Genomic DNA, 72,089 nt, shown 5'->3' with positions numbered 1-72,089 from the left:
GAGAGTGCTGTTTATGATTTCCATAAATATATCTCAAAGGGGTCACTGTCATATCGAATGAGGCAAAATATTCCTCTCGTGCCTTATGTACGACTGCCTCTGGCCAGCCGATGTAATTTCGCTACAAGTTTCGATCAACAAGTACTATAAGAGTGAAAATGCTGCAGGGCGCATCACAGTCACAGCCAATCAGAACTTATTTGATGAATTAATTTGGGCCAATGATATTTCACTGTGGAAATAGAAACCAAGCAAAAGGAACTTTGTTGTGCTCTTGTGTGAATGTTGCTGTAAAAAAAAAACTCCATACTCAAGGGGGCTATAGAGTAACCTTAAAATGTTTGAGCAATTACACTTTGTTAACCAACTTTAATTTAACAGCAGTTTTCACTTCAAACTTTTGCTCTAGCATGACAGTTGTTGACGTGCAAGAAAAAGTCATATTATTCGTTCACTGAACCAAACCGAATGAACAGCAACATTTCATTTGTCAAAACACTGTGAAATATTGGGTCTCATTCATAATTCATAATTGCGTGGATTATTCCATATTTGAACATGAAGCAGATTTTCCAATTTTTTTAATCAAATTTAGTATGAAAGTACACAGTATGCGTGCTTAGTAAATAACAGGGTAAAACTTTATTTTGATGGTCCCTTTTGAACGTGCTGTTGACTATAAGTAACTTTGCAACTATATGTCAACTAACTGTCATTAGAGCATTAGTAGACTGTCTGCTTAATATCTGATAACTCTTTATTGTGATGATCCACCAACAGACATTATACTGACTATAAGTAACTTTGCAACTACATGCCAACCTATTCTAACCCTACAAGTTTACTAATACTCTACTAACACTCTATTGAGAGTTAGTAGACATGAAGGTGCAACGTTACTTATAGTCAACAGAATGTGTTAAAGGGACCATCAAAATAAAGTGAAACCAATAACAGCCATTGGATGTGAATGAACCGGATGAACTGCTTTATCTCGTTTATAAATGAATCAAATGAATCAGGCATCTAGTTTATGGATGAACATCTACATAAAACTTATTTCCTCAGCCTCAGTGCATTCACACAGAAAAAAAAACTGCAGTTCTAGTGCACTGAAAAGCCATGGTACATCTCTATCGACCTGTGAGAACTGCAATTTGACAGACAGGTAAAGATGTAAACAGGCTTGATATTTGCTCATGATTCATTCTTCAATGCCAATACCAACAGCTTGTGATTTTTAGCCAGCCACCAGTCGTCTTGGACACAATCGTTGCCTCGCACATATACGGACCCCAGATCATGAAAGCGTAGAGCCATGTCATATCCGAAGCAAAGGCAGCCACACAGACGCAGACGCATGCCTCAATGGTGTGTGAGAATGGTGTTTAAAATGCAAACTTTTAAAAGGGCAGCACAGTAAATATCCTCTGCGGAGCGCTGATAAGGTCAACTGTCAATCTTCAGGCACCATGAGGCAGAGAATGTGAAAATGGGACAATTCATTTCCCCTCTTTAAGCTGTCATAGCAGGGCTTGTCATGCATGCCATTACATGGGGCCAGACTGTAACAAGCTCCCTGGGATGTAAAAAGATATGCACATAATAAAAGCGCCCTCGCCAGTCTGCCAGTGATTGACTGTGAGTGCAGCCGTGGGCGACACAGGGCTGTGCCCACCTATGGCTTGTGAATAGTTTTCTATTTATAAAGATATGGAGCCTGCTGTTTTATGGCCGTGTAGAGATGGGATTTGGGGCAGGATAACACACAAACACTCTCAAGACCGTCTTGCAGGAGCCTTGAGAGAGATTTTGATCCACAGAGGAAGAAGGGGCAAGTTCTCGCTTGAAAACTTATTTTGCCCTTTTAAACACACGCTCTAACCGCGTGCTGTAAACGTGCATGGTTAGAGAGTGTTCGAGCTTTGAAAAGTGAAGATGATGAAGATGATTCATGCCTGCTGAAACTAATTTGTCCAGTGGATATGAAGGCCGCAGATCTGTGTTTTCTAACAGGGAAACCTGTCTGGCCAAAATAAAGCTGTTTAGGCATCACTGATTCCTTTTTTACATCTGCCTTCTCACAATGTCCAGCTGAGGCCCCTTCACGGCATTTTCCTTGAAAACAGCACAACAGCATTGTAAAAAATAGTTGTGAATACAGCAAAGATTAGTATGCTTTACAAGAAATGCTTTTTTTGTCCTTCTACTCAATTCAATGTTACTTGCTGTTTCTTTATTTTAGTGAAAATTGGTGAAAATTAAAAAAATTCTAATAAATATTCAAATCAGTGAACTGTAACTCAAGAACTTGTTGCTTCTTTTGTGAACTTGTGCTCTGCACCTGCTAATTTTAAAAATAATATTAAATGGCATTCACTGGCATGACATTTTTTTCAGAGAGAAATCTTATCCATTGTATTTCATATGTATATTTATCAACAATATTCAGATAATAATTGCATATATTAACTTATTAATTATAGACCATGGTGGGGGTGGGACTCAAATTCAAATGTGTCAGCAATCGTACTGGTTAAAAATGTGTGTACTGGCGCCTAGGAAGTTATGAAGCCAGCCAATAACAGAGTTTGAGAAGGTGCTTGGCTGCATCCGAATATGCATACTTCCCTACTATAAAGTAGGAAAACAGTGTGTGAAAAGAGTAGTATGTCCGAATTCATAAAATTCGAGGCGGAAAGATGATCTGCAATTTGGCGAGATTCTGAGATTCGCGTATAAAACATTCTATTTAATGGTCGTGAAGTAAGTACTTTTTCAAAAGAAGTACATACTCATGCAATTTAAGATGCAGATCTTGCTAGTTTTCAATGCAGGATCCATCAGCGAATGGAAACTAGGAAACTTTTTTAAATTTACAAAGATTTGCCAAGTAAAAACCTAAACATACTCATCAGTAGCTTTAATTAGAAATATTTAAGTTAAATTTACTTGGAATATGGAATTAAGTAAACTTTACTTAACCTAGTTAAGTGAAAGTAACACAGAAAATAAGTAATTTTAACTTGGCTAGTAAAAGGTTGATTAATATCGATTTAATTGAAATTTCCTTTGCATTACATTTCACTCAAACAATAATATTGAATTATACAAGTCATTTATAATATGTGCTTTACTTAGATTATCTATGTAATTTATACTACAGCCTGTCAGATGCTAAGCATCATGTGAATGCAAAGACCTCAATACTTGGTAGACAATACACAATGATGGTAACATTTGATGGATCGTTTTTGTGTTTGAATGTGTCATTTTGAGCAGAAAATTTACTCGAAATGTCACAAAATGGCAAGTTACTAATCCTGACAACAAAAGCAATGATAAAACAGTGTAAATACAGCTGGAAACCAGTGAAAAATTAACCTCATTAATTATTCAAGGTCCAGTGCATGATGGGAACCCCAGTATCAGAAAAGCTGAGTAATTTTTACTTAATTTTACTGAGTTGATATTTATGCTTTCATTTCTACTCGCTTGAATTAAGTACTGATATGGAATTTACTTAGGTTTTTTTTATTCTTGCCTGAACTAACTTTTTCATGTAAATTACATTGTTGTTTTTTCAGTAGTATTTACTTCACCAAAAAATCATTTTTTACAGTGGGGGATCAAATTTAGCTGGTTAGTATGGCCTTGTTAGCGCACCATGATAAAAGTTGAAACTATAATTTGGTTCTAAAAAGCATTTTTGTCCATTGACAACCATTTAAAATTAGCCATTCAAATTTACATTTGGCAGACTTTTTAATCCAGTGACTTGTATTGCATTCCAAAGATATTTTCTCAGGAATCAAACCATGTGAAAAACTGTTTGTATTCTCACTAAATAATTGCATCATATTGCTAACATTTCATTATATTACAGTAGATGTTTTACCAGTACCTGATTCTTTTTTAAGGCTTTTAAACACGAGAAATGAAGCCATCCAGCATTTTCATGACACTGTAGCTAGTTTTCACATCTGGATGGTTATGAAAATAGCATATGTTGAATATGCTTTATTGTTTAGAATAGCATGCACCAATGAACTGTGCACAACAAGCTGAAGGACATATGTTAATGTAAATAGGGTCAATGATTTCACAAAGTCTTTAACTTTGAACTTTCATCTAGTGTCAGATTTGCACGTTCAGGATCAGTGGTCATGCAGAGGCACAATCTGTTAATTCCTCTGTAATGTGAAAACAGCTCCTGTTGTGGCATCAGACCCCGTATATTTCATTAAACTGTCATCAGGCTTGAAACACAAGCCTGGATCGCAAGGCGCCACAGTCTAATTCGGCCCCCCTCCTGTCTCCACTGTCTACACTCACTGTCACTGATATTAAACAAATATTTTCACTCTGGTGGAGGGAAATCTATAGGAGCAGCAGGCCGAATTCAATGCGGCTTTGTGTTGGAAGAACGAAAGCCAAAAGAAGGGAAATTAGTTTTTAGGTGTAAAAACAAGACGGAGTGAATTGGCTTCCAAGGATCACTGTTTTAATTTGTGCAACGGTATTTATATTGCATTTTTATCATTGCATATGTTTCCCAACGGACCTTGGATTGGTAGTAACAAAAATGTGCTTTCTCTCTTTTAATTAGAGCTGCCAATCAATACTAATTTAATTTAATGACAAATACCAAATTAAATATATACATATATTAATTGCCACCCAATAAAGATGATTCAAAGACATTACTCTGGCAGACAAAAGCATTGAATGGACATTGCAATTTTAAAGTATTATCTTTGTATATCTTAATCTTTATTGATGCGTAACTTAAGCAGCATCCGTCTTGAGGAGCCCTCCAGCAGTCTTCCTCACGCTGTGCATCACTAGCACACGATTGTGGCCCTATCTTTATTTATTTAAGCCTCATAATAAATTCTCGGATGGAAGAGACACAAATGATGATAAATTCCTGCCTCTGACTTTGTGGTAATGCCGTATTTACCAGAAGTCAATCAATTTGCCATAGAAGCGCGTCGCGGAGGGAATGCATTGTGGGAGAAGGAGCAGAAATGGAGATTGATTCTTAAAGGGTGACGCTCTCTCAATCACCCAGCTGTTGCAGATACAGACTAAAGGATGATGGATGACACTGCGTCGTTGGCTGGCCGGTGTGTCCAGTTAGGGCTAAAGAAGCACACCTGTTCTAGTTTTAATCCTCCATGTCCAAGGAAATTGATTGTGAGGTTTTCTGTTTATCCACGGGCACAAATGGGACAGACCTTAAAACGGTGGTCAGCCTCCATCCTCAGTATGTCAAACTAGGATTTGTGACCTTTGTTGTCATATGAAGAAACTAAATGGCAATGTTAGCATTTAAATGGCAGGTTTACAGTTGAAAAAAAAATGTTTTTTATCAAACTTTGCGCAGAGAGAAATTTCAATCTTTTACTGTCTCTGAAAAACGTTAGAAGAATTTTTTTAATATCATGCAATGTGGTCAAAAGTGATGTCCGGAGGGGATATTTGTTTTAATGAACCTGCAATTTTGATAAAACCACCAAAATATGAGGAAAAACTTATTTAAAAATGGTCTGACAAAATGATTTGGCATAAAAGGCAAACTGCTACAGGGTTTATTTTACTATGCAAAACAATGCATAGAAAATGACAGCCTGGACAAAAATTATATCCACACAATTTGGCATGTTTCATTGCGTTTTCACAAATAAAACAATTGACTCCATGTGCAACTATACACAAAACGCTTACAAAATTGTTAACACATTCTTAATTATATTTGAATGAAGGGTGAAGATGTCAATTTTCTCAGGCCGGACATCACTTTTGGCCTCTAACTTTGGCTTATTGGTTTTATTTGCTAAATAAAATGCAATGGTTCTCATTAAATTAGATAAAATAAAATCTCATTAATAATTAAATGAAAAATAAAACTAATAAATAAAACAAAAATAGGCCACCATTATGTCATAAATCAAAGATGTAGATTTCTGATTCTGAGTCGAATGGAACATAATAATTGGAGCCTTATTTTAGCATGACATTTAATCCGTTTTTAAAATGTGTTCCACAGAAGAAAGTTGGTAACACTTTATTTCAATGGTCCACTTTAGTCATTCAACTTACTACAGAATAAGTAACTTTGCAACTGCATGTCAACTAACTCTCAGAGTATTAGTAGACTCTAGGTTAGGGTTCGAGTTAGTAGAATAAGTTGGCATGTAGTTGCAAAGTTACTGTTGGGGGAGTATAAAAAAAGTGTTAGCAGATATTAAGCAGATAAACTATTAATACTCTATTGAGAGTTAGTTGCAAAGTTACTTATAGTTAGTAGAATGTCTAAAGTGGACCATCGAAATAAAGTGTTTCCAGAAATTCATACGTTTTTGGAAGGACATGAGGGTGAGTGAAATATATGAGAACTACCAAAACTGCCTAAATGAGCAGAAAATATCACATGGCAGAGCAAGACAGACTCTAACGAGGGAAAATATGATCAATATTTCCGACCTCCTGGACTCGCGTCAATTCTAAAAGGTCAGAGATCAAGTAGGCTTGAGTTCTCTCGTTAAGACGTCATTAGCACTTTAAGTGGAGCATCATTGTCTTGTGTCTCTCCATTTCTTTAAGGTTAATTGAGTGAGGGCATGTCCTGTCACTGAGCTCAACATTAATATATTCTTTTCTTAACACCGCAAATCTCTTGAGGAAGAGAGCAGGCCCTCCAGCACACATTTTAATTATATTAGAATAACTGTGATTGATGCTTTTTTTAAAATTGAGGCCCACGTCGAGACTTAATGTCAACATTCATTAAGCAGCCTTGCATTTCAATAAGCAAATATTTAACCTAGGATACGCTTTCATTATTAACTCATTCTGACCGATCTAATGAAACATAATTTGTTCTTATTCCTCCTTTTCTTTTTCCTTTCTCTTCCTTTGTAATTTGTTTTATGTTTTCAGGACACTGAAGCATCTACCTCTCCAAGTACTTTAATTGTACAGTCTGGATTTGTGGTCTAGTCTTGCGTTTAATGGCAGCAGAAACAGAGGCAGCCTAAGGCATCACAGATGTGTTATAAGCGACTCCAGAGAGCCAGACCACTGTCAGAGCCCACCCAGCCCGCAGGTGCACATCCACAGACACACACACACACACAGCTGCCAGAGAGAGCTGTCATTATGAGAGAAAAGAGAAAGCAAGAGAGAGACAGATGGAGAAAGAGAGGAAAAAAGTCTATGTTCACGATGAAATAGCATACCGTTCACAAAAACCCACCAATAATATTCTAACTTATGTACATACACGTACCTTGAAAAGAGACATGAACATTTAGAAATAAATGAAAAGAAGTGAAATCATTTCATACTAAAATTTTCAGTTATTCTAATATATTTAAAAGGTGTTAATATTATATATATTACAGCTCATACACGTACTGTATGTACCGTGCAAAGACACATGAAAAGTTAAATATTACTGAGATTTTCAGTTATTGTAATATAATTAAAATATGTGACCCTGGACCACAAAACCAGTCACATGGGTAATTTTTTTTAAATTGAGATTTATACATTACCTGAAAGTTGAATAAACAAGCTTTCCATTGATGTATTGTTTGTTAGGATTCAAAATTCTGAGATACAACTATTTGTAAATCTGGAATCTGAGGGTGCAAAAAAATCTAAACATTGAGAAAATCGCCTTTAAAGTTGTCCATTTATGTGTGCGATTGTGCTGCATTCACTCACAAAAATAAATGTTTTATATATTTACGGTAGGAAATGTACAAAATATCTTCATGGGACATTATATTTACTTAATATCCTACTGATTTTTGGCATAAAAGAAAAATCGATAATTTTGACCCATAGGCTACAGTGTATTGTTGGCTATTGCCACAAATATACCCATGCGACATGTGACTGGTTTTGTGATCCAGGGTCAAAATTATCAATATATCTATAATTATATTAATATAACTATAATATACTGTATTTGTGTGTGTATCTGTGTGTAGATACAATATACGCACACATATAAAAAATAATATAATAATAATAATAAAAAAAAAAATATATATATATATATATATACAGATATACTTCTATATTTGTGCATACCGTATGCTTATTTTTATATGCATGTGTAAGCATCACTGTATAACCCACTTTGTACATTTTATAGCAGAAAAGTAGACGTGCACTACTGAATTAGGGAGCTGATACACCCATAGAAAATAATAAACATAACAATTTTATGACATAACAAGACCCTATTTGATTGGCTCCATTTATTCTCATTTTAAATTGACATCTGGGTAAAAAATGCCTAAACCTTTGGCAATTTAATCTAATCAAAACTTTAGGCAACTGAATCAAATGCAGATTACATTGGAGTATTCTGAGCAGTGTGTTCTGTAGTATACTGTATATAGTATTCTATGCATACAAAAATTGCATAGGCTACTCTGCACACTATACTATATAGCCCTTCTGCAGATATGGTTCTAGTTTGCTATTTTGAGCATAGACAAATAGAAGGTTTAGTATTCTATGAACAGACTTTGTTCACTCCAGTTCTAAATTAAACATAGGACATTGTGTTGTCTTACAGACTAGACAAATGAAATACACATCGTTACCAGATATGTCAGTCTGATGCAATTTTATGCAATGTGTGTGTGCACTCAGCAGAAGAGCTTTTTGTGTCACCTGTGAGGACAAAGAGTGGACTGCTTGGCTCACGCTTCGAAGAAAAATGATATTGGTTTTAATCACCATGACTTGATGGACACTGCGAGATGAAGGCAACTCTCACATACACAAGAACACCACTGGATACAAAACACGCTATCATAAATCACAAAGTCTCAGGTTGCTTTTTTCAGCTAATCCTAGCCAATTCTCACATTTGTATTCCCTTGCAGTCACACAAACTGAATTTATTCGATTGGTTCTTGCCATACATGGAGTTGCTACAGATTGAAAAATGAGAGACTTGGGTGTCTTTGTTGTAACCATGGCAACATGTACATGCCCATGCTGTTAACATGTAGACGCTCTTCTTGTGCTTGTTATTGTTCAGACAACCATGTCTTATTTTCAAAGCAACTCTCTCTTAAATGTCGACTCACAACTTTCTATTTGCAGATTTTACCCTAAAAGGTTATAATATTCTTATCATGACTGCTACTTCAACTCAAATACCTGAATACAAAAACGTTTAACCCAAAATCACATGTTTTCAGGCTCAATTTACATTTATAGGCATCAAAGTATGCACCAAGTACATATCCACACAATTTGAATAAAGTACATATACAGTATGTTTATAGGCCACAAAATGATAAATAGAACTTACTGTTCTAAACTAGGTATCATTTTAAGAACCTGTTCCAAGAACCTTTTTGAACTGGATGTCAGCACCACATGTATCCTTTGCGTGTAAAGCAATCCCAGAACACACTGCAACATGCACAGTAAAAAAGTGAACTTTCAATATATCACTGTTTAATTCAGTACAGCAAAGTATAGGTAAAATATCTGTATCTAATCACAAAGTGGTCTATTTCACTGATTATGTGTACTTTGTATTTTTTGTGCTAGCTTGAGTGTGTTGTTGTTAGCTAAGCAACATGCTAACATTAGCCACTGCAACTGTTCTGTTTGTAATCATAAAACCAGGAAGACAATCAGCATTTCCAAGCCTAGATCCTCTGGGTTTTCAGTTGTTTATAATTTATAGCGGCTAATGTTAGCATGCTACACTCCAAAAAACATGAATTTTGAAGCTGCTGTAGCCTATAAAAAAATGCTAACAAGTTGCTATAAAAAGGACTGAAATTACCACAACATATGCTGGGTGAATCAGACAAGCGTTGTTGTCAGTGTTTATAGCAGCAACCTACGCATCCAATTCCGTAGTAAGTGATTAGGTTGCTGACTATATGCTAGGATTTGGAACAGAGATATTGACTCTAGCTGCTGGTTTTATTTTGCAGCATTAATTAAACACTGTGCTGTAATCAAATAAAAGGTGGAAATCATTGGCTGCAGTACAACATGACAAAACGAAACAGCTGTGGGGGAGCTTAAACTGGGAGAAGTTAAGGAGGCAAAACCCTCACTGCCATTCATCGAAGCCCCTCCAGATGGTGGCCCACTGTTTGAGCAGAGCATGATGGGAATAGCAAAGACCTCTGCTGTGTTTGCTTTCAGTTAGCATGGATCTCACGAGCATATATTGGAAGAGGTAGAAGGGAAGAGAAGAGACAAGCGTCTGACAGTCTGTTTACCTGTGTGTTGATTCACTATTGCTCTGGGGAGTGCAGGTTCAGGAACCATTTTCTGGTGACAGATGTTCAATGTTTTCTTTGGAAATGACCTTTCATTTCATTCCTGATTTTTCTGCATTGGTGATGCTTTAAATGAAACAAAGTATTATAATTGCATAAAATATACACTGTAAAAATTGATCAGTTGACAACTTAAAAAAGTGAGGAAACCCACTGCCTTAAAATTATTAAGTAAATAAACTTCCTGTGTAATTACAAAAAAAAAAAAAAAAAGTTATGTGGAATTGTCAAATTTACTTCATAATTTCAAGGCAACCGGTTTCCTCACTTTTTTAAGGTAAGTCAAATGATCACTTTTTACAGTATATATATATATATATATATATATATATATATATATATATATATATATATATATATATATATATATACACACACACAGTACTGTGCAAAAGTCTTGGGTACGTTAGTATTTTCACAAAGAAATATGGTTTTAAGTCAGTTATTTATAACTTTAGCTGTATTGTGTCAGTAGGAAATATTTCTTTAAAATAAATGGCACTTGGATCAATATTTTGTTAAATAATACAAAAAAAATACAAAAAAACATTTATAGCTTTATAAATGTGGTCTGAATGTCCATATATATATATATATACACACACACACACACACACACACACACACACACACACACACACACACACACACACACTAACATATACCAATACATACATACATTCACATTAATTACATTATAGACACAAACAAGAACAAAAGGCTAAAAATATTAACATATTTATTGGACAATGTTCAAAATGCATACAATTCAACAAGAGCTTTATGAAATAATAACCAAACCGGTACACAAATCATCACAATGTTGAAAATTCTAAACAAAAGATACACAGAAAATTAGAGGTAACATATTCAGGTACTGACTGAGGAGCTGGTTTGCTAAAGTCAATGACTCAGTGACCCTTCATCGAGTTATCTGATCGCGTATCCATTACTGACCCTGTACAAGCCAGAGAAGCTTTTTACACTCAGGGCTGAAGTACTCCAGTTTAGAAGTGGGTGGCAAAGTGCATCACATGTGTACACCTCAGTGTAAGTATACCAGATATGATTCAATTATGTAATGCACGGTGCGGTTACTCGTACAACGAAGCAACAGTCCTGACTGGCTGAGTTCTAGAGGCCGACTGAAAAACCATCCAACCATTTCGTAATACTGATACTTTCGGACAAAAGAGAGTGGCCTCTTATAGTTTAATTGACGACTTCCAGACACATAGTTAATATCTTTCAAACAGCGCTGCACATCTTGACCGCTGAGTGACATATATTTATTATTCTCAGTGCTAATCCTGGCTGATATTCAAACCTGGCAATCAAAGTTTAAGAAGTTGGGTGTTCACTATCGGGGATGTGTCTTGGCTAAAAATGTCTAACCAAGGTCCTGATGCAATGTGCAGGTATAACTCGGTAACAGTTAGTGTGGACTTTGTAAACTGCCAGACCAAAGTTTGCATGATAATAACAGTACTTCAAAAAATGGAACACACAAACAACTGCATTTATTATTTCTAAAAAAATCAATGTCAAAAATGCTTCAAGACAATGTTTACTGCATCGAACTGCAAAAGTTTGTGTGCATGTTTGTGCTGTGTAAATAGTAGGCTATAAACTAAAAACATGAAAAATGAGAACTCTGAAATCATTCCAAGAAACCCAGGATTCAAAGTGTATCGTTTTGGGTTGGTAGAGGCTTTTTGCAATGCTTCATTAAATTATTCGCTGTTATTGTTGCCGCATGGGAAATTACAAATCTGAATAGGCACATATGTTTCAGTAATCTGACAATTAGGAATAGCTCCTAATTAAGAATTACTAAAAGCACAGAGCAGATGTGCCCATTATTACAATTATAACCTTGACTTGCATCAAATATTTGGAAGAAATAAACATTCTTCGTTATCCTTTCAATTAAATTGAACTCAATGAGCTGAAGGAACACTTTCCCGGAGAGGTCACAGAATGAGAGAATAACACTGTTGTTGTTGCCTCTGCAACATTTAGAACGTGTCTGCCAACATTATAATTACTGTATATGAAATAAATATTATTTAGCATTTTTCTTACCAGAATGCTCAAGATTGGCTTATTAAATCATTACCGTTTCATCTAAATACTTTGCAACTGCACTGCAAAAAAAAAAAAAAAAAGATTTAATTCAGTATTGTCCTGTTTTCCAATAAATTGGTTGATTTTATAAACATCCTAAACCCAGATATATTAATAAATATAAAATAAGATACACTACCATTGAAAAGTTTGGGGTCGGTAACATTTGTTATCTTTTTGAAAGAAAGAAATATCTTATACTCATCTTGGGCTGCATTTATTTGATCAACATTACAGTAAAAACAGTAACATTGTAAAATGTATACAATTAAAAAAATCTGTTTTCTGTTTTAACACGTTAAAATGCAGTTTTGATCAATTAAACACAACTTTGCTGAATTATAAGTATTAATTTCTTTCAAAAAATCTTACTGACCAGTAGCGAGGTGTACAGTAGTGGATATTGTAGAAAATAATGCGTTTCAGGGAATCATGCAAGACAAAAAATTAGGATGTTTAGATATTATTCTTATGTTTAGTCTTTTTTTTTTCTTTTTTTTTACTGGAAAACAAGACAAAATGGAAAAATACCAAAAGTAAATAAAGGACTTATGATGACAAAACATAAATATGAACACTGAAACTGAAAGGCATCAAACAGGAAGTAAATCCGTAGACGACAGAACCGAGTAGGCAGTTCTGTCTGATCTGCTGCCATTTTGAATTGTGTATCAGTGAGAAAAAAAAAATCCTGAGAATGCTTAGCTTTACCCAACACCATAAAGCTAAATTATCCATTACATTCTACAGCCTCACAATCCTTGTCTGTTCAAAGCTAGAGTTGAAGGTTAAAATAAGAGTTACCACCTTGCCATAATTTACAACTGACAAAAACCTTCAAAACACTAAGTCATTACTGTACAAATACAATAACCAACACTGTACAATGTCTCGAATTCTACTGCAATACAATCTTTTCTTCTTCAATCACACCATTTCCAAGTGCAAAACAAAGCACTGCCAAGAAACATGGGGCGAGAAACCAGAAAATGGAGGATGAACTTATTTTTAGAGCACCAGCATCTGTTGCGGACAACTTTTTACACGGGATTGTGAACACGGTGCACGGAATTACATGGAAATTGTATGCTAAACTGTTTAAGCTCCACCATTTTGTTATCAAATCAAATGGAAATGTAATCTGAAGGTACCAAGCACTCTGTAACCATCAGAGCGCTACGCTAAAAGGGTTCCAACACAAATACAGGTTCAACAGTCCACCGAGTGCAGCTCCATCAACACCAGGACGATTTAGGGATAAAGTCTCCCTCATTAAATGCTCAACACATATCCGGTCTCCTTCCAACAAAGATGTCCATAACGGCTCACGTTCGTGATGAAATGCATTTAATGAGGCGAAATACTTTAAATACGCAATGAAATTAGAAGAAAAGCCACATCAAATGGAGTGGCTTCACAAAAACGTTTTGAAAAAGTCAGAAAGCTGCTGCCAGTGTGAAGGAAGGACGACATCTGCCCTCTTCATGACATCGTCACGCTGTCCTGTCTCTGGAGCCACAATTGCTTTGCATTCCTTAAACGTCTCTCGTTTCTCTGTTGCTATGCATCGGATGTCAGAACTTGTCGAAAAGTGACAAGCGTGGGCTCTCGAAACTCTTGGTTCTCTGCGGTGGAATTGACATATTCCAAAGACGCTGCTGAGGGCTTGACGGGAGCAGACCGGAGTGGCATTCGGGGTCAAGGAGCGGCCATCCTACGTACCGTTTAAATGTGTGTGTACGCGTGAAAGAGAGATCAGTGCTTCATTGCTTTCTAAAGGCGAGCTGTCTTTGCTGAATGCTTCTAAACTATTTCCACATACACAAGTCTTCAAGGACATCTCGCTGAAGGTTTCCTCATCCTCGCGGTTCACATTGAGTGTCTTATTGAAGTAAATCGTACTGGTATCACTCGCAAAAAAAGATTTACAAGACACAATCGGTGTTTCTTCTCAAGGTCTTTCTTCTGTACAATGAGGAGTGGAGCGTGATGTTCACAGTGCTGTGATGTCACATGGTGTTGATTCTTGTCCTTACTTCACTTGGATCAATAAATATCCACTTTTAAAGTCCACAGTCTTTGAACATCCAGAGTGATCTACTGCCTTAGAAGATTTCTAGATGCTGATCACAAAAGGGAAGGTACCCGCCCATTCTCCTGTAGGGCTGAGGAACTTCAGTGCTGGTAGAGAGATACGACGGAGTCATTTTGCAGCAAGACGCTTCCATTGTGGCAAGATCGCTCCCAATCTCCTCTTCGGTGGAAGCGGAACAAGTCGAGGGCGTTGAGGTGAGGCGCTATACCTGAACTTGAGTCCCATGCTGTGCCTGAAGACACTGGATACTAGATAGGATCTTTTTCTGATGGCCTGCCAGTGCTACTCCTATCTTATCCAGTTCACTGTGAGAGAAACGAAGAGACAGAAGAAAATACCTTAGCTAAGGGTGGCTATGTTTAGAATACACAACCACATTACTCAAATTGATATCTTGCACTCTTAAAAATAAAGGTTCTTTATTGGCATCTATGGTTCCATGAAGAACCTTTATCATCTATGGAAACTTTCCATTACACAAAAGGTTATTTACAGTGGGAAAAGGTTCTTTAGATTTTTAAAAAATGTTTTTTTTTTACACTAAGAAAAAATGGTTCTTTTGAGAACTGTTCTCTGAAAGGTTCTTTGGGGAACCAAAAATGTTTCTTCTATGGTGTCACTATCAAAACCCCATTTTGGAACTGTGTACATGGACGCAGAGCACGCATATTGTACTGAACGATACCAATGCATACCACTCAAACTTCGTACTACATCGATTTTAAACATTTTTTGTTGGACTCAATATTTGAATAAAATGCTAAAATGCACAACATTTTTTTACATACAATTGAATTAAAATGTATAACAACTTCCATTCCAAGTTCCTAGTCAATAACTCGTAATGAGGTCATGTGATAATGTGGTATACTACTGCTGCATACTTATTTTTGATCAAACTGCCAAAATGTAAATAATTATACACGAAAACGAGATAACTGGTTACCAATTTAACATTTAATATTTAATGAATTAAACAAGCAACGCAATATCACAACATTATAGCAAACTATTGTTTGGAGCATTTAACATTACATTTTGCATACTCTTTTACATAATTCTTATAAAACAGTAGGCAGTATATGGTGTATAATTAGCAGTAAGTAGTTATCTAGTACTCAATTTCAAATATAGCTGGTATTATCATAACGCCATACTACTGAACTATTTTTTTGCATTATGTATACTGTGCACAGTTTGATTCTCAGTATGCAGTAAGCTGATATACCATTGTGAACAGTCTCTTGAAATGCCAGCAAACATCTCATAATAACATAAATGTGAGGTCTATAAGTAGGTGTTGTTTACCTGGAACTGACATACAGAACCGAGTCCAGGGTGACGTAGCCGGCACTACAGAATTGTTCCTTATATTGACCCATTTTAATCAAGTCCAGCCAGTCTTCCACTGTGTTGACCCCTGTGTCAGGAGTTACTGGGTCCTCCCTGTGGATGGAGGAGGAAGTGCAGTTAGAATAACAGCCTTATATACTGTACCCATGTCATTTCACATCTAGTATGACATATGCCAGAACTGCCTTGAAGAAAGCCTTCTATATTGATCTGTGGTGATGTCTGATGTACACTACAAGTGTAATGTTTTTAAAATGCTCAGTCACCAAGTCTGCATTCATGTGATCAAAAATACAGTAAAACAGTAATATTGTGAAACAATTTTACAATTTAAAATAACAGTTTTCCATTTAAATATACTTTAAAATGTAATTTATTTCTGTGATTGCAAAGCTAAATTTTCAGCATCATTACTCTAGTCTTCAGTGTCACATGATCCTTCAGAAATCATTCTAATATGCTGATTTGTGAGCATTTCAAAAACATTGACCAGTAGTGTATGTATCCATTTTTTGCTGTGGTTTGGTAAAATCTCATTTAGATTTCTACAAAATCCATGCTGTCTTATCAGCTAATATTTTTAACAGAAGTGTTGCCATGATGTGAGCATTTGTAAAATCACTCACAAACACAAATTACAGTTTCAAGAGTAAGAAACCAGCTTGTTTTCTATGTTCGAGTGTGTGTACTTATCAAGCTTATCAGAAGCGTATCATTGCCTGGACATGTAATGTTTTCCAGATCCAGAAGGGAGGCAGATTGCACCAAACCATGTCTCTGTCACTCTCTCCCTCTATGCTGCATAGCGTCCAATATAGCACACACATTGTGTAGCACCAATATAGCACTAAACCCATTTAATTAGGGACATGGGGCAAGGGCTTCCCAGTGGTTTGTGGGAAAATTCAGTTTGCACATCCGGCTTTAATTGTGGCAAGCACAGTCGAAACAATCCAGCGCCCATCTGCCTCCTATTTGGCAGCCCTCAAAATGCAGCAGAAGGATAGACAAGCAATCAGATATCAGCCAATATCACCTCAAACCCCCCTCTCGACTGAGAGAAACATGCACTGGAAGGAAGAAGTTTGTACAGATGTACATCTGGCTTCAATCTAGATTAGCCGGATATCGGTTTCATTTATTTTGAGCTTATTGGATTTCTGCAAAAAACACCTCCGATTTTATCACACACCTGAGAAACATCATAACACTCTTCATCGTGAGCTATATATTACACGCCGTTTGTGCCGAACAAACCGCTGCACACATCCCAACGGATCACCTCAATTGAATTTAGATATAATTCGTGGAGGGCATTTGGCTCACCAGATTGCAGAGTTGGCCAGCTGTTTCAGGCTGCTTGGGTTCCGGATCAGCCTGTCCAGGGTGTTGACAATCTGCTCGAATTTGGGCCGATCGCTGCGGTTCTTTTCCCAGCAGTCTAGCATGAGCTGATGAAGCACCACCGGACAGTCCATTGGAGCCGGTAGCCTGTAGCCTTCATCTATTGCTTTTATCACCTGGAGGGTAGAAGATTCCACATTAAAACTCATACATTTATTAGCAGCGTATACGCTTCATGAATACTGAGCAGATTTATTCATTCGTTTAATGCATTAGCTTTTGAGTGGGGTTAGATTAATTCATTTTTTTACCCATCTGTGACTTGAAGTGAGAATGATATTTCGAGTGAGACCGTCTTTGTTTGCGCAAAGAGGAGCTGTTTAATTTAGTCTCTTTTATGAAATGATATCGCCGTAAGGGAAAGAATAAACTATCCTGATGCAAACATTCGTATTAACTCTTGCCTGGAAGACTGTAACCGTTGAAACGCACCATTGCCTGTTACCATGGCAAAGGAAGGAAGACAGATGGATTTTGTGGTTTACGCCATGAATGGAATTTTCAAAATTCCCTTCCCTCGACACAATAAAAGTGCATCCGCTAACAAGCATGCAAATGTTTTCGTGCTCCAGTTTAACATGACGAGTATACAGTCTCGAATCATTCCCAAATGTCTCAATCTCTCTCCCATGCAGCTTCTTTCCAAATCCCAATCAAATCTCTTCCCAAGGTGAAGATAAATAAATGAAAATGGTTTCTGGTGTGGAAAATCTGCCAAGAACTCACTGACACGGATTCAAATTCCCTCTTTTAAAGCGGCCTGTGAATTGAAATCTGGAAATGTTCACCCTCCAGATGCATTTAATCTTTTTACCTTTGTAAGCCTGGGAGTTTTTTTTTTTTTTTTTTTATTCTAGCCCCACTGAAGTTCTCTGGCAAAGGTCTTTTATTACAAATCGATGAGGATTGTCACATAAAAAAAAAAAAAAAAGCTGGCCAATGGCAATGGTTACCAGTGTTGTTACTGTTAACTAAAATAAAGACTCTTTGTTAATTGAAAGAAAGCTTAAATAAAAAATTAATTTATGACAAACTTAATCTTAAATAAAATAAATACCTAATAAAAAATGCAACAACAAAAAAAAGTACATGGTAAAATTTCCCAAAAAACTTGGGAATGAAAAAATGAAAACTTAAAAAAATATATACAAATAAAATCTTATTCAAAAAAACTATAAATATTATAAAGGTATATAAATAATACTCTAAAATAACACTGATGGTTATACCTCCTGATGTTTCTATTTATTCTAAGACCTTTGTGCAATGCAATTGTGGTAACATTTAAATTCAGAATTTACTCACGTCCTGATTGGACATTTCCCAGTATGGTCGTTCCCCATAGGATAACACCTCCCACATGACAATGCCGTAACTCCACACGTCACTGGCTGATGTGAACTTCCTGTAGGTGATGGCCTCACTGGCTGTCCATCGAATGGGAATCTTACCCCCCTTAAAAAAAAGCACAAAATCAGAGGTTAGCAGTTGTAGGAATTAGCATCGCTACAAAGTGATCAACAGTGAGCTACTAGCATTGCTAGCATTAAAATCATGCAGCTTTACAGTAGTGAAGTGATTTTATTTCTTAAATTGTCCAAGTAGCAGTGCTTCGCCTTCTGAGAATTTAGTTCCCAGTATGTATACGGTTAGAAGATGGCTGTCTCATGTGACCTTGTTATTTGTACACCTTGTGACTATACAAATCACAACATGTAAATAGGAAAATGTTGGCGTTACTTTGTCACTTATTGGGAGCAGTATGCTAGCTTGAGCTGTTTACCTCCAGTCTTTGTGCTAAGCTAGGCTAGCGGTGGGTGCGTCAGACAGAGTTACAGCACGCACAGAGATGAAAAGAGTATGTATGGACTTATCTAACTCTGGGGGATGCGGTGAATAAGCTAAAGCCCCAAAAAGTCGGCGTGTTCCTTTAACTACCAATGTACTATACAATGCAGTGTTGAAGAAATTAACTAGCTAGTCACGACTGTTTCCCGAAACCATAGTGTCTCAAATTGGTCGTTCAACCACGTTGGTTAATGTCACGCACCTGTTGGAGTAATAACTTCTTTTAATGAATCTGTTTGAGATCGAATAAATACTAGACCATTTGCTATAAATTAAGAACATGGCATCTAAGGACTATTTCTCATTTTTCTCAGTTATTTTGCTCCGATTAAATCATAGGCCCGTTCTTACGTAGTAGAGCACGTTCGCACATGCACACTCTTCAAAAACGATGCTTTAAATATCTTGACTAAAAGACGTAAATAACATTTGTATGTATTCCAAATAAAAGAGACAGATTGTACTGAATGTCAGCTTGCTTATTTGGCTCAAGATAAGGATTTATTAAGTCTACATGTCATGCAAACAAAAAACTATGCTTCTAACCACAGGTCGAGAGCTGTCGTTCCAACCACACAACTTTGCGATGCTGTTTGCGTATGGTCATTAGAACTATGTTTTTGGGAAACACCGACTCGTTAAACTTAGCTGATAACAACGGAACTTGCGCCATAGTTATGGTAACGATGCTTTTGGGAAACGCAATAAGGTGTTTTTGAACATTCAAGCATGAACACCTATTCTAGTAGACCCAACAACAAAATCAAAACTTTGAAAAAAGGGCATAATAGGTTCCCTTTTAAAGATACATTTATTGGTAATGTTGCTCTAGCATGCAGGTCCAAACTTTATTTTTTATTTTATACTGATCTTCCAGCAAAACCATGTACAAATGCATTCATAACCAATACGTAACACACACACACACACACACACATACAGACACACTGAGTGGATGTTTAGCCATTCATCAGTCTGGATAGCTGCTATGACAGTCCTGCGTGACCTCATTTCCAGACTACAGGTCAGCAAGAATATATCTCGCCGAGTCTGTTTTTTTGTTTACACAATCAAATTAAATTGCTTTAAAAAATAAATATAAATAAAAATAAACCAGTTAACGTATCACAACTCAGTAAATCCAGTTAAAATGAGACCAGGACCCAGAAGAGCAAACATCCAGAGCAGAAGCATGATCTCTCACCCGTGTAGTATACGCCGCCTCTGGATCGTCCTCCAGCACTCGTGACAGCCCGAAGTCAGACACTTTACACACCAGGTTTCCGTTCACCAGAATGTTCCGTGCCGCCAAATCCCGGTGCACGTAATTCATCTCTGAGAGGTACTGCATCCCCGCGGCTATCCCACGCATCATTCCCACCAGCTGGATCACCGTGAACTGACCGTCATGTTTCTGAACAAAATGAAGAGTTCTCATGTCAAAAACTCATCCCTGTGGCCTTATTTTCTGCCGTGTTCAACCTCTGTGGATCCTGGCACAGTCGGTCAGGTTGGAATTTGTCTCGTGAGTAATTCATAATTCATTGGCTCCCTAATTAAAAGTGTTGCTCACATGTTGCAGGGCATGAGCGATTAACTGCAATGACTGTATAATCATTCAGGCTTTTTATGCGAGCAATGGCAAGCAAGTAACCAACTAACCAAATTATGATGTTTCATTAAACCCTCTGGCAAGAAAACAAAATGTTTTGATTGTTAACTACTGTTGAATGGTAATATTGGGGCAATAACAGGATGCTGGTGTGTTAGTGCAGTGGTTTTCAAACACACATTGAGAGAAAAAAATGGTACTATATAATAAAAGAGAGAGAGAATATTTTTAAATACATCAATTGACAGAATATTTTGTATCCAATTTGACATTATGGCTTCATTCTGCTTTTTAAAGATGGGTATTTAATTTAAACCTAACATTAGTAGTGGGTGGAAGAAAATATACACTGCCAACCTAATACAAAGTAAATACTTTGCTTTGACTTTAGTATAATGATCAAATAAAGCCAATGATTTAATTTCAGAAATAACGTTGCCTAATATATAATATTGTTCTTAACATTTTTCTCACATCGTATAAAAGGGTTCATATACACGGAAAACATACATCTGCCTTAATATTATAGGAAGGGATATTTTCCATCCTACTGTATTTGCCATCAAAAAGTAAAAAAAAAAAACCTGTGGCTATAGTGTCTCCATCAAGCTTCTAAACTAGCTTGACCAGCTTTATCAGAAAGACCATGCTGGTCGACTATCTCCACCAGATAAGATTTGCTCATGAACATCATGGTGCACCAGCAACACAAATACCAAACCAGCATAAATCATGGTGGTCTAAGCTGGGTAGGAGAAGACATGCTGAGGGACACAAAGAAAACACAGGCATCGAGAGGTGTGAACACTCGAGTTGTCAAGTCTGATCTGGAAGAGCCAGACGATTGCTTTGTGTTCCTGTGATATTTCACAGCATTTCCTTTGGTGCAAATTGGCCTTCATCATTCGCGGCAAAATAGAGGATGCTCACCTTCAAAAAAGTGTCCAGAGATCCATTTTCCATGTACTCTGTCACTATCATCACAGGCTTACCTAAGGGACAGAAAACAAGGAGACAAAACGGGAAGTGTGAAATATTGCTGAAAATAGAGAGAGAGTCGAAGCGAGAGAAAGACGTTTCATTTTTTTTCCACGGGCGTGTAAGAAAAGACACAACAGAGAGGCAGGAAGAGGCTGGCGCTTTGTGTCCTATATTTAATTCATTTCCAAGTTGACAGAGAAAAACATGCAGATAAAGAGAGCGGACACCTCCCCCACTTCCCGAGACTTCACAGACCCTTGTCCCAGCTTTCCTTTGCCTCTACCTGCTGCCTGTTACTCATAGTGACAGCCCCTAATCAAAGCTCTCAATAACAGTCAGGCAGATAATTAGAGCGAGCTGTCCACTGAGAATATCTTTGTCCAGAAATACCTAAAATGGTAATGAGTTCCTTTCGGAGGAAGGATGATGAAGGGGGTGTGGTGGGGGTTCTAGGGAGTGCTGTGATTAATTGCCCTGGGGGTGGTGGTGGTGGAGGGGGGGTTGATGAAAAATAAGAAGGGGTGTAAAGATCTGCTAATGGGAAAAGTGTTCACCTCTCCGCTATGTTGCAGACACAGCTGCAAGAGTCACATATGGGGATCTCGCACCTGCGATGATCAAAGTGATTAAAAATTCTCCCCTGATTCCACCCGAATAACACACTGTCAATCAGAGAGACCTCCTTCTCGCCTAGCATGCTAAAGAGTGCAGGCTAATCCATCCTGATTATCAGAGACGCTTGATGGATGTTACATACGGCAGAAACGTTCACCTCAGGGCACCAGGCACACATCAACGTGAGAGGACATTTAACCCTAGAGATGCTCACCATTTATGTTGCCCTTTATGTTGTACCTAGCCTAGCGGCTAACAATGTGGACTGGTAACCAAAAGGTTATACAGTAGGTGATCCTTGAGGTATAATCATTATGATATTGAGGGAACAATGTAGCCGTAATTTTTCTATATATTAGTGTAAATTTAAAAAAATATATATTTAAAAAAAATATATTTTTTAGATATAAATCATAAAATAAAAATAAATAAATTCAGGTTAATAAGTTAATAAGCATGCATTTTCTAAATAAAACCAACTTAAACAAAAAATAAATAAGTAAATACAAATTAAATTTAAAATAAACAATTTTTCCATTTTAATACTTTATTATTGAGGTCAAAAAGTGTTGTTTCTTTTTATTTATTGCATATATTATATGTGATATAATATTATATGTTATATTGTTTATAATTTACAGGGTATTTTTTAATTTTAATTATTTTTCTTTTTTTTAGCTTAAAATAATCTAAATTAAATAGAATGAAAAAATATCAGAAAATAAAATCATGACGGTCCAGTTAATATGCATGCATTTTCTTATTAAATAAATACATTCTTTATCAAAATAGCATAATAAAAGTATATTAGCAGCTGTGCTTTAATTATTACGTTATGCTTTAACTATTAGACAGGATATGTTTAATGAAAATGTTGCATCAGCTGTTACAGCCATTGCGCTGTGACGTTTGCCCATTTCTAGCTGCAATACACGAAGTAAAAAGAAAATGTGAGTAGAAGACCTTGAGGACAAAGTTAACAAGACATCAGCCCTGTCAATTTCAAGACACAATTTAAGCCTGCAGACTGGAGATTTGCGGGTGAGGCTACAAGCAAAGAGTCAATGGTTTCATTATGGCTTTGTAATCTCTACTTCAGCAAAGCACAAAGAAATTGAATCCAATAAAACCCCGTTCAGCCTAACAAGCTATTTATAGCACCAAGGCCTAAGATGTTACTGTTTGTGGTTCCAAGCGAATGGGGCTTGCACTGTATGTCCTGGCTGCCACTGTAATTTAATCACAAATGTACTGGTCACGCCCTTTAGAAATGATGTCACACGATAAGCGTGGTGAAGGATATCCGAACAGATCGCACATTAGCTTATCAACGTGGGGCAAATTACTTTGACAGTGAGCTAGTTGGATAACGTGGCTTCCTTGCCTTAACCTACAAACCTTTGGCCAGAAATGAAATACAGACCGCATTCAAACACAACATCGCTCTGACATTGCAGATGTTCGATCAAACTGGCGTGTATTTCCGTACTCTAGCCGTTCAGCTTCTTAAGAAATGGCTGACGGTTCTACTGATAAGTTTGTTAATTAAATTACCCAACTTATCCATGCGCTCACATTTAAGGGTGATTGATGTTGCAGCAGTTTTAGGAGCGTTCCAATTAGACACCATTCTCACACACACACACAGACACTAAAGGCCATGATTAAAACAAGGCAATGAGCATATTACGTCCTGCGGTGGGCCAATCTACTCTAAGCGCCAAACTGCTGTTGAAAGGTTGTAATTATGGTCATTATCACAGGAGCAAGGAATGCATTAAAAGCAATCTGAAAAAGGTGATTTACATTAAAAACCTGCAGCTTCAGAATGTACTCTGTACTTTATCAGTAATCACATGCTGTGGGGGCTTTTGATGAGATGACAGCAATTTGTCGTAAAATATCTGAGGAATGTTCCGGTTTAAAACAAGTTAAGCTTAAAAGCACACATTACTCTGAACAAATCAATACATTCAATGATTTAGAAATGACATTCTCTGGTCTATTGTTACCCCTGTTGACGGCACAAAAACTTTTCTTGAGAACTCAGCTGGAATGAACCTGAAAATACAGCCGTGGATAGCGAACGTTATCAGATAGTAGACTGGAGTCCGCTAATCGGATGGTAAGATCCACAATGGGTTTATAATAGAGACGATGACAGCTCTGTGTTTTTGTAAAGATGGGGGATAAAGAACTGAATGGGGCATTAAGGTCTATTCTGATTTCATTCTCTGAGCTGCTGACACATTTGCATCACAAAAAACTCAATCACAGTCTAATTTTTTCCGTCTGAGGTGGTAATGATAGAGCGCCTCTCTGAAAGCAGTGTTACGTGACAGATGCTTTTCATATTACAGCGCAAAACTCTTTGTCTATCTCGCCGTCGCTCCATCAGGCAGCATAAACACTCTTCAGCCTCTTTAACGCATCTCCGCTCGGCTCCATCAGCATCGTGATTAGTCTGTGCGTACGAGGAGGGGGCTGGATTGACAGCTGCTTCTGTAATGCGGTGCGAGGGGTCGCTGACCTCTCCTATCCCCATCCCCTACGCCATCAGGCTGATCTGTGGCCTGTGAAATTACTCCGGCTATCAAATCTCACCCAATCAGTGGTGAAAGAAGACACGTTCGCAAACCAACACAAGCACACACGTGTGTTATATTACTTCAGTGGCAGAAAGAGCAAGATGGAAGATACGTAATCTGATAGTTTCATTGAGCTTCAATCGCTAATAATTAAATACAAGTGTGTTTTTACATGTGTGCGCAGGAAAGGTTCTCATGCAACTCTCCACGGGTAAACTCATACATATTTATGTTTATTGTTATTGAACCAGGGATTGTTCTAAATGAGGGAGTGCATGGCTTACAGTATGTACATTCCTTACATACAGCATAATACATGCCGTTTCAAACAACTTTACCTTTTCAGCCATTTGTAACCATCCTAGATATAATAATAATATATATTTATTATATAATAATACATAAAATTGTACGTGTACATATAGAGGATTGCAGATGGAGAAGCCAATAAATAATATTCTATCATGAAAACTCTTGGAAGATTTTTAGCATGGTAATGGATATGACAATGGTAATGTATTTGGTCTTGGTGGAATAGATCTGCTATGCTGCTGAATTGCTTCTGCTGTTGATTATTGCTGTTGTTGTTACAGAGCAAGTACAGGAAGTACATGAATACATACACCGATACGCTGCTGTGAGTATGTAAGATAAACTGCTGCTGCACAAATAGCATATATAAAAATGACCACTAGCAGATTTATGCAGGTGGAGCTGGGGAAGGTGGAGGAACTCTGAAAGCTTGCTGCAAACTGCTATGTTAACCAGCCATTTAAATGTTTAGCAGCAAGCTCATTGGCTGCAGACGCGACATAAACCAATCAGCTTGTGCCGAGTAGTTAACGCTGTGAATATCATCAGTTTGCGTTAAGGACCCATCAGCATGCGCCATCTAGAGTTTCATGACAGAACTTTGCTTATACATTTTTTTTGTTTGTTTGTTTTTAATTGGCCACTCTAGTTTCAACCCCCCTACATACACAAGTAAAAAAATATAAAATAAAAATACTTTTTATAAATTCCTATTTCTGTGTAAAACTCACTGTGCACCTTTGGACATTCCAAGCCTACAATAATGAAAGTCTTATACTGACATATTTGTTGAATAGAGACTTTCATACCCTCATTATTATGCTCTACCAGCACAGTATTAAGAAATTTACAGTATTTTTACTTAAGATGGGAAAAACTGCTCTCTACTGCCAACATTAATATTAACTATTTGAACCGATTCAAACTAAAGGCCACCATTAGCATTTTGCGCAAGTAAGAGGAACTGGGAGGAAATGTCGAGAGGATTAATGTTAATATTTGTGACATTGAATATTCATGATCCCTCCCAAAACTCACATCCAATTACATGTTTGTATTATCGATATTCATGCAGCTGGCATGAATATGGATGGTCCTTTTGTTACAGCGCCTGCCAGTCTAATCCACAGAGGTTTGAAAGAGGAAAAAGATCTGTAGAGGAAATTACCACTCAATAGTGACCCAAACACCTGTTGCAAGACACTGCTTTTTTAAACACAGACAATAGGAGCCCTGAAACACACAATAGCAACAGCATTCTCAATAAGATGGCAAATTATAATTAGCATCCTCATTATCAACCGGGAGCAGTGAGCATCAATGTTAGATTCTCAGTAGTGGCGATACAAGCAATCAGAGGTAATACAGCCCTAAAATGCCTTCATGAAGTGAGAATTAATGGCTTCTTCCATTTATCTTTCTTTAAAAAAAAAAACACTATCTCGCCATGATGATGTGTTATCTATGTGACTTTTTTGAAGACATTATCTCACCAGCTAGTGTGATAATTCATTGCGATAAAAGCAAATTCAAAGGAATATTGTCATAGCACATTTGTATTCTGAAGAAGTAGGGCAGGAAAGCACAGATATAAACATTGTCATACATATTTATTCAAATGAATATTCATGATCCATGCTATTTTGTTTTTGTTGAAGATAAGATTGTAAGGTCAATTATCTCTGTGTGGAAAACACAGGGGGTACAAACTATTTCCAGCAATAGACGTTGCATGTGTCAATGTGACTCGTATCGTATGTAAATGCTTACATCTGGTGACGACTCCCTCCAGTCGAATGATGTTGGGATGGTCGAACTGGCCCATTATGCTGGCCTCACTCAGAAAGTCACGTCTCTGCTGCTCCGAGTATCCGGCTTTCAGACTCTTGATGGCCACCTGGATCTCCCTTTTACTGGGCAGCCTCAGACGCCCACTGCAAACCTCTCCAAACTCACCTAGGAGTCAAAGAAAAGCCAGTCAACTAATTGAATTTACACTAAATCCCTTATATCATTTCATTAAATTCCCATGGTGAGCTGTTCAGGTGGTTTACACCAGTAGGTCATGTTCTTGAGTCATTCATTTGACTTACCAGCCCCAATAACTCTCTCAATCCGGATGTTGGAAACTTCGATTTCTTTGGCGAAGTCTCGCACCGCCTGGTTTGGGTCCTCGTACGTGTGCGGGTGAATGTACATGCGGGTTTCGGGAAGTTTGACTGCAGTGCAAAATGGTAGCAGTGAGGATAACGGTTGGGTTGTTTTACAGTCACTTTAGTTACCTAGACTGAACCATCCATTTTTCTAAAAGGAGGGGAGTGCCACATTTTCAACCTCATTAAACATTGTCTTTGGCAGGCAGGAAAAGTGTCATTAGAGAAAACACACATTAGGCAACTAGAGCGATCAGAGACATCATTTATCAGCAGATGCATCAGAGACACTGTTCACTAACCAACAATTTCCTGGAAAACATGCACTTTCTTTATCCATCCATCCAGACAGCCAGAACGAATTATGTTCAACGTCTGACTGGCGAAAAGACATACAACCCCTATTTTAAGGGTTCTCATCTCTGGTCCTCAAGGTCCATTTTCCTGCAGTTTAACTCCAACCTTGATCAAACGCATTAACTTGTTCGGGTGTGTTTGATTAGGGTTGGAGCAAATCTCTGTAGGAACGTGGACCTTGAGGGCCAGAGTTTAGAACCCCTGCCCTATTTGATGAGATTTCTTGAACTACTTTCTTCAAATGAAATACATCAGACATCTTAAAAAAAGTTCAGGTTTTCAACATTTGCCGGATATTTTGCTGATTATTCTTAAAAAGATTTGAGTGCTTTTCCAAGACCAAAAAACCTGCATGCATTACCTCGTCCATGCTGAAACTGCATTTTCTCTTCCTCGGGGTCTTGCTTTGCTTTAATATATCCACAGCGCCTGGAACAATAGGATAGCAATAGGATAAGCACAATTAAAACAGGCCGACACAATAGAATACATGCTTTCTCTCACAATAATTCAACCAACCAATTCCCCAAGACAAAAGAAAATGTTGAGAACTGTAGAATCAATTCTACAGCGGCCTGATACAGTCACATATATCATTTTTTAACAGTATAGTTTAAAAATAATGTGTCTTTAGAGTCCGGTTTTCCCACCTAGTAAAGATTTCACTGCACTAATCCACTCTGTAGCACTGGGAAAATGCAATCCTGTCACCTCTGACTTTATCATTAACTACATCATTCCTCTCACAGTGGGATCATGAATAAGGAAATGCCCCAGATAATGAATATTCCAATACACTGGGGAGGAAAGGTGGCCAACGTAGGACTGATAATTATGTTCATTATTCATTTAATCCTCTTAGTGACACACGCTCACACATTCCCTTTTCCTGTCATGTCTTTAACAAGAACGTATTGCCAAAAAAGTAATGTCAAAGGCTGTCTAGCCATAGTAATTATACATTATGTTGAAATGTGGAGAATGGCTGCAGAATGTCTAAAGACTGGAACATCTGATGGGGACCAGGTGGAAAAAGCTTTCCTAATGGGTTTCTAGGGAACACTGGCTCAATAATATAGGTGAATATCCACTTATGAATAGAAATAGATGCTGGAGTCTCTATTGTACTATAGCTGATGACAAAATGCAAGGCATTTCTTCTAACTGCAGGAAAAGAAAGTTAAGATATCAGCAACAGAGAGACACAGTGTTATGAATTATCACATCAACACTATAATCCAGCTAGAGTTGAAAGCCTTTGGCCGAATATACACAGGATTCTTTCTTGCATCCAAAACCAGCTAGAGTGCAACAGAATTGAACAGATCACAGGGGTCTTGAGGTGCATTTTTAAAAGTTAATGTTTTAAAAGTTAGACACACAGTTTAACATGACACACCTTTCTAAACAACACAACAATCAATGGGGTATGACACAGTGCTCGTCTGATATTTGTGTACATAGATAACCAGAATAAAATCTGTGTGATTTTTGATTTAAAGAAATAGACTCAAAAGATGGATGGATGGATGGATGGATGGATGGATGGATGGATGGATGGATGGATGGATGGATGGATGGATGGATGGATGGATGGATGGATGGATGGATGGATGGATGGATGGATGGATGGATGGATGGATGGATGGATGGATGGATGGATGGATGGATGGATGGATGGATGGATGGATGGATGGATGGATGGATGGATGGATGGATGGATGGATGGATGGATGGATGGATGGATGGATGGATGGATGATAGACAGACAGACAGACAGAACAATAATAAGATCAAACCATAGAATGACAGAAAGACTGAAAGACAGATAGAATGATTGATAAACAGAATGATAGAACTATAAAATGAAGGACAGACAGACAGACAGACAGATAGATAGATTTCTCTTCCTGTCATTATACTGTAGCTTAACTTCCTGTGGGATGTGGCCACTTCAATTCAAACTCACACTCAAGAATTCTGCACTGCAATCAGACCACAATGACAAATCATCAAAACTCTGCAATCAAAACGCTAAGCTAGTAATACTCCCGTAGCAGCTGCCAGGAAACGATCATGTGATCAGTATTTTGGTTCTGGTATTGATTTTATGCCCAGTTAACAATTCTAATCAATACAGGGGTTCCCCTCTTTCAAGAGCCAGAGCGTGCTCAGCTGCCCCAGAGCAGTCAAGACATCGGGGCCTGAGGCCAGGGTTGGGGCAAGAGCAGACCTGGGGGTCTATTACATAATGGGAAGACCGCTGGGTTCATTCATGCCTCCTCTAATCCGGAATGTTGCATCTCCCTGTGGAGCTGCAGGGGGTAAATCTTTCCCTTTCAGCTGTTGTGCATCCCCGTCTGGTGGGGGGTTCAGAGGTACATGTGTGTCGTTTCCTCTCTGCTGCTTTTAATGAGACTTGGGGTCTCAAGAGAGACCCCACCTGTTCATCAGCCACACATACATACACACCCCCCCCCCCCCCCAAATAAATGCTCGGGGCCTAGTGTGCATCTGTGCACAGGTACAACCCCCCCAACCCCTTCGATCTTTATCCGTCCCATGTGCAAAACACAGTCTATTAAACGAAACATGTTTGCAGGGCTGGAGGGGTTCGCGGAGGTGGGCCGCCCGACCAAAGCATGTGGTAATCAGGGAGTAAATCGACTCTCCCGAAACCGCCCCCACTTGCTCTCTAACCTGCCCCGCCATCCCTCGAGGTCCCGCAGACGGATCCCCCCCCCCCCCTTGCACCTGCTGCAGCGCCGCTCAACACGCTGATGAAACACTTCCAGCGCCGCAGCGGGACATCCAGGAGCTTCTAAAGTGAAGCGTGATCCCACCCTTCAACCTTCTTGTCGCTCATTTAAATGTAATATGCACTATTTACATATTCTGTTATAAGGGTGTATAAAAAGGGGGGGGAAAGTGACAGACTAGTGTCTAGGACTCTGCAATTAACGCATTTTTCAACTCTGAAGCATTCCTCAAATCCCTTTTGTGCGGTGATAAAGATGTTTTGCAGCCCTACACCGCTGGAAGCCCTTTTGTCTATGACCCAGTTTCTTTTTCCTTTCTTCTTCCTCTTTTTTGTCTTTCTCCCGCTTTCACAGTGTGAAGCTTGTATCTGCAGGTGACAGTGAAGCGGTGCAGCTTTGTATATGCTGACAGGGCTCCCATCCTTCTCTGTGCCTTTGAGAGAGGGACATTAAGACCATGTGGAGACTGGTGCAAAATTAGAGGGATTCTTAAACTGTCTGGCCTGCTTGAGGGAACTAGGAGTGAGAGCTGACTCAGATAGTCTGCCATAAGCATTAAGAGAAAGGTGTAATGGAGAGAAAGAGGAAATAGACATATTTGGTGCTTGTCAAAACAATATTATTGCTCATAGCAATTAAAACCTTAAGTATTAAACGTTGGCATGCAACTCGTCTTATAGCGTTTATGTTTCATACATTAATGATACCTCAAATCTACCTCCCTGAGAATATAAGGAAATAAAAAGAAAGATTTGTTTTTCTATGAATAAAAAAATATATATTAGAACTTTCCTTTTGGAGAACAGGCACATGGCAACATGCAAGGACATCAGTTGAATTTTGTTCTGTTGTGCATGCCACCCTGCTGGGATATATTGTCCATGCGGGAGACAATTACTCAATTACATGACTCATAAAAGTCATGAGGGAGAGTAATTAATGACAAATTTAATTTTGGGGTGAACTAACCCTTCATGGGCATGATAACACTGTGACAACTGATCATGTCTATCCACATTTCTCTGTTGTAATATTGTTTGATTTTATACAGGCGTCTGATGTTGATGAGGTCTGGGCACAAGTATCTGTTGGGGTCCTGACTGTCATAGATGAAGATGTATTCTCTTGCCAAATCTTCTCTACCTTGACCCAGTATCTCCTGCCATCATTGTTGAAGGAAGAATTGTAATGGACAATCTCCAGAACCTACCTCAAGCAATTTGCCTTTTGTTTGGGCTGTCATATGCTATATTTGGATTGCCAGACATTTGGATTACCCTAAAGCCATGAAAAGCATTCAAAGAGTGATGCTTGACTTGGGACAGAACATTGGGACTCGGAATTTACAATGTACGAGCATAAAACACGGCCGTCTTAATGTGGTAACTCTCTCCTCTGACCCTCAAACTAGTTCATTACATAATGATGCTCCAGTGCATTGAGCTAATGAGGTAGAGCAGCTTCCAGCTGGGTCTTGAGGTCTGTTCAGCATGCAGTGGAAGGCAGGCAAGCTCCAGCTTTCAACTGACACAAGGACATGCCAAGCTACTGGCATGGACAATATATCCCAGCAGGGTGGCATGCACAACAGAACAAAATTCAACTGATGTCCTTGCATGTTGCCATGTGCCTGTTCTCCAAAAGGAAAGTTCTAATTTAGCAAGGTTCACTGAAGCATGCATTTGATCTAGAAACACTATAGACAAAGTTAAAGCATACGTGAGCCCTGACGTTTGCTGTCAAAATCATAGAATATCAATGATTTCTCTCCAGAAGTTAAAAAATTCCCAAGCCTTTTCGGAGAAGAACAAGGACATGTTGACACATATGATGAATACAAACCAAACAGACCAATACAAATCTATCATTACCAATAAACAGTTTAATTATATCTGCGATTAACAAACCATCCCGATAGGTGATGAAGGACATAGTATTATCTTATCATTTAACCTAAAAAAAAACCTATATAAAAACCTATAACCTATATATATATATATATATATATATATAACTTTAAAATGAAGAACTAATGACAAAACAAGTGGATATACTACTGGAATTCTCAATATCTAAATATGCTGGAAACAGAGGTGATAAAGCTGACGATTTCACATGGAGGGGCATCGCGGTCTCAACTCAAACTACTTGAGGAAAATGGTAATGAAAAAATAATAATCCTGATGTAAATCTTAAGGTAATAAAAAAGTAAATGGTCACTGTTAAATGTTACATTAAATATTAAATGCTACATGTGATTATTTATAATGCAATGTTTATCAGAAAATATAGAAAGATATTTTCCTTTGTTGCAGGCATATTGGCAAAATGAGACTGGGTGATACTGGTAAAGAGGTACAACATATAAAGCGATCTAAAGAGGAATCATGAGTTTATTAACTTATATAGCAATAAGAATGATTAAGAACAGAAATTCCTTTGTTTACAAATTTTGTAAACTAATGTTTAAACTAATGTCACAAAAAATGATAATGTGATGCCCAGAGACATCTCTGTAAACCTTTCTCCTACCTGAGAAAAAAAAAAAAAAGATTTACAATCAAGCTAATGATAAAAAGAGGAAATGATTGTGTGTTTGGAGGAAATGGACAGTCATAAATTCTTAGCTCCTCTGACAGGCATTTTAAAAACACTGACTCCGTCAGTTGAGAAGGGTTCATTACGCTAATTGAAATCCAGAAGAAAATCGAGCTGATTGATGGCACATCCTGGTCTCATCTCCATCCATTGCACATGCATTCAACATATCATCCACCTCAATATTCCGGAATGTTCCGCTGATGCGTCCAGGCATCTACAGCTGGCCTGCCATCAAACGAATGGAAATGAAATACTAAGTGAAGCAGCATGCTGAGAGTGAGCGAGTCATGATGTGCTCAGGGGCTACAGGGACAGCGATTTCTGCTCGGAAAGGCGTTGGAATAGCCAGATGGAACTGTTTGGGGGAAAAAAACGCTCTAACACGCTTATGTAACCATTACGGAATGGCACAGTTATTCCATTTTGTGTTTGTACTTGGATCTGTTGCTATATTTCTGTTAACCCACATGCAAATTGACTGACTAAACAGTCACGGTACGGTATCAAACCCAAGGGCGAGATACAGGTAATGTCTGCACTAAATCAACCGAACAAGACCCATTAAGCCCTCGGCTGTGCTTTGAATGCGCGATCTACACTACTCAAACAGCCTAGAGTACATTCACTCAGGTTGGTACATTGATGACATTCACGGGAAGTAGATTTCATTCACAATTACACCACGCTGTGGGTTTCACTACACAGAGAGAAATGTGGCCCTGAAACCTCTCAGTGTGAAACCTCTTTCTGATTGTGTTTCTGTTTTCAGCTCCTTTGTCGCAATGGTTGCAAAACGATTTCACACACCAAAATGGTTTTTCTCATTGATGGTTTGAGACCCTTTCAAAACTAGCCAAATCCAGCCCAGAGAAACGCCCCACCTGTGCACCATTTTATTTACTTTTTACTTGTAATGATGTTTTCAGCCTGAATTGGATCATTTTGTGGATGTAATTTGATAGAATTTAATAATTTACTCTGCCATTACATTTTATAAGAGTCCCATAGAATATTAAACCATCAAATAGCATGTGTTAAATAGTGTGCATTTATTTTGTTATGTAATATAAAATTTGCATAATGTTATGTAAGCAATTGCATGCTTTAGCACACTACAGATCTGCCAAATCTTAATGTGATTTGAGTAAGAGAGACAAGGGGAAAACACATAACCACTTTAAATGCAATAAAGCCAATAATAACCAATGAATTCATAATTCCAGTAGAAAACAGATGTGTGGCTTCTTGATTTCATCATTAAGCTCTAATAATTTCATGCAACATTAGCATTAGTGAATTGCTTGGTGGCAGTCCAACAGGAAGTCAAGGAAACTGCTTTAATATCAGAAGCCTTAAGTTTTCAGCTTATTTTCATGGCTGGCATTCAGTGCTCCTCAGGCTTGCAAATGTGCACGTATTTGGCTAGTAGGCACCTGCTAGATACACTGCGGCATCTGTCATTGTGCTGAAATGTACCACAGACACAAGCATGAGGATCTTTAAAGTCTTTAAAGTGTGTCCACCATTTTTAATTGCTTTTCTGGATATAAGCGGGAAAATAGAGGGGGAATGAAAGACAAAGGAAGACCATCTGCCAGCATCATCACCAGCCAATCAGAGCTATTTTTTCCTTCAAGCTCTAGAACACCGTCCAACTTCAAATCACTGCCAGACAAATTCGGTCCAAAAACAAAGTTGAACACACTAAACATGGATGAACTCTTCATATTTCTCTGACCAACCTAAACTTTGGTGTGCAAACACACGGGCCAGAGTTCCCATTGCTTCTAAACAAAGCATTTCTACGAGTTTCTTACGTTTTTTATAATTACAAGATACAGATTCATTTTAAATCATTAACACAGCTGCATGAACAAATAACAAGAGAATGTTTTAAAAAAGGCTAGACTAGAACTAGAAATGCTGAATAGAATTTTCTTTCACTTTTCTTTAATGATTTCCACATTTCTAAGCCTGGAAATTGTAAATTTGTGGGGAAAAAAATCTCTCTTCAGATTCTCCCATGACCCTGCTAAATCTAGGCATTTGAAACCATAACATCTTGCTTAAGATTCCCACTAGAGGCCAAATATGTTTTGTTTTCAGCTCAGCAAGAGAATCAGAAATCAATGACCTCAAACTGTCATTAATGGAAAAAGCTCAGCTGAGGTTCTGAAAGCAGTTAAAAGAACCGATGGCACTGTGAAACGAATACCTTGTTAAGTCCAGTATATATAGCACAGTATAATCCAATGCCAAAGAGACTGAATGCAATTAGAGAGTTTAGCTTCACTCACCATTACGATTCATTGGCCACCACACCACACTAGAAGCACGTCATTCAAGATCAGCATCAAAACTGTTTTTATTGCTTCCATGAGGGTCTTCCCACAAGCAGTCACAAATGCATTGAGATGGGGGGTTTTGGAAACCATGAATAAGAGGTGGCAGCACCAAGGTTTTGGCTTGCAGGCATAAACTTGGCCGACATAACACATCCTACGGGACCGTTCTGTCACAGTGCATTGTGGGTTACAAATTGCAAAGCAGACGGAAATCTTATTCTGTGTTACAACATACTGGATCATATATCATCCAACAAAAAATCCCAACTAAATCAGCCTTTGAAATAGGGATGTGATTACCGGTCAATAGTAATAATAATAATAATAAAAAGCTCAAATGATGCCAGTCTTTCTGTAGTATTGGTAGTACAGAATAAATTTGGTAGCCTGGCAAGCCAGACCTACATCAAGATGTTAGGTCTGGCAACTCACCATAGACACGGCTCAATCCGAGGGGCGGGATAAACGGCTGTCTTTCAAATTCCCTCTGCACGCAATAGGACAGCGCTTCAACCAACCAGAGCGTTTTCCCAACAGCGGAGCTAACGTTAGTTGATAGATTCAACTTTTGAATCTGGCCGGCAAAACTACGAACACATCTTCCTTTTTTAAGAATGACTTAAAGGTCCCATGACATGAAATTTTCACTTTCTGAGGTTTTTTAACATTAATATGAGTTCCCCTAGCCTGTATATGGTCCCCAAGTTTCTAGAAATTTAAATCGGTGTAAATCGAGCTTTTGCAATCTTTCTCTGCCTTTGAGAAAATGGAAGCTCAATCGCGCTGATCTTGAATCTCCTCCTTGTGACGTTATAAGGAGGAATGTTACCTCCCCTGTCTCTGCTTTGCCAGCCCAGAGAATATTTTCCGCCCATGAGAAAATGAGCTAGGAAGGAAGTAGGAACGCGCGCGCGCGATTTTAGTTTGTCCACGAGAGATATCATGGCTTTTGAGCGAGCGAAGCATAACAATTGCTCAATAATTGGATGTACAAATGAACACCGAAGGGTTAATACAGAGCTGGGCTTGCTGAACGTCTGAAACTAAAGTCTGGATCACTCTCTTTGGCTCAGCTACACCTCGGAACAGTAAGTCAACTAATGATATATAAGTGTGTTGCTTTACTGTTTATGTTTGCCTAGACTGTTACACGTAGAATGTGGCTGTCACATTAGCTATGCAGCTATGCAGTTTATGTGTGTGAATACACACACTGTAACGCGAGTGTTGTACACTTCTTTGTTATTTGGATAACCGTTTTCCTGTTGGTTATATGGCGCGCGCGATATCCGCATTTCAAGATCGCAGAGCTTGATGATGTAATTGTAATAAGATAAATCTCTCATGAAAAGGCAACTGTAGGTAGCGTTAGCTACATGATAATAACTGTAAACCATCCGAATAAAGTACCGTATCCAGACATAATATTTTAAACTAACCATTCGGAAATGTCCTGCTGGAACCGCTGAGTTGTTGCTTCTCCATCCGGATCAGATTCTGGGTCAAACTGAAATGCTTGAACGACTGCGTGTCTTCGTGCCATTGCTATATCCAACGTTAACATGCACGGACCGGTACCGTTGCGCAGAGATGGTCAAGGCCACACCCACCCTCCACCTTGCGCCGCCTTTCTCCTCCTCATTAACATTTAAAGCTACAGACACCGAAACGGCCTGTCTGAAGGAAGCTCATTCTGGGACTGGCTTGTAGTGGCTATAATTCTGCACCGAGGCTGAATTTTTGAAAAGAGATTTCAGATACAGTACTAGGGACCACTAAGGCCTATATTAAAGCCTACAAAAAATAGCATGTCATGGGACCTTTAAGTGCCATTCTTTGCTCTTTTCTCAAAGAAAAACTCCAAATCCTCCAGAGTCGCGGCCAAAGCCGATTCGAAAGACTGTTCTCCAGAAGAAGCAACTCTTCTTTGTTTTCAAGTAGCAGGAAACCGTCGCAACTCTGTCGTCATTATGTTAAGCCCGCCCCGCCTACTCTAAACACGATGTGATTGGCCTGACCCAATTTAGGTTTTTACAGCACCGAAAGTCAACGGAGAGTTGCTAGACTACCCTGGCTGCAAAATACATTTTGCTGCCGCTAGGGTGCGTCTAGATTTCTAGGCTATAAATTTGGTACAATGTTTTAACTATATATTTACACTAATTTAACTATATATATATATATATATATATATATATATATATATATATATATATATATATATATATATATATATATATATATATATATATATATATATATATATATATGTGTGTGTATATATATATATGTGTGTATATATATATATATATATATATATATATATATATATATATATATATATATATATATATATATATATATATATATATATATATATATATATGTATATATATATATATGTATATATATATATATATATATATATATATATACATATATGTTGCTAAAAAATATTCCTCTTTTTGGTTTTTAAATGACATTATATTATATAAATACTTATATATAAAATAGAAGTGTATATATAAACAGTAAAAATTGTAACACTTTACTAAAAGCTTTTACATATATTATGCATTATAAACATATTCTAAATGCATTATTGATGTCTTGTAATGCACCTTACAATGTATTTTATGGTCTCATGAATATAACAAGGACTCAATAAAAAAATATTATAACATTTTAACTTTGGTTACAATTCTTTATGAAAAGATATAATGCATTACAACAATGTACATTATGAATACCCTTATAATGCATTATACATAGAAGGTTTTAAGTAAAGTGTTACCAAAGTATATTTACAATATATAATTAATAATAACATTTTCGTTTTTGCTGTTGTACTGAAACAACCTACAGGAAGACCAAAAAGGGCAAACATCTACACAAAGATCATGACTCATTCTGACCATTTCATGTCATCAAGAGCGGTTTATTTTCTGCTTTCTGTTCCTCGTCTCCTCTGATCCACCCATCCCTTTCATTTCCATTTCATTAGCTCCCTCACTCTCAGCCGTACAGCGCCTCTACTGTTGCTTTTCTCCCTCATGTCAGTCTCTTCAATTGTTCTCTCAAGTGTTTGCTTTCATCTCTACAGATCACGCTACGCAATCAGAGGGCTAAACAATTCTGTGTCCTTTTGATTTTGTGTAAATGCACACATGCACAGATACAAAGGCATACACACAGAGACCGACGCACAAAAACATCTCATTTGCTCGGTTCTGTCTTTCTATATTTACAGTTCATCTCTGATTAAATGAAATATGGTGTCTTCATCCTTCGTATGGATTTGTTGACAGCTAAAGAACCCAGATAAGCACTGATTTATCCAAGTCTGCCAATGTAGAATTCGCCAATTAACTGCTTTTTCATCATACAGAAGATTCCGTACTTTGGGTCTGTATTTATTATAAAGAATATGGTGCAGACTAAATCTATAAGATGAGAACGATTAAAGAAAAATAGTAAATTGCTCTTACCGTCCGCTCACAACAAAACAGGCCACCAGCAAGACCAGAAGCACTGCACCTCCAGCCACTGAGATGGCCAGTATGGTTTGCTGGTTGGGATCTCCAACCGCCAGCATATCTAAGAGGAAGAGAGAGAACCCCACATTAAAGCAGATATTATCTTCAGTTGTTCAATTTAGCACAGTTCTGGCATAACATCCATAGTTATTTTCATAGTTGTTGAATGAATGTATCTGTGTTTAACAAGATTTTAGGTTAAAATGAACATAAATATATAAAGGAAAGTGTATATTTTAGGTACTGTTGGTCACCATTTCTTTCAACAATTTTCATTTTTTTTAAAAATTCTTTTAATTAATAATTAATTTTGTTTTTGCTTTACTTTTTTTTAGAACTAATTGCAAATAGTACAAATATTACAGATATACCATGCATTTTTAAAATGAATTAATAAATCATATTTCCATCTACCAATCTGTGTTCCATAGTAAACACATTTAGAAATGGTTAAAGCTTCTTTATTGACACCATGGCAAATTTCATAACAATTTTCAACTATTCTGACATCATTAACTCTTTCCCCGCCATTGACAGGATTTTCTGGCTTTCCCTATTTTCACTGTTATACGATAGGGGGCGCTATTTCACATCTTCTGAAAGAGTAGAGAATCCCTGGATCAAAACACAGGTAAAAAAGGAGCAGAAACAAAAGATAAAAGCATTGCTTATGCACTCTGTAATCTTTGGAAAAAAATTCAATTTTCTCAGCATTTAGTTCAAAATGTTGCTTTTTTATTAAACTTACCCACATTCAAGAAGTGTTGATAAAAAAGAATGCATTAAGCTAGAATAAAACTTTTTTTTTAGAAGCTCATGATTTTTTTAGATGCATGTTCAGATATTCATGCAACAAAATATTCTAAGGGTCATAAAATTTAAAAAAAGATTTGAAAAAAAATCTTTATTAATATTTTAGTGGAAAAAAACATAAAGAACCGATGTTAAGCTGAATTTCTGCAGATAATGTTAAAATAAAAAGATTTAAGCAAGCGTCTCCCTCTAATTATGTGCACTGAATGGTGGCGGGTACCATATGGTACACAAACTATGAGTCAAACACAGCGGGGCATCTGCCTACTTCGAGCTTAAGCTTCTCACACTTCAGAGGAACATTGACAGAAAATCTACATGCTCAGACTTCAAACACCGCAGCGAGAGAGCAAACTGCAGCGCGTGAGGAGCCTCGTCTATCTCAGGGGACTAATTGAACGTGTTCACATGTATGAATATTTCACAGCCTCTTTCTACGCGCGCGGCGGATCGGAAATTCAATCAGCGGCGTGTGATGGAGAAATACACGGGTGTGACACAGGTAAGAGTTTGGCCAAAGCAAAGTCCTTTCCCAGAATGTCCTTGAAAATTTGAAAATATTCTGCTTTGAATGAGAAATGAAGGGTTTGGTGGCACTTGCACAGTCAGAAACAGAATAGAGGGATCTAAAATCAAGGACATTGTGAATGGGATTTAATAAAGCAGTAAGCCACAAAAGCAATGTGCATAAACCCCACTTATGTGTAAAAAATAAGCCTTGAGTGGCTTATTATTTTACAAAATATCAAAATCTAATTCAAATGCAAATGTTCAACAAATAATTATGTTTATTAATAATATACACAATAAACAATTCTTACATCAAGTAATGTAGCCTAACTGTAAGCTATAGCAACTAGGCACTTTTTGTCAAAATGCTGTAGAGTTCAATTGATGTGTCTAATGGATTTTATAAAATATTGACTTGTATAAATATTAAGCACACAAAATTTGATTACGTCATCACAAGGGTTAGTTAACCCAAAAATGTATTTTGTCATCATTTACTCACCCTCATGTCGTTCCAAACCCGCAAGATTTTCATTCATCTTCGAAACACAAATTAATATTTTTTTATATCTTTCAGTCCCTCCATTGGCCGCAACGAGATTGGCTGCGATGAGATTCATTCTTGTATGTTACAAGGCACGTTTGAGCTTCCGCAAGAACCAATGAGATTTGTTCTTTCGTGTCAAGCAGGTTCGGTTGAGCTTCTGTTTATGTTCACTGATCAATGTTTATATGTGAATAAAAGCCTAAATTCAATCTATTCATAAAGCGATCGAGTCTTGTTCAGAAACTCTTGACTAAACCTGAAAGCCGTCAATGAAGGGACAGAAATATATTCATTGAAATGTCCATTTCATAATGAGAATAGTAGGGTCAGATTTTTCAATTAGTTCTCTGAGACTAGAGGAGAATATTGTGGCTAATCACCAGCATCTTCCAAAGGGATTCACATCACTGTTGGATGCAAGAGATCTTTAAAAAAGTTAAACATTTCTGGTTGGTTTATGAAAGATGGTTTTCCACTCACCTTCATGGCTTGTCTCCAACTCAATCTCTCCCCTGTAGTTCCCATAGCCACCATCCGTACGGGCTCGAACCCGGAAGATGTATGTGGTTCCCGGCTTGAGTCCGTCCACCGTCATGCTGTTGGATTTGGTCTTCAGGACCGTGTAGTTCTGATCCTGCTGGTTCTATAGTGGAAAAGAATGGAATGATAAATGAACAAGGCAGCATTCTATGAAGACGGATGTCTCGATCCATCACACTGATACCTGAATCCCTTCCTGTCCTTTGTCGAATCATCCATAATGGATCGACTCACGTTCACAGAAACAAACGAAGAACAAGAGAGAACAAAACATGCAGATCGGATTCAAATCAGTCAATTGCCAATTAGCGATTAGCTCAGATGGAATTTAGTGCTCATTCAAGCACCTCCTGCCAACAGCTAACACAATGCTTTTCACGTAGATGGATTGGACTGAAAAGAAACTGCAGATTTCTGCACATTTTTTAGGGGCCTAACAGCTTTTCGGTTTCCAGTAACTGGAATTTCTCCAGATAAATGACATCAATCCTACTGACGCCTCATTGTCCAATTCTCATTGTCTAATCCTAAGGAGAATTCCATACAGTGTGCTCATGTTAATATTTCACAGCTTATCGATATCCATTCATCTTCCTTCATGTAAGCCTTTCACTAAAGTGGCACATGGCGTCTCGCTTAGGGAAATCTAACGTTCCAGACAAGAACGCCACACCCTGCGAGAGAGGGACTGCAATATTTCCTGTGGTGCTATTAAATCTAAGATGGGCCAAACAGGCGGCATCAAACGGATCGCGGACACAGCGGCAGGCAAGCCTGTCCATCTGTGCGCTCCATCTAAAAGCCACATAGCCCATAATCACCTGAATAAATCATAATAATTACCCATCTTCATGCCACACAGCCAAATACTGCGGTACAGGACGGTGTCACAGAGGGATCTAAACAACTAACTGTGCCAAATCACTTACCCTGTGTATAGAAATGTTACTGTAGAAAGCAGTTCACACTAGAGATACGCAATATTGGCCGATAATAGAGATATTTTGTGTATGATCATTTCTGCTAAATTTAAAAAGAGAAATAAATGTCATCTTTAGCAAATCTCAAAATGAATATGTAATTTTGATATGTGATAATATTATAATATTGTGATAATGATAATAATATTGTGATGCCTAAATTTACCTTTTTGGCATTTAAACTAATTGATTCAAGATTTTAGATTTGTTTCTGAATTTAATTATACACAATAGTATAAAATAGTATTTTAATAAAAAAAATCATTTAAATTAAATATATAAAAAATATATATTTAATTTATATAAAATATTATTATATAACTATATAAACAAGGTATATTCTTAAATATATATTTGCTTATAATCTAATGTCTGCTTATATTAACATATAAATTATTTATTTGTTATAGACCATTAAATTAGTACTTTTTTCCTTACTATAATAGTAAATGTCACATACGGTATTGTACACTTTATGACATTACATAATAATCACATGTCAAAAGACAAAAAAACGCAATTAAATCAGATTTCACCATTCAGAATGAGATTTTTAATCGGATTTCAAACCACATCCGGATGAGATTTTGATTCGATTTCAAACATAATCGCATTTGGATTTGTAAATATATACAGTAAGATTCCATGTGTTTTTTTGCTGTTCATACTACAAATCGAAAGGATTTTGGCTGCCTGTCTGAACAAAGCCTAGGTGATTTGTTCAGGACAATAATGTCATCAACTCTAAAATGTGAAAACCTTGAAGGTTTTTGGCAGACGGGACATCTATGAATGTTAATTGGGACCGAATGAAGCATGTCTGTGTTAACATTACAGCCTCTCCCCAGGGTACGATAAAAGTGAGCTGCCATATGTCCAATCAGTGCAAGGAGAACTCACATAGGGCCAAAAGGTCATGGACATTCGAGTGTCTTGAAGAAAGACCAAAGCCTCTAACCTTTTCATAATAGGTGACTTCATATTCCACCACGGTCCCGTCGGCAGGTTCTGGACCCTGCCATGCCAGCGTTACACTGTCCGTGCCCTTCCTTTCCTTTAAGATGACGCTCACTGAAAAAGAAAGAGAGAGATGAATTGAGATTGATTTCCATGTAAAAGAGGAGGATTAATTACATTTCTAATTAAAGAGTATGAGAGGGCTGGCGGAGCGCTTCTTGTCTTTTTCGGGAGTGCTAAATTATTCTGCGTGCGTAGTGAGTCATTTTCACCCGTACTACATAGCTGGCACGCAGCCAGAGCACCTCAGCCCGTCTATTCACACAACAGCAGCGTTCGAGAGCCGGCCTGAGCGGAGAGAGAGACAGAGGTGCTAATGATGCTGTCAGATCCGGAGTACAAACGAGGGCCTCCCGTTTTGGGCCCCGGCAGCCAGTGATGAATGAAGGAGCTGACGTTTCGATCTTTAATGAGCTGTGTGAGTCTTAACTCTGCATACACTATTCTGATCCGCCACGCAGCGCTGACACAGTGACACCGCTAACTGCCGTACACACACAAACACTCTAAAGCTGATAAACAAACAGCTACGCTCATATCTCAGCATGTGTTTGGTTCACAGATAAAGAACAGACGCGCTTCAGTTCAGAGTAAGTGAAAAGAAAGGCGTCTCAAAATATCACAGGAGAAGATATAGCAGACGAGTTAAAAACAGGACAAAAAAAACATTTGTATATAACAGACAATATGATCTGACCAACATGTAAACACATCAGTGTGAAATAAATGAACTGATTTAAATGAATTTGAATGAAAGAGGTGGCACAGATCTTAAATAGTCTTGGCAAAAAAAACATGGCACTCATACATGGTATGAAGAGCTAGAAGGTGATCAAGAAATATTTCTTCTTATTATCAATGTGGCAAAGAGTTGTGCTGCTTAATATTTTTGAGGAAACTGTGATGCATTTTCAGGGTTATTTGATGAATATAAAGTTAGATTTTTTTTTGGTAACATTATTAATGTCTTTACTGTTACTGTTGACCAATTTAATGTGTCCTTGCTGAATAAAAGTATCCATTAAAAAAAACTTACTGGCTCCAAACTTTTGAATTGTAGTGTAAACAGTGCGAATTTCACATTTTATTAAGAAAATAATAGGGTCAATTGTCAATAGAGGAGATTAACATACTTTCTGCATCAACTAACTTGCATTATACATTCATATGTGTAGCATAACAACACTTTGCATTCAGTTCTTATGAAGTCATAAATCTGTCAGCTTTGTTTGATGTTTTCGTCATTTTATGTTTCCTTTCAATTTGCATTTATAAATATTCCGTTTGTCATCACTCGCACACCTGCCGATGAAAGATGTGCCCTGGAACATCAGTCGATATCCGCATCATGCAAAACATGCAAATACAGGCACTACATCATCCCAGAAGCCTCCACTCGACGCACGGCGGATTGTCTCTTGAATATTTCAAGCGGTGTGGACCAGAGGGCAAGTACTCGAAATATAAACCAATGACAGTTACGTATACCTCAATCCCTCCCCTCCCACAGTGGCGTTTCCACGGTTACAGGCATGTCAGCTCTCATAAGAGCGAAGGGCTGTTGATCTGGGCATCCAGGGTGACTCTCCTCTCAGGCTTCTCATTACGCTGCCTCTCGCTCCTGTCTATCTCTCTCTCGCTCTTGTTCTCTAAGGGGCTGAATCATACTTAACCACAGGATCAGGAGAGCTCGTCTCTCCTCTCGACCAATGACGGGCTTCGAGCCGCACACAGAGTGCGGGTTTAAAGGTCAGGCGAGATATAAGAGGACCCATTGAAACACAGCATACCAGTGTAAAATTCAAAAGCAGGAAGCAAGAGACCATTTTTTACTAAAGCCGGAGAGATTTTAGAGCGCAGGCTGAAAAATGTGTAACTGAGGACGTTTAAAGCTGTTGAAGGACTACATATCCATGACTCTTCTGACGGACAGTTATAAAATAAATCTACATCACAGCATATTTTTGTATGAATCAAATTAAAAGGCCAAAAAAATAATAATTATGTTCATTACATTTAGAACAACGGTTTCTAATTTTGCAAAGGACCCCAAATATAACCATATCCTTTATAACCAGCAAGGAATCCCTTCATAAAACATAAAGATAGCTTTAAATTTACATGTATTAGGGACTCATTTATACTGTACAGTATATGAAAAATATTAAGTGTGATATTATATAATGGCATTTATATTATATATTATTCCATTTGTGTTTTATATTATATTTATATTTATCCATGAAAATATTATTTTATACATTCATAAATTATCACATTTACATTTTTTATTGCATTATATCATTGCCATTATATCAATAATATCAATACTTATATATGTACATATATTTGTGTATATTTGTGTGTGTGTGTGTGTGTGTGTGTGTATGTGTATATATATATATATATATATATATATATATATATATATATATATATATATATATATATATATATATGTGTGTGTATATATATATATATATATATATATATATGTGTATATATATATATATATATATATATGTATATATATATATATATATATATATGTATATATATATATATATATATATATATATATATATATACATATACATATATATACACATATATATACATACACATATGTATATACATACATACATCTCATATATTTATTCTTTCTATGATGTTAAAACTCAACAGTCAACAGAATAAAGTAATTGCCATTAATCATATTTCCAAAAATAAAACAAAAAAGCCCCTCATTCAGAGGCTTCTAAGGAGTCTTATCCTCTAACTAACATATAACACATATAAAACCCCTTCTTGAAGAAACAGTGACATCTCACCTGTCTGACTGGTGGTGACGTTGACGGACACCAGTTGACGTGGACTGGGGCTGAGATCTGACACTCCGTTCATGGCTTCTATGCTAAAGGTGTAATTGGTGTGAGGCTGCAGTTCTGTGACCAGAATCCTGGGGTGTGTCAAGCCAAACTGCCTGGGGTTGAAATGTGGACCACTGCCGCAGGGAACACACTTCTCACTGTCCCCTGCAACCCCTGCTTCTCCCGAACACTTCCTGCAGTGGACACTATAGGTAACATCTCCACGTCCACCACTGTCACGAGGAGGACTCCATTCGAGAGTGACTGCAGTCTCGTTCACCATTGAAATAGGGTTGCCGGGTGCCGAGGGGGGTCCTGATGAACATACATACATACATACAAGTAAAATACATTAACGGTACAGTTATCAAAATAACAACAAACTGGATGATTGATTGATTTTAGTTAACATTTAGAAAGACCCTCAGCTTACTTGTGCACGCCATGGAGCGAGGATCAGATTCCGCCCTGTAGAAGCCTCTCTCACACACACACTCGGAGGCTTTGTCCTGGTGGGAGTAGCTGTGCGGAGGGCACTTCACGCAGTACGCATCCATGGCAGAGGCCTTGTAAAAGCCTGACCGACATGCTATCGAAGAAGAAAAAATATTTAAAAAATGATTTTATTTATTTTCAGAAAGATTAATATTATTATAATCTATATCTATCTATCTATCTATCTATCTATCTATCTATCTATCTATCTATCTATCTATCTATCTATCTATCTATCTATCTATCTATCTATCTATCTATCTATCTATCTATCTATCTATCTATCTATCTATCTATCTATCAAATAATATCAATTAAAACGTCATTTACATATAGAATACTTGAAAAATTATTAAAGGTACAGTGGCAGAAACATACAAAAATGTTGTATTCTAAGGGTACAAGAGAGGATAAAAAAAACTTTCAAGTAAAATTACATTATGCCATTTTAGAGCATGAAACCTTATACTTGAGTACTATTGAGGAAGCAATGTGAAGAGAAGAGTTTTGTGAGGTTATGAGGGAGATTTCCCCTCAGCTCTCGTCACCTTCTTCAGTGAGGCATATCTAACATCCCACTGCAGCATTAGCCTGACTGGAGGCACGTGGCGGCCGTGTGTGTGTGTGTGTGATGGGGAAGCTGGGTTAAGTTGGAGCTGAGTGAGTGAGTCTGTGTGTCTGTGTGTGTGTGTGTGTGCATCAGAGCACTTCCCCTCAGGGATGCTGTGCCAGACTCCCATGTTGCCCCTAGAACTAAAAGCAAACCCTATATTTCTGCTAACACATCCCAAACATGTCAGTTCTTATCAGCCACAGCACAATGCCTCCAACATATTTCTCTTTTCAGAGTGACTAATACTGAACTTTAGACTGTGCTAATGGAGTGTAGAGTGACGGCAGTTAAAGGTGGATGTAGTTTTGAGAAGTGTTGCTTGTAAATTTAGCCACGCTAAGTGACTCAACCTGTGCTGTAATTAATAACTCAAACACTGAGAAATGTCTTGGGCTCCAAGGAAATTTCATTACAGAAGTCATGCTGTAATTCCTATATAAATCATCTCAGAAAAATAAAAATTTATCATTTCTTTTTCTCTATTTTTTAGCAAACTATTCAAATAGGATTTACACCTGTATCAGAGCCGGTAAATGTGGTAAATGTTTGATTCTAACTTGCAACACTTCCTGCTTCCATTTCCTTAGGATACTATCATAATATATCAATAAAAGTGGCATAAAACATTATATTGTAATGGTAACATATTATATTGTGTTGTATTTAATATCTATTGCAACGAAGCAGTATTTTATTGTTAATTAGGGATAACTGGGACATATTTTCCCAGTTAACTCATTAGTAAAAAGTGTTCCACTTTACCTGAATTCACCCTAATAAAATTTCATTACAATATAATTTGTGTAGGGCTAAGTATTGCAATGCACGAGCCAAAAGAATCACATTAATAATCATTATGAGTAGAATGTGCATTACATTGCACACTTTATAATTTACACTCAATCACATCAACCTCCTCAATCCATTAACAGACACTCTGATTTACCACCACATTAAACTTTAGTTAATAGCTGGAGATGTTTCATGATCAATAAGACAGCTGTCCCTCTAAATTAATGAATCACCATCTTTCAGTTCCCCACCAACCAATCAACTGTGGTTTATTGCATTGTTATGAAGCTTAAAAGGTCAAATGGGTCAAAACCTTAGCGGAAGAGTCATTTAATGTGATATAAAACCATTCAAAATGCTGTTTTCTTTCTGACCAGAATGGTTTCTTCTTGCTATTTAATATTTCCAAGCCTATTTTTTGGTCTAAAATTAAAATTACAAAACATTATGTACCACAGGTAGGCTTTCTACAATGACAAAGACAAAGATTTCTCCACCTATCTCAATCTAACACCATTGACACCACCACACACACATACGGCTACACACACACACACACACACACACACACACACAGTGTAATGCTTCAGTAAAGATAAGACCCTCTCAGCGTGAGATCTTTCCGAGAGATTAAAGGAACAAGAATTTGCTCTAAATGCTTTTACTTCAATCTGCCGAGAGGCAGTCGAGACCGAAGAATTAATACTACTCTTAACAGGAAAACGTCGCTTTTTTCTTTCATTCTTCCATAGTGTGAAATTACTAAATCCTTCCTTTATCAGTGTCACACTGACTGTGTTTTATTATCTAACAATGTTCTCCTTTTATTTACAGAGATGTCATAATCCACATGACCACAGATACATTAAAAGCCATCATTGTTTTTAATGCCAGAGCTCAGAGCGTTGCATAGTTCCTGTTTTATTGCTGTACATAATACAAAAGGAGAAGATACACAGATGTGGAAATACACACAAAAAAAGCCATTTTCCCAAATGGTTACACTGCTGTACTAACTAAAGCTTTATGCTAACAGGCTTACTGAATTCTGGCACAAATCCGGGAGTATTCACTGACCTAAATAATTCTGAGCTAAAATGTACAGTTTTCAGGGTTATTGGGTGAAGTTCTGCTGCATGGGGTATAAACCCCCCCCCCATGATTCCAGCGTATTTAGCTAAGACCTACAGAAGGAACAATTGTTGAACGTGTAACCTCTGGTGGTCAGTGTGAGGTAAGAGGTGTAAAGTCCCCGTGGAGGTTTGGAACGAGGCCTGAAATGAAACAGCATGTGTGTATTGTGGCTTTGCAACCTCTCGGTGCCCAATGCCAAACCAGAAAGCCGTTGGAAAGCCTGGCCTTTTGTGGAACCCAACTGGTCTAGTTTCTCATAGCCAGCCAGCAACAAGGCAGATTTCAACTACGCCTGCTAACCACAAAAAAAACAAAAGCACGATAGAGGATATGGAAATGCTGTGAAGGAGAGATCCAGAAGATGCAAAATGCCCCTGAGTGGAGAGCTGAAACGTTCCAGATTAATTGGTCTATCTGAGATCATTAAAGCCTGAAAAAAATCCTCCAGCAAGGTGTCTACCATAATGAAATCTTAACATAAGTGAATGCATGATGGTTAATGTTGGTTTGGTGCTGGTATAGCCATGCTATTCTTTTTTTTTTATCCACAAATACATTAAAGATGAAATTCTCACATCTAATTATTAATGCACACACACAAATACAGTATTTATTAGTATTTGATAGTGTTTTGGCCACAAAATCAAAGTCCTGAAAGCAAACTTGCAGAAAACAACATAAAAATCAGGAAATGACATCAGGCAACAAAATGTTAACACAAATTATTGATGGGCGAAGAAAATAATCAATGTAAAACAAAACATATTAAGAATACCTTTGCTCATGAGCAGAAGACAGAGAAAAGTGGAACATCTCAGAGATCTAAAATGGCTCCCTTATCAAATATTTACATTGGTGTGATTGGTGTCCCCTTGGCTCTAGATAATCAATAGCTTTTATATATGATACCTTCAGACAGAAAGACAGAAAGAGCAGCACCATCATGGGAATAAAGAGAGAGAGAGAAAGCAAGCGAGAGAAAAATGAACAGCGGAGAGCTTGTATTTTTTTTGTCCTTCCTGCGAGGCGGAGGATGAGAGACATGTTTGGAGAGTGTGTTTAATGCCCTGGTCCATGGGGACGAATGGTTGCTATTAGTGTATTTCTCATTCTGTCTGCAGTCTCTGGTTCATATTGAATGAGGCAGATCAATAGACATCAACCCACCACCTCAACAGAGACCCTTCTCCATCACATCAGGGATCAGGGACAGCGCCTAACTATGCTGAGAAAGTTCAAATGAAAACTAAATGATATAAAAAATAAACTGAAAAAAAAACAAAAAAACAGGATAAACTGACTGAAACTAAACTAAAGTTCAAGGCTATCTAAAATAAAATAAAATGTGTCAGCCTTAGAATACAAAAATTTTAAACTAGTCCAAACTAGAAAATTTGGACTACTTTAAAAAAACTAAAAATAACAGTGAAAGTGGAAAGTTTGAAACCTAAACCAAACTATTATATATTGTATATTTGAAAAGAGAGTATATTTGAGAGTGACATCCCTTCTTCCAGCGCTTCAGGTGCCCTTTTCAATTTAACAGCATTGCGGACCCACTCAGAAAAGAAGAAAAAAGGTAGGGTCAGTCAAGCAGTCCCCAAACCCACAGAAACCGGGCTTTCTATTACCTAGGGAGAGAGGCTTATGTACTAGTTTCCATAGCAACATAATTTCAAAATGCTCCCTTCATTGATTGTGAATCAAGACTTAAATAGTAGAACTCCTAGGAGAATATAAGAGTGAAGTTTGATCCACACACAGCAAAAGGTTCATACTAACTAAAGCAAAGAGAAGTGCTTGAAAATACAATAATACATCTCAATCTCTTTCAATAAACTTTTAGCCAACCTTCAGAGGCATGTTTCATGTGCTTGGCCTTCAAATGGACAAATATGGACTAGCTTACATTTGAAGTATAATCATAAGGCATTCTCTTTAAAGCATTTACAACCTGAAAATTGATGACCAAAATGGCGCTAAAAAAACGTTGGCGTTAGTGATCAGTGAAGTTCAGTTTCTTACATTTAGACTTTGATCTTTGCTCACCTTAAAGTGGATGCTCGACTTACTGATGCTAAACAGCCAACATACATCAATGTCATACCGTCATTTTCCCTAACCTAGGCTAACAGTTAGCCTCTAAGGTATTTCAACACATTTGTCTTTGGATATCCACATTCGCATTTCTGTTGGTAAGCAAATGACCTGGATGAGCCCTTCGACATACAAGAATAAACAAGGTTCTTCACATTAGCAGAACTCGATCTCACCTACAGGAATGGAAGTGTTCTAGTGATTATAGCGCTCTATTGATTTAGCGTCCAATTGCACAGCAGAGACTTTTTAAAGTCTTTTCAGCCATTTTTACCCTGGCCATTAGGCATTGTAGCATTGATTTTTGGAGAAGGAAAAAAATCCAACCGATCCCAGCTGATGACAGAGCTGACTGGAGAACGGTAGAGCCAGACTTTCCAGCCAGAGTGCTAAAAGGTTGTTCGCAATATTCACGCCTGTTTTGGGCCTGAAGCACTTCTTTAACCCCTTCAACAGGAGTGAGTTGATCCCAGAAGCAACTGAGGAAATCAGACTGCTTTTCACAGGTCGGACCCTTTACCTTTTCCAATAACCATGGAAAATGATTGCACAAATGGCACTCACGTAACACACTCACATAACACAGCATTTACCTGGCCTTCAACATCCGAAATACCTGTCCAATTACCTCAGAGGTGTCAGGAGAGGGTTTAAACATCTCTACTGCTGGATTTCTCCTTTGTCTTAATCTTCTCTCAATCTCCCTGGAGTGCCCTTTCTTTCCAAAGGCTATTTCCTGCTTTCCATCCATCATGCACAGCGTGACAGAGCCAATCTCCCAGGCTTTGCTGGTAGGCCTAGTTGGAACATCCTATCAACCTAGTGGCATATAATGTCCACTTGAGCTGGAGACTACTTAATCCCATGAAACAACTGAAAGAAACCTGGTGGACAACTTTATCACGACCCAAAAGCGGAGCTCTACAATTTTCCTCAACCATCAATTCCGCCTACAGCAGATTTTCCAACTTTTGAGAAGAATCACACAAAACAGAAGCACTTGTGAATGATTTGACTGTGCAGCCTATGAAAAGAAGCACTTATGGAATAACTAGTAATGAATAACTGAGTAGTACTTGTCCATACAAAATTTCCCAGGTGGCTGCTTACCGACCCAAGTCAAATTTGCTCCATTTGGTCCTTAGATATGGTTGCTTCAATGTAAGTCTATTCGAATTTCCACTTGCTTTACAGTCCAACAGTAAAAATTAATAAAAAAATAAATAATAATAATACAATTAATAAAAATAAATGTACTAAATATAATACAGTACAAAAGAAAATATAACATAATACAACAGTAATTGTAGTGCTTCTAAGGAACTAACACACAACATTTTTTAATCTTAGAAATGCAGGAATGACATATTTGGATGTGGTTTGCATCCAGACTGTTCTACTCAAACTTACAGTATACTCAATACTTCAGTTTTCCTGCAGACTTTGAAATCAGTGGGGCTGAAATGAAAAACAGGTGTGTTTGGAGACCGGCGGTCTTGCTGTTATTTCAGCGGGGTGAGATACAGAGGGAACAGGGGGAGCCTCTGACCGCGGCTCTTGGGTGGAGAGCTATAAAAAAGAGATTATCCATACACGCGAGAAAAGTAGCAATAAAAACGAATTCTTCTCCGCTTACTCGTGCCTTTTTTCTTGCTGTCTGTTCTAGCATACAAACTCTCACTACATCAATTTAAAATCGTAGGAACCTTAAACTTCAAGCTGAGTCTCCAAAGCAAATGCATTATTTCTGAACATAGAGTGGCCATTAAAATAGCTGCTGAAGTCTCCCTCTTACTACTGTTTTCCTGAATAAAACAGATTTATTCCTATTGATCTATTTAAAGAGCCTCCAAATGCCTTGTGGATTTTTTAGAGAAGCTGTTGATCACTCTAATCATACAGGTTGATAGCAAAAATCCCGACTTGCATGGGAGATGTGAGGTTGTGCAGGTCTGTAATCATGAACTGTAGATCAGGTCTGTAAACCAGCCAGCGCCAGACTTAGAGACAGCACTGGAAACTGGCTCCTCTTAAAAGACAGTCTCTCGTTTTATTGGCTCCATTTCATTACACATGTGTAAATGCTATTGGGTATCTCATTCCTGTCTCTCCTGTTGCTCCGCCTGTTTTTCAAATGTGGGAATAACTTTTAAATGTCTGACATGATTGTGTTCTAACAGAGAGGGTTTTGTCCCTTAAAATTGCATGTGAAAAAACATTTTAGCTCCAAAAACCGGTTTATTTCCACGAGAAACAGGTAATAAAAAAAATAGCATGGGACTTAATTTTATCCATTGGGAATTGACTGGATCATAAAAAATTAGCTTTCCATACCAGAATGAATCCAGACCTGAATTAGATTTTGATAAAACCAGTTATTCAATAGCTTGTGCTGCTTAAGGAAGGAATATTATATATATATAAAAGAATTGTCAATGACTTATTAGTGAACATTATTCCAAATGTAAAAAAAAAAAAAAAATCTTTGTAATCTTTAGTCAAATATTAAATATTTGAGATATGTAAAAAAAATATAAAAAATATAATAAAAAAATATAATAATAATAATAATAATAATAATAGTATTGAAAAAGCATTCAATTAAATAAGGTCCGTTCTGATTCATGTTGATTTCAAGCCTGAGCCAGCCAGCAGACTGTTTCTCCTGGTCGTAAGGCCCTCTTGTCATCTGCAGTCTGACAGATGAATTATTAAGAGAGTTTGGAAAAAAATAAAATAATGCAAGACGACTGCTGGATGCACGTGTCGTTGCATCCACGTGCCTTCTTCCTCTTCAAAACACACACAGAAAAAAATATGTCTGAGTCCCATTAAGAGACAAAACAGTTGTGGAAACAAATCTCATTACAACATCACTGTGAGGCAACATTAGCAAAGGACACTCAACACAAGGTTAACACTGTAGTGAGAAGTGTAGAATTCCCATTCTGAACAGAAACAGTTTAAGACGTTTCTTTCCCCATTTAAAGTGTTATTTTGACCACACTTTGTGAAAAATCGCTATTGGTCGTCATAATGCGAGTTGTGAACATCTCTATAAAAATAATGATATTTCAATATTTCAAACGGGAATGATAGGCCTATTGTGACTTAAAAAGGAAAAGGGTAAAAGGAAGAAAAAAGTTTCCTTAACATTTTTCCTTTTCAATAAAGAAAAACTGTGAAGCCAGCCTGTCAGTTTTACAGACCGAGAAATACAACTTCTACTAAACGCATGCAAAAACATTCATAAATTCATCCTGTAGACAGAAAAGGAGCATTCAACGATGTGCTAAATTCCCTGGATGAAATTTTAGAGTTCTGTAAGCTGTCAATGTCCCTGTATAATTGATGGCGCGCCGAGTCTTTGATGCTTTGGCTGTGGAGACTCTATTCAAACTCATGTCTTTCCGACAGGGGTCCACACCCAAGACCCAGGAGCAAGAGAAGAAAAAAACACAGGCTACATCTGGTAGCCATCCTGACGTTCTCCAGCAGAGCTCACAACGGTCCTGTTTTAACTGCTTTCGGAGAAAGAAATCTCAAATATCCCCAGCACCTATGAAGACTAAGACTAGCTACGCACCATGTAGTCCTAATTGTCATTAGTGATACCATCACAGTGTTTGATTTGCGTGTCATTTCTATTTTACTCTGCCCAGATCTCAGCATGCCAGCAATCTGAAACTCGCTGAAACTGTTCTACAGTTTCCTAAGAGACAACTGCATGGCAAAGAAAACAAGTGTCATGAATCGTCTGTGTTTTGACAGTTGGACCGTGAACCTAAATTGCAGATTGGCACTTTGCTATCCACTGACAGGTTATTCCATGTTGTTTACTATCGGCTACTAAAATGTTATTGATCCAAACAGCAGCTGGAGGTAAAGAAATGGGCAGATGACATGTGGTAGACAGTATGATGGAGGGCTGAGATGGAGAGACGTTTTAGTCGGCAGCTGACTAACTAGATGCCACTAATAAAAGCAACATAATTTATTATTATTATTATTATTTACACATTGTAAAGTAATTGTTAAAACGAAATTAATCACTAAATATATATATTTTTTAATATATGGTAATTATGTAGTGACCAAAAAAAAAGACTTATTATTTTAGCCTTTTCAAAAATATCCTTTTCAATTACAACCCTGCACGCTCATTGATTTATTTATTTTTTAATAAATACATTTTTGTAAAGAGTTTTGTAAAGAATTTCATTTTCAGGCACAATTTATATTTCTCCGCAAAACCCATATCAAGCATTAAGCATATGGTTATAAAGAAACAATGTCAGTGTCCTACATATGAGCTAGCATCTTTTTTTCCTTTAAAAATTTGTTCCAGAAATAATGTTATTATCAAGGGTAAGTGAAATGGCTATTGCAGATGTCTTGCGCTGTCTTCACCGATAAAAGCTTCTCGGTTGGAAGAAAAACTTGCACTTGATGCAGCTCATACACACACACACACACACACACACACAAACTGGCAATGAGTAGCAAGCAGAGAGCTAGTAATATGCTATGGAGAAGGCTCAAAAGCATATGAAGAAAAAAAAAAAACAGCTCAGTTTACCGAGTTGGGCTGAATGTTGAACAGGCAGCTTTATGCTTCACTGATCTGTAGGGGCTATCAGTAGGTACCAGTGACGCTTAAATGATTCAGTATATGTATGTCCACAGTGCAGAAACTGTATATCACGCTTCATGTGTTATGGGACCTAAATATCCACAGGCATGTTTTGTGGTTGGATTCCCTGGAAGTACCAACTAAGCAGTTTCTTTTCACCAAATGTTGTTAAAACATGATGTCTCAAGGGTCCCTCCTATATAATATGTTATAATATAACATAATATGTAACACACACATATACATACATACATAGTGTGACATATGGTCATACTTTAGATTAGGGTCCAATTCTTACTATTAACTAGGACTTTTGCCTCAAACTCCTAATTACTGCTTATTAATAGTTAGTAACGTAGTTGATAAGATAAGGTATTGGGTAGGATAAAGGGTATGTTTACACAACACAGTTTTCAACTGAAAGCAGAAAACTATTTATGCGTTTTGGCCGTTCATTTACACGACAATGGCATTTTGGGTGCTTGAAAACGAATGCTTTTTTAAAATGGGTTTAAAAGTGTAAGGTTTTGATAACGATGCCTTTACTGTCTCTTTGTAAACAACAAAAACGTGAATTTGTGAAAACGGTGACGTTATGTGCATGTGTATTACATGTTCAAGCATGTCTATTACGTGTTCGTGGGGTGTTTCTTGACAAAGTGACATCGCCAACTACTGGCCTGGCATGCAAAATACAGCCTTTTTAGTCGTTTTTGCAGATCCATGTGAACGGAGATCCATGTGAATGGAGATCGTTTCGACAACATTGTTGTCTGTTTTTAGAACATCGTTGTCGTGTAAACATACACTAAGGGATGTAAAATATGGTCATGCAGAATAAGCCATTAATATGTGCTTCATAAGTACTAATAAACAGCCAATATACAAGTAATATAACTAGTTCATAATGGCAATTGAATCCTAAATTGTTACCATATATATGGTAACAATTTAAGATCCAATTGTCACTATGAACTAGTTGTACAGTGACAATTGGGTCCTAAATTGTTACCATAAATTGTTACCATATTCATATATAAAAGAAAAGTCATGGGGCTTTCGAATATTGTTGTGGACAATGGCGGGGATTGGAGTCAAAAAGGTAGAGAACCACTGCTCTAAACTGTTCTGCCCATAAAAGGCAAAATTACTTCCCAATTTCATAATGCCCATTTACAGTTTAGCTAACAAAACAGAAGAGGTGGTTTATGTGGGTGAGCTGAATGGTGACTGTGTCCGTGGTACCTTTAACAAAATCACCGGCCGAAGATAAAGTCCTGTAATTCCAGCGTCATGCTGTCACCCAGCAGGCGAGCATCACGTGGTGGGGATTACAGATGTGGAAATCAAACTAAATGTCTAAGTATGTGATTACTAGAGCCCCTATAAAGATGAACAGCCGCAATGTGTGGAAAGCTCAGGTCTCTTAACCGTGTTAACCTCTCCAATCTACACTCCAAAATTCCGTTTTGGAGCACACACACAAGCTCATCCCTTCAAGCTGCCTGCACTGTGAATCTCTGCTGGGGTGCTGACAATCCCATGACCCAGTTTCTCAGCTCAAATCCTATGGAGGAAGACACTCCAGAGCTCCTCACAGCGAGATTACCGTCACAAAGAGCTCATTTCTGCCATTCCTGCCTCAATGAAAAGCACTCCATTCAGCCACACTGTGTGAGCTTAGCGCTGTAGAAAATACGCCTCAGGAAACAGAAGAGAGTGCCCATCTTCAGCTGGCATGCTAACAGTCGAGGGGCCATCGGGTCAGACCTTATGCCAGACCCAAACTCAGAGTCTGGTGTGCACCACCAAGCCACTCGAAAACCATTTACATCCAACAAAAGGGCCGCGATTGTAAGCCGAAGTGCTCCATGCTGAGAGATACGGATAAGAATGAACAGCCATGGTAAAAAGACTTGATACAAGAGGGTTTATTATCAGAGTTTACAACACACATTCACAGTATAAAAGGTTAAGGGAGGAAATAAAAACAAAAAAAAAGGATGAATCTACAAACGGCAAGACAAAGTGTTGAACAAAAGGAGATGGGGAGGAAGGTTGGAGATCGTTCGGGAGCTGCCACAATAAGACGAAAGGAAAAGAATAGAAGAGATAAATATAAGAGGCAGTTCACTGAGCCGAGGTTGTGGGAGAAGACGTCCGTCTCTTTCTATTTTTTTACCCTCTTCTATCACGGCGTTGTGTGCCGACGGTAAATGGTGAGTGGGATAAACTGAGGCGCTGTTGGCAGATTTAGTTGACAAAATATGACAGGAGAGAGAAAAAAAGAAAAAAGAAAAGGATGGGGGAATACAAAAAAGGACACAATAGAATAATAAAAAGGAAGAAAAGACAAGAAAGAAAAAGAAAAAGGAGAGGAAAGGAAAGGAAGATAATAAACTGAGTAATTTCAAGAGTGTCCTCGTGCCAAATTTTGCTGTAAGACTTCTGTCCTTCTACTAATGCTGTTGTTCAGTGAATATAAAAGCCTTCGCAGCATGAAAAGTGGAGAAAGCCAGCGTCAGCAAGTACTTCCAGAACCCACAGCGAGACCGCAAGGTGAAAACAGACCACGAGCTGTTTCGCTTTGTCTCATTTCGCATGGCAATGCCCTGTTTCTCATGGAGCTGTCGGAGCCAGAGAGCAATGAATGTTTTGTCAGCTGACCGGGCTCGTATGAATTAACCAATCTCTTATTGCAGTTAGAGTAAATCTTTTATTTTGAGGTTATTTTTGAGTTACAGCCCAGTCTCCATCACTCACATTAATGAATAGCTGTTAAAATGTTAACCTTTTTCCAGTGCTGCTGAATGTTTCTTGCGGCAATGAGCTGTGCCACAAGAAATTATATTTTTCCTGAGCGAGTTTAAAATGGAGTAATCTGAATTGAAAGCAATGAGATAAACTGAGTACTATGACATAATATTAAGACAATTAATAGCCCTTTATACCACCCTGATTCTGACTCAATAGCAATTAGTAAATAAACAAATTCCAAGAGGGTCCTCGCACCATCGTTGCTCGGGCCCTAATTAACAGATCCAATCATTGAAATGAGCAGTAGGACTCTATTTGCTGTGGTCCAAACCAAAGGGCACTGAATTGGTTGTGATGGATTTACCACCCCCATCTCTCTAGCCTACTTTCTAGACACTCAAAAAAAGTTCCTTGTAACCCTGTCCAGACCCCCTCCTTCCTGATCTACACTTTCACCCACAAGAAAACAGTCCAGAATGGCTAAATGAATATTTAAAAGCTGCAGCCTTCTCAGTCCTGGGGTGGTGTACAGGCAAGTTCCTCTAACGTGGGCTGAGGAGTGATGGGGCTTTGAATAACCAAAGGCGAAGAGAGAAACAAAAGCAAAAAATAAACAATTACAGTGTAGCCCTCATCTTGGCTAGAAAGCAGGCTACATTAATAAAGCCATTAGTACCTTCTGAGATTAAAAGAGCAGTGTAAAGACCTGAGTCTAACCCTGTTTCCATGAACATGTGGTAATAAAGCGTGCAGTCGACTTCAATCTCAAGTGGGATAACTTAATGTGTCAGGTTTATTTAGCATTTTCTCTTCATAATGGAACTTTTGTTTAGAACTATTATAGAGACTAAAGTGCAAAACACTACCAGAAGGATTGATGATTGAGGTATGTGGTTTACACAAAAGGTTATTGCTTCATTACACAATAATGGTGGCAAAAATGTCTTTCTATACATCTACCATCTATCTATCTGCATTCCAACATCTATAGCTCAACTATATCTATTTACCTTCTCATCTATCCACCCATATCTATCAATCTATCTACCTACCTATCTATATCTATCCATCTACCCATCCATATCTATAGCTCAACTAAAGGATCTGGCCCACGCTGTCATATTTCAATATTAATCTAACAATAATCCTTCTTAAATCTCTTCCATCCAAACATCAGATTGGAGTAAGACATAACCTTCAACCCCATCTGCTACAGTTTCTAACTGTGTATCCTGTTTCTGTTTCACAACCAATAGCTAACACAGCAGGACAGCTGAGAGAACATATAAAGAACCTCTGAACCTCTGGACATGCTTGCCATTTAAAGCCACTATTGTGGTCGCAATATTTGTTTCAAAGAGAATTGTTTCCGATCAAGAGCATGTTTACCCAGTTAGCCAGAAAAAATGTGATATATATTCTAAGGCCATCATTTGAGACAGTAAAAGAAATAATACTTACGTTGGCAGTGTCCATCCACCTCCTCGAAGCCTGGCCGGCACACACAACGGCCGATGGGCACCAGCCAACCTCCGTCAGCACTGCAAAACATCCGTGGTCCCTCTAGCTCTTCCGCATCCTCCACACAAGTGCCACGCACTTCCACCAGCGCTGAATCGCCGCCTGTCACCGTGTCCGGGAACCGGGCAAGATTGAGCACCGCCAGCGGACATCGTTTATAAAAGACTCTCACCGACACCAAAGCAATGCAAGCACCCAGGTCCTGAAACGCCAGGTACAAGCCTCTCTTACTGAGACCACTGATGTCTCGCACTTCCGTATTCAGCTTCATTACACGATCCCCGACGTCCGTCTGCGTGAAGCTCTCGTCGGCCGCTATAGTGTCGATCTTCACATACTGGCTCTCGCGAATGTGGCGCAAAGGCGCTGCGACTGCATTGTTGGACTCATGATAGTACACATTAAACGTCTCCTTACAGGTTCCAGGGACGCCCGGCAGGCTGTTGCAGTCACGCAGAGTGAATTTGATCTCCACATAGACACGTTGAGCACCCTCTCGCTGGATCAGTCCAGTGCGCAACCAGTTATTCTGATTGGCTTCCATTACGTTGCACACCTGGTACGTCCTCATAGGTATGTTCCTCTCGTCCATAACACTGATCTCCTCCCACTAACAAACAGACCAAAAGTTGATCAATTCAAAAAGACAGACATCCTTCAATGCTTTGGTAATTGTCCTGTGTACTTTGGCTCTGAACTTTCTAAGCTCTTACAGTGGGTTTTGAAAGATTTTGACAGATGCATGATGGGCGCATTACGAGAAAACGCTTCATTTAACTTTCATCAAGAGGAAAGTGCATCTGACAGGCAATCAGCTCAAAGTTACAAACTGAATAGTCTCAGTTGTTTTGTTCGTGCATAATTCAACTCATTGCTGATGCAGAGAAAATAATATAATTGTGCCTTGGAAACTTTTATACCTTTTATATAGGCTAACGAAAACCATGAAAAATAACATGGTTTGTTGGTTTGGCATTGACGTCAGTAAGTTTGTGGGTTAAAAATAATGGCACGAAAAGCAGCAACGTTCAAACTGTCTTAATGTTTTTCACACAACATAAATCTTTCATTTCAGAATTGTAGCATACACACTGTTGGAAATGCCAAACCTTGAACTCCTCCCCTGCTTTATCAGCAGCACAAAAAAAACACAAGATATTTCTCTATACAGCCACTCATGAATCTGAGCGTGACTACTTGTGCCAAGGCCACTATTACAATCCATCTTCATCTTGTGAAAATGGATTTGAATGAATGACACGAAAGCGTGGGATAAGAACCAGCTCCCACAGAGGAGATCGTTACTCAGTGGGTTGGCAAGGTTGTTCAAAATGAGATACTCTCCTACGACCCCCCACAGGAAACTCTAAAGAGTCACAGGCTGTATTTTCACATAGGGGAGAAGTGGACCATTCAGGGTTGAGAAGATCAAGCACTACACTTTAAATCTGGGGTGTAACAGCACTAGTTGGGGATGAAGTAGCAATCGAAAATTTGGACTGGTAATTGAAAGGTTCAAAATACCCCTACAAGGGAAAATCATAAGATGTTACCAAGATTGTGTGCCATTCAAAGTTCAATTGAGAATGCTTTTTAAAATCCAAATCAATTACTGAATTTGAAATGAGGTAGTGACTTGAATATAAAATGTACAAAAAAATAAAATTAAAAGGAGCTGCGCAGACTTTCACAGGTACTCACCCCCTCTGATGGATACGCTTCCCAACCCAGATCACCTGGGGCGGACATAGAGTCGAGCAGAGTAACTGTAAAAGAATGAAAAGAACAGAGATATAGAGTTATTTAAAGCCACAGTGGTAGTATACTTATCACAGAACCACATTTTTATCATTTGTTCAGATTTTTCGCAAACAACAGAGGGGTTTGTACACAGCATGATGTCATGTAAAGCATGAATCATTCAAGTCTGCAGTCTTTCTGAATAACATAATAGAGCTCTAGAAATGTCAGAACCACTTGTAACAGCCTAATCAACACTTTGCATTTGAGGTTATTCATTCTAGTTTTATTAATATGGCCATGGCATAGTGGATTTATTTTATTGACCTAAACCTCATCAACTTCTAAGACAAATCCCAATAATCTTGTCAGGTGGCATTACATCAGTTGTGACCATTACGAAACACGTGATTCGCAGCTCCTTACGCAGTCTTTTTGAAATCTGTTCTCACATCAATATTTTCAGAGGTTGATGGTGCTATTTATAACAGTCTTTCAATCTCCCAATGGTCGGAGCCCTGAACTTCCCACTTTGAGCTCCGTTCCAAACCAATTACATCCCTGGCAACCGGGGTGATTAATTCTTAATCACATCCAAACCTCAGATGTTCCTCCTCTTTCACGCTGAATATCAACCTCTCCCGCTCCTGGCACATGTGTGTGTGCCCTTTTGTGATGATTTAAAAAGAAAAGGAAAATCAAAGACCATCTGGATCCAAATTCTAATTAAAACTGACTGCCAATGGGTTTGTGTGACATGCAAACAGTGTGCATTTTTATATCGCGCTTTGATGGTTGGTTGATGTGGAAACAGGGATTATGTCTGGTTTTATGGGTTGTATATAGAGCAATTGGGCAAATTTGATGACTTGACACTCAAAGAGAAAACCATATGCTGAGTCAAAGCAGGATATTGCTTCTACTTAACTGAATACAGATTACGATGCCATTAACCGCTGGTGCTCGTGTGGCTGTTTTCTGATGAAGGGGTAAAACCAGACAGGCCAATATATCAGTCCAAACGATCTGGAAATCATTCTGCTCTGCCTTTTAAAGACACATTTAATAAAACAAACAAATTAATACAGCCACAGGCCTTGCACAGCCCAATAATACAAGCAGCAGGCAACATTTAAGTCACAGCAAGGCAAAATGTATTCCACCTGAGACATCAGTTCTGACTCAGAGAGCATTCTTTAAACAACTGCCGCACAGGCCTTGATGAAAAGACTAGCGTGTTGTGTTTTGGACACCAGGCTGCTTAATCACAAACAACTGATCTGCTCAAACTTCTAAACCAGCAAGATGGTGCAAGTTGACTCTTGAACAACCAAGGACTTTGTTTCACAAGCTTAACCACCAAGACTACTTGGTCAACCAGTTGCACCTGAAAGATCAGGTGCAAACAACTTAACAACTGACAAGGTTTTGCAAGGTAAACATATAACTGTTATGTTCGCCTTTCAGCAAGATAAGTGCCAAAAACAGGCCCTAACTAGAATAAACTAGCATGAAAATTAATGCTTTACAGATCTAGCCTGGGCTCAACAGTTGGGAAGGTAGTGCAGATTTTTACTGTCACAAAAAATTAACCTATTATTTATAAATCTATAAAACATGACAAAACATAATTGCCATACTTGTCAATAATCCATTCTTACCGATGCTACCAAGATTATCACAAACTATTTTAGCAACTTCAACATTCAATATTATTTTTACCTGACTGACAAGTTTAGCTAACCTTACCAAGTTGACAAGCAGAGTACGTAACAAAATATCACAGAAAACTAAATGTTTAAAGGTCCCATTGCGTGGATTATTTTATTATTTTAGAATGTTTCCTGGGGTGCCCTTATAATGTTAGTATGTTTTTTAGATCAAAAGTTGTTATAATTTAGAAATAAAAGGCATATTTCCTAGCCTAATTTTAGCCTCTGATTTGAATACTCTGTTTGAAGGGCGTGTCTGCTGTGAGACTTCAGTGTGATTGGCTGACATGCTTGCATATGAAATATCATTACATGTGGACCTCTCTCGAAAACTTTTACTATTACAGCTATTATACGTTTTTACTATTACAGCTATCGGGATTAACGAATCGTGAGAAGTTTTTTTTAAGTATTTAGCTCTATTCCCATCATATAAAAGGTTGCAGTGATGAGCACTGAGCAGATAACAGCCTGTTGATCGCGTGAATGAAGATCTTATCATTGCAACGCAGTTTCTGCACTCTCACTAATGATTTCACCAATGCAAACATGAGGTAAGTACAGTAGGAGCTTCGCTGTGCAGTGTAACAGCGTCACTGATTTCATAACGAGTTTTGGCAAGTGTCCAGATAAACTCGCGCTGTGTGATTGACAGCTTGCGCGATTGGAAAGGGATTGTTCTTTGATCGCTTTCTGTATATATATTAATCACAGTTTAAGTAAGATTATTTTCATCCTACTAAGAGAAACGATGTGAAGTTGATCGTTTAGTCTCCGGCTTGATTTACTGATGCATAAACAGTATTGAACAACTCTGAGAGAAAGATTATCTGTCTGAACTTAAACAATTACACATCAGAAATTCACATAACCCACTGGTTCTTCAGAGGCTCGGATGAAGGAACTAAAAAAATACTTTTGTGTTCATTTGTACATCCAAACAATGAGCAACTGCCATGCTTCGCTCGTTTGCAAGCCATGATGTCTCTCGAGGAAAAACCAATATCATGCTCGCGCAGCTCATATTCTCATGGGCGGGCCAAATTCTTTTTGCAGGCAAAGAAGAGAAAGGGGAGGCAACCTTTCCCCTTATGACGACATAAGGGGAATATTTCTAGATTCGCCCGTCTGAGCTTTCATTTTCTCAAAAATACCCAGGGCTTGGATTACACCCATCAAAACGTCTAGCCACTGGGGGACCATAGGCAGGCTAGGGAAACTCATATTAAGGTTAAAAAACCTCATAAAGTGAAATTTTCATGCAATGGGACCTTTAAGGAGTCTAGTTCTCTTTCCCACTTCCTAGTTCAGAGATTCTTTGTCATTCAAAATGTGAAAGATCCCTTTAATCTACCTCTCAAAGAAAAAGAGAAGGGAGTGCTTCACGAAGTTGGTGTTCCTGCTACCCTAAGGAAGGATACAATCAGGCTTACTAAAAGACAAGACACTACCACACACACACACACACACACACACACACACACACACACACACACACACACACACACACACACACACACACACACAAAATACACGATTTTACAACAAAAACCCTTTTAGGTACAAAAGCAGTCTACATTATGGCAAAAGAGATTACTATTAAATTGACTTTTCAATCACTATTACAGGACCAGTGTTGTAACCACCAGAGACCCCTCAAATATTCAGATTAGTGGTTGAATTATACGTTTCCTTTTCACAGGCCCACTATATTTAGACCCCATTATCCTGAAAATGGTAACAGTCTTGAAGAGGTCCAGGCCAATACATGTGATGTTTACTGTAACAGCTGCTTAGACAGAGAATAGGGCTTTTCTTCATCATTAGCTCTCAGCTGGCAACTCTGGATGTGGCCAATGATGGAATCCCCTCTGGGTGGCCATGAGATCTCAGCACCTCAGGGCAATAGATGAGATTAACCATTACGCCAAACTTTTAAAAGAGTGCAGTGGTCAGCAATCACCGCTCCAATGCAAACAGGCAAGGGAAGCAAAAACTGAAAATGGAAAAAGGATAAGAGTAGGTCAAGAGAGAGGGAAAGGATAGACAAGCTGCTGGATAGATGCCCTCAGGGAATTGAAAAGGACAATGGGGTCACTCTCACTCATGCATAGCCACTGACAGGTACTTCTCAAGTATACTACTTAATAGGTAAATCAATCTATGATGATGCTATTCTTAACTCCTTAATTTTATTAATAAAATTTGATAAGATTTAGAGCTTTTGAGCATTTAAAAAGTTTAAAATCTGCTACAACACAAGTTACAATATTTGATATCTATTAAAGTTTAGTTTTTTTTTTTTTTTACTTCAACTGTGTAGTTTCTGTGCCCTTGCAACACCAATTGAAAAACAAAATTGCAAAAATCAGGATATTTTACAAGTACAGGTTTCCTTACACAGGTCCGTTAGCGAAGGGAACAAGCAATGGTCACTTCAAAGAAGTAATTTAAGTATTTATGGTCATGTTCTGCCCTTCGGAGTGAGTAGGGCATAGGGATGCTCACTTCCGATTGGAATTTGCCCTTTTGCTGTCAGGTTGATCTGAATTCTCAGTATTCATAAAATAGCAAGTACTTTAATACTATTTCCGTTGAGTGTTAACACTTTTCACCAAAATCAACCATAGTAAAGTTTTCCCTAAATTTTAGGGAAATTATGGTAAATACAAGTTTCATAGTTGGAAATAGGACATGAATGGTCTCTAAAGTCAAATGTTTATGTCTGGAAACTCAAAGATAATTTTGATACCCGAGTTACTGAGTTGGACTTTGAACATGGCGTAGGAGAGAACTATTGCTGTAAGTGACTGTTAATTAGTTTTATTTGTTTTCCCACAACATCAACAATCGCTTTCTAAATTTTAGGATAGAAAAGTATTTTAAAATCAACAAAATTACACACTTAACCTTTAAGTCTCATAAGCCTTCCACATTTGTTATGTGGTTCACTGGAATGGGTCCAAGAAAATGACTCTGGGGTGACTGAAGCACAAACACAGGGCTTGCAAAGACCGATATCTCAGTTTCCACAGCATCCACTCCAAGCACGGAAAGCATATCTATTGTAAGAGATTGGTATCGTACAGTTGTCTTGACAGAAGTGGTGGAGTGTATTTGAAATGCAGTCAGCAGTTCCTGTCAGTCACTGCTCATGTGGAGTCAGAGGTCTGCTCTACAGGGAGGTGGGGAAAGAGCCTCCATTCGGCCTCAACTGACTGATGAGACCTGCCACAGAGATCCAGCCTGTCCGGCACAACCATCACACTCATCTGACTCAATGCCCAAAAGAACAGCCATCCAGTTACAGCCTTACACCCATGAGTCATCTCATAATATCCACTGACAAACCTGTTTAACACGTGTGAATGAAGATGTTTTAGTATTTTCTAAGCAGGCATATTTATGTGCATCCAAGCTTAGGTTATGTGGATGGATTTTTTTTGTTTTTAATGCTGCCTTCACATGCTATCGGAAATGATGGTAAATACAAGTTTCATAGTTGGAAATAGGACATGAATAGTCTCTAAAGTCAAATATTTATGTCTGGAAACTCAAAGATAATTTTAATACCCGAGTTACTGAGTTGGACTTTGAACATGGCAGAGGAGAGAACTATTGCTGTAAGTGACTGTTAATTAGTTTTATTTGTTTTCCCACAACATCAATAATCGCTTTCTCTTGCCATTACATATTTAAATTTGATGCATATTGCATGTATTTTAGACTGTGAAAACAGTATTTATTTTGACCAAACAATCTAGAAAACATGATCTTTAGACAGGAAGCACATCAGATTGGGAATTACAATGGAAACAAGGGCCATTTCCCAGTCTAATAATGTGTGTAATGTGTGTCAGGCACGACTGACTGGCCCTGCCAAGGCCTGTTTAATGATGAGAGGTGTAAACAGTCTGCTGTCAAGACATGGCATGAAATGGTGACCCGTGTGTGTTAGTTAGTGGAAGACAGCAGGGAAGACACTCTTGGGATGCCTCATTAGAAGCACAGACACGGACCGGACCACACCTGCCGCATCGGTGAGAGTGGGTGTGTGTGTGCACAAAAGCATTAAACTGCACCCATGCTGGACATCAAATCCCAAGGGCATGAAACAGGTTACAACAACACAACAGCACAAGTCATAATTAGAGAGATTAGACCGAGCCGCACCCGAAGAGGATGACATCACCTTTGAGCTTGTGGTTCATAACAAACCTTTATAATTAAGACTGATTAAAGAGATTATAGTTTCTCAGAAACCTACAGTTTGTCAACCAAAAACATTAAATATTAAAATTCAATTCACAAACTAGATTTTAGAGAGGTTTTGCCCACTGCTAGGGTGGTTGCTGAAGCATGCTATACAGTCGCATTTTAGATGCTTGCTACGTGATTTCTAAGCCCAACCATAAAGTGAAAGTTCACTAATAATTACAATTAATTTATTCACCCATGTTGTTCTAAACTTGACTTCGACTTTCTTTCTTCTGCAGAACACAAAATAAGTCATTTAAAAAAAAAAAGTGTCTCAGTTTATTTTTTGTCCTTATAATGAAAGTAAATGGGGTCCAATTTCATTGTATCCTGTTAAAATGCTGTTTTGTTGTGTAGATAGACACTAGGGGTTGCACAGGCAAGTTGACTAGTCGACTTTAATGCTCTGCCATGACGTTTTAAGTTTGACGTCGTATAGATGTAAGTTAATCGCCGATCTAAATGCACTGCTGCATTGTATCGCACACACATACAGAGAGTAGCTCGCACACCATGTGCAGATCACGTGCACACAGAAACATTCAGTAGCACAGAAATGTACTGTCAATACTGTTCTGTGATTTATCAATAAAATAGCTTAGAAATTAAAAAATTCTAGCATATATTTCGAAGTAACTAAAACCTAAAGCTTCACTATTAATAAGAGACAGCCAGGTAGAATTAATTCACATGCAATCGCTCTCTCACTAATGTATTAATTTATATAAAAGTAATCTTTACCGTGCTGATTTATCTGTATCTGATTTAGAACGAGCAGAAATCTGTGAGAAATTTAATGATTCAAAGACAAGAGAACTGATAAAAATAAGCTGTTATGTAGGAGTGATAGCCTTGTGGGCAGCGCTGTGTCATATGCCATAGCTGTGCACAAGGCAACCCGAGTCTCAGCTCGAGGATCAGGCTTATTTGTTCATTAATGACGTCATCAGCGACTAGTCGACGTCGACTTGACTTTAGATTATTTTTAAGTTGACATTTATGTGATTAAAGTTATTCAGCCCCTATTAGACACTACAGGTTGAGGCATCATTCATATCCAAAGCATAAATAGTTCAAGTTAAGCATCAAAGTTTAATACTAAGGTTTAGGGTTTTGCTTAAATCCCAAATTTCATAAAACAAAATGTAATTTATTTTAACATACTTATTTAACTTCAATCAAAGGAAAAAAGCTTGTCGTAATATGCATGCAACAGCCGTTTTCAAATTCGGAATGAGTCTCTGAGCAATTAAGCCTTGCATTAACGAAATGCAGGGGTCCAATCTAATAAAACCTCACAGGAATCCAAGCGCACAAGCTTCAAACCCCCAGGAGAGCAGACCATCAGTGATAAGCGTAGTGCTGTTAATGAGATACGCACAACAGAATTTACACCGTCTCAGACATTAAAAAACATTAAGGCCGAGTCCTGTGAACAGAGAGTAGAGAGCATGTTAATGAAAGTGAAGGAGTGGGCCGCACAGTAAGGACAGATCAAAGCTGCTGTCGGCTAAAAGGGTCTCGTGCACATGAACACACAAGGGATCTGTTTTAATCAAGTCTCATTACTTTACAACAACTAGAATGTCCTAAATGCAAAACACACAAAGTCCTCATACAAAAGGGCGGATGATAAAACACAATGACCTTTGACCCCTGAAGGAAATGTGGGATGTAAGTTGATGTTCTGCCTCTGATTGACAAGGGAAAGTTTTATATTAGATTAAAATGGAACAATTATATTCTAGAAATTTTGATAAATGTCTCAATGTTTGTGCATTGAAAGTCAATGAGCTCTAATGTTGTTTTGGATTCCTTTGACTTTCAGTGCAAAGACAAAATAAGGGTTAAAAGATAATGGTGATATAATAATGACAGATTTTTCTATAGAACTACACCTTCGACAAGACAAGGAAAAATAGATTAGGATTACACTTCGCCAGCTCTGCGATAAAACACAGATGCAATAATGACACTGATACGCTCAAGTCGAGGCATCGTTTTATAGCAATAATGAATTGTGTAATTGAGGACATTCACATGGCGTGTTACCCAACAGAAAGCACCCAGCTCTCCAGCCCGATTCAAAGCATTCATGTGCCTCCATCCTGAAATGCCACAGGCCTCGAGACTCATTCTACCGCATGAGTCTGCAAGAGTTCAGATGCAGCCGGTGGTGATAAGGTCTAAGGTGTGCCATTCAGAGCAGCAAAAGACAGAAATAGTAATAGGTCTCATGTTAATGGTTTTTCAAACAAATTAGGATTACATGGGCAGATTATAGATTAATAAATACTTATTTTTGTGCAGTTCCCAAAACAATACTATGCTATATGACCTCAAAACACTTTAACCATAGTGTATGATTTGTAAACTAATACATTTTATGATTGCATCACATAACTAGCTCCAATTTGATAGATTTCTGATGTAGTCAACTTGCTCGGTGCGAATCCTGTGAAACAAGTCACAATAAAAACAAGCTTGAAGACACATAGCTGCTTCAGCAAATGCATTTTATCTAATGTTTGCTTTTGTTAAAACTATCGGTTAGGTTTAGGGTATGGTAGGGTTTAGTGTAGGTGGTATGTCATTTTTAAATACAGAGAGCATTTACCTTTTAGCACTACTTACCAGACATTTAATTTACATACAACAACCAATGTGATAAAATGTTGCCAGATTCACGTTCATCACTTTCGGATAAAACTGACCACACTTTTAGCACCACTCACTGGAAATTTCTCTTTGAAAGTGACGTGAAACAATGAGCCTGGGTTGGAATCAATACAGCTTGTCTCTGAGATTTATATTAGCAAAAAGAGCTTTTAGACATCAGATCGGACCATAAAAACTCATATGACCATGCAAAATTTGTTTTTGTAATACTAACTCTAAATTTCCAACCAATATCTTAAACCAAAATGTCCTATAATTTAAACAGCATGGCAATACAGAATGACAGCACTGTTGCAACTAATTAAGATCTTAAGTAAAGTAAAGGCCTACCAGTCGACCACTTGAAGTATCCATGTATAAACCCTTCTTTTTACCAACTAGAGGAGAAAAATAACCAATATCCTTGGAAAACAAAAAGAAGGCCACAGGTTATACTAATCAACAGACTTCCTCAGACAACCCTCAAACAAGAGAGATGCAAATTCAAGCTTCTCTCTAAGTCAGTAGCTAAGAGATGGTTAGAGGGAGAGTGAAAGAACGAGAGCAAAACAGAGCTTCTGAGCACAGCTGAATTGAACATAAAAAGTGTGTTTTCTCATGCTAATTTCCCTGCCGGAGTGCCAGGGAGGGAAACAAAAGCAGACGAGAAACCGTCACTAAATGCTGTAAGAACGCGCACAAAGGACGAGCTAATGAGGGGGACCTTAGCGCTAACTAGAAAAACAAGAGGGCAGCAGAAGGCACTTATTAAAAATAAAAAGATCCTTACACAGTGTAAAAGGTTGTCACTGGTTCATTCCTGTGCTATAAATTTACAATAGTTAAACAACCCTAGATCAGTGCTTCTCAACTCATTTGGATCCAGCATCCAGATTCTACAATTCTACATCAACACTGCACCAAAACTGTTTGCCACACAGAAGTAAATGTATTAATATTACCATAAATTGCTTATGCCCAACAATATGCAAAATTATAAACATGTTTGGTTTCCAAATATCTGTATTTTGGTGGATCGTGCTCTTGCCAATAATTCAGATGTTATGCATCTGCCTAATTTGGCTAGCATCTACCAAAGCCAATTTATTTATCAAAACTATGCTCAGTAATATATAATTAGTTTATTAGATTATAGAATATAATTTGTCATTTTTTTGTACAGTCGTTTCCGTTGGCCATTTTCTCAGCCAGTTAAGAAACACAGTTATCGATAAACAGTTTTAGGCCTACTACATGTAGTGCAAGATTTAGCTTGTGTAAATGGACCTTTTCTTAGTGATTTTAAAAATGTTTCTGCAACATATTGGTCTTTATTATCTCCAGAGGGGTGTAAATATCCAAGCGCTGCAGTAATGT

The 72,089-nt window shown here is 37.9% G+C and overlaps 1 protein-coding gene across 1 annotated transcript; it reads right to left on the bottom strand.

Annotated features, from left to right (window-relative positions):
- Positions 1 to 12,968: 12,968 nt before the first annotated feature.
- Positions 12,969 to 62,103, bottom strand: ek1 (eph-like kinase 1). The gene is made up of 16 exons (XM_081353363.1): positions 62,047 to 62,103; positions 60,286 to 60,955; positions 46,737 to 46,892; positions 46,265 to 46,618; positions 43,375 to 43,487; positions 41,377 to 41,539; positions 38,979 to 39,087; positions 28,147 to 28,214; positions 27,369 to 27,494; positions 27,046 to 27,231; positions 21,710 to 21,771; positions 20,372 to 20,581; positions 18,625 to 18,774; positions 17,242 to 17,435; positions 15,871 to 16,008; positions 12,969 to 14,867 (listed from the first exon to the last, which is right to left on the bottom strand). The coding sequence occupies exons 1-16, from the start codon at positions 62,092 to 62,094 to the stop codon at positions 14,765 to 14,767; spliced, it is 2,850 nt and encodes a 949-aa protein (XP_081209489.1). The 5' UTR covers positions 62,095 to 62,103; the 3' UTR covers positions 12,969 to 14,764.
- Positions 62,104 to 72,089: the final 9,986 nt, after the last annotated feature.

This window comes from Scardinius erythrophthalmus, assembly GCF_964197995.2.
Source record: "Scardinius erythrophthalmus genome assembly, chromosome: 22".
Classification (NCBI taxonomy): Eukaryota; Metazoa; Chordata; class Actinopteri; order Cypriniformes; family Leuciscidae; genus Scardinius; species Scardinius erythrophthalmus.
This window is presented reverse-complemented; position numbering and strand designations above follow the sequence as displayed.

Coding starts and splice junctions, on each gene's coding strand:
- ek1 (XM_081353363.1), bottom strand. CDS start 62,094: ATGTCCGCCCCAGGTGATCTGGGTTGGGAAGCGTATCCATCAGAGGGG. Junction 43,488..46,264: donor CGTCACCACCAGTCAGACAG/GTGAGATGTCAC, acceptor TTTCTTTTTCAG/TGAGCGTCATCTTAAAGGAA. Junction 27,495..28,146: donor GCAGTTTCAGCATGGACGAG/GTAATGCATGCA, acceptor TTTGCACTGCAG/TCAAACTTCCCGAAACCCGC.